Below are 72,089 nucleotides of genomic sequence, written 5' to 3' on the forward strand. Positions count from 1 at the left end.
GAATCCTCATGAAGAAATAAAATATGAATACATGAATTTCGGAATATTTGATTCTATATTTACAAAAACTAATGTCTAAAACAGAAAACAGGAGAATATTTGTCATAATCAGAAACACAAACATGATGTTTGTGTATTTCTTTTGTGTTTGTTTTCAATTGTGTAGCCAGAGTTCAGGGTGTGAAGGCTGCAGAGCACAAACACACACATCTGCAGGCAGTTTGATTGTCTGTCAGCAGCATTTCCTGTAATCCAAACCACTGAGAGCAGATTCATATCTGCTGCTGTTCACTCATCAACCTCCCTCCTCTCTGCTCTCTGTCTTTATTCTGCTGCATGGGAACTTTTGATTTGTTGATGTTCTTGAAAGAATCACAAACTTACAGTTAAATGTCTTCAAACAAGAAAATTGTCTTTAAATTTATTGAGAATATTGTTGCAAATAAAATGTAAGAATATGGATCAATGTGTATAAACAGAAAATGTAAATGAAAAAGCAGAAAACTGCAAAGTTCCATCTCTACAACACAGCTGACACAGTTTGATGAAGGATCTACAGCAAGTCATGAAGAACATTTGAGAACTGTGATCAAAGTGATGAATGAGATGAAAGGAGGAGATTTGATGGAGAGAAAAGACCGGCAGAAAACAGTCATTCAGCATGTCTGGAGTTGGTGGATGCTCCCTTGTTTCTGAGGATCATCAGCAGAGAGAGTCCACAGCAGTACACCAGACTCTTCACTATCAGCACTGAGTACAGCAGGCAGAGCAGCTTCACCCTGCACTCAGACTGGAAGGACAGCTCCACCAGGTTCAGAGGAGGAACAGAGGCTGTTCCCTCTGCTGGAATTCTGGAAGATGCTGGATGGGATGTTGGAGCTGCTGTGGAACCTGCAGCTGGAAGTGCAGGAACCTCTGAAACAGAGAAAGAGTCAGAAAGAGTCAGCATGAAGCTGAATCTCTGTTGAACACAGTCACCAAGCCTTCATTACCTTGTTGTGTTTGGCCCTCCACTGTGCCCCCCTCATGTTTGACGGAGCAGATGTATTTATAGGAGCTGTCCTCTTGCTGATGGAGCAGCAGGATGGAGGCGCTGCGTCCCGACTCTCTGAGATCCAGCTGCTCTTCAGAGGTCAGGTCCTCCAGTGGTCCGTTGTTCTTCTGTCTTTTCCAGGAGAACTGGACCACAGGAGGAAACATGGCTGAGGCCAGACACAGCAGGGAGCTGCTCCCCTCCACATGGACTCTGGATGCTGCTGGGTACACGCTCACCACGGGCTTCACTACGGACTCATCTGAAGTTTGACAGCAGCAACAAGCAGCACAGACACACACTCACACAGTCAACAGCAGCTTCCAGAAGGGCATTCAGTCTGATCCTGGAAACTCCATGAACTCTGATCACTAAACTCCTCATCAATGCAGCACAAAGTTCACTTCACTCACTGGATTCAGCTTCACATCAAACCGTCATCAGGAGACACGACAGCTGCAAATCATTTCTACACTCACACTAACTCATTTGGAACAAAAAGATCTTTAGAAATTTGGAAATTAAACATTAAATATGTGCTTAAAAATGTTAAATATGCTGAATTTAATTAAACAAAGGAATTTTTTATTATTTTATGATGACATTTTGAGATATTTCAGAATTTAAGAAATTATTTTTACAATCCAGAATATTAGTCATTTTATTACAAAAAACAAATGATCATTTTTTTTCTTTAAAACTTTTTTCTATTTTTTTCAAAACAGATTAAACTTGTGAAAATATTCAATAAACAAAAATCTGACCAAAAAATTTCATATTATTCGATTAAACCCTTTAATCTCATTATGACTGTCTTATTTTTTAGAAATTCTGAATATTTAAACAAACATGTTATGATTAATATTTGAACTTAAAAATCCATTATGTTTTTATGATAATTACTTCAATAAGATATAAAGATAAATTATGCAAAATGCTTTGATTTTTTCAAATCTTTTACATCTTTACATTATGTATATGTCTCAAAATATCACTTTAATTTAATTTCAACAAGTTTAAAGTCAAGATAAATTTTGCAACTTATGAATCATTATCTACCTTAAAATGATCATTTTCTTCAGTTTTATTTCCAAACTTGTGTTAAATTCAGTTGAAGCTCAGATCTGATCTTGTTCTCAGAAACCAGCAGATGTTCCAGAATCAGTGGGACCATCAAACTCTAAATATTTGGAACATCACTCAGATTTGCAGAAATCAAGAATCAGTTTAGTTGTTCAGTGAGATTTCAACATGTTTGCAGAAATGATTCAGCTTTTCTTCTGGAACAATGGCTGCTTGATGAATTCTCTGCTAATGATGAACAAACTAACATGTGAAGCTGAAGCAGCAGAAACTGACTTGAAACACATTTTCTACAATCAAACAGCTGAAGGAGCAGAAATGGTTCTTCTTACCCGTTACAAACAGTCCAGTTCCAGATCCAAAGATGGGGTAGTAATAGTTATAGCTCCCACACAGTGAGAAAGTGTGTTTCAAAAACCTGTGTGCTGTTAAAGTGTCATCTGAGTGAATCAGGATCATATTTCAGCTCCATGATGAGTTTCTCTAATGTTCAGATCAACATGACTGTCTCTGTCTGCAGTGGAGGAACTTGGTGAACTGCTGTGTGAAATGAGAGAAGAAAATGACAAATATTCCTGCAGTTATTAGATGAAAGATTCATGCAGGAAGTGACAGCATGAAAGAGGAAATGTAGAGTTGTGCACGTGTTCAGTTATCCTGAAGTCCATCAGTCTGTTTTCTTCTGCTCCTCCTGAAACCACAGATATCAAATAACAAAATGAGTAATGATTAAAGATATTTCCAGGGAAGGCAGGCTACAAATGCAGCCGAGTATCCAGTTGGGAAAGAGAGGAATAGTGTTATTCCATTACTTCTGGAGAAATAAGAAGAGCGCAAAAACATGTTTAAGAAGTGCATTGCATCTCCAAACTCCACTACAGCTGCAAGTTTTGTTGCAACCCGGGAGACAATAAAGTGTGGAAAACTGTTCACAGATGGTGACTACTTGAAGGCACTCCAAAGGGCCGCAAGAAGAAATGATCCAATTAATACCACTGAAAGGCCAAACACGTGGGAGGGGGGGGGACACATGTGAGGCTTTGCTGAAGTATTTAAATGACTATAATAAACACCAACCACCTGATTTCAGTGGCTACAGATGGGGCACCCAGCATTAGAGCATCAAAAAGGGGGTTTGTGACTTTGCTATAGAATTGGATCGAGATCTGCTTACATTCCACTGCATCTTGCATCAAGAGGCACTGTGTGCACAAACATTCCCATCGGAGTGTGTGGTGGTGATGAACCTTGTCATCAAGATGGTGAACAAGATCATTGCAAAAGCATTGAACTACCATCAGTTCTGTGCATTGCTTGATGAAGTTGAAAGCGAATATTCTGATCTCCTGCTAGACAACAAAGTCAGATGGCTGTCCAGGGGGAGGTTTTTGGGCGCTTTGTTGTCTGTTTAGAACACGTGAAAACATTCCTGAAAAGCAAAGACCTGAACTACCCGCAACTGGAGAATACTGAGAGGCTCGAAAAACTGCACTTTTTGGTGGATATGACTGTGACAAGCTGAATGAAAGTCTGCAGGGGGGGGGGGGGGGGGGGGGGGGGGGGGACACTGCACTGCAAATGCTTGAAGCTGTTCTGTCATTCAAGCTGACTGTCTTTGCCAGAGATGTACAGCGAGGCACACTGTCCCACTTCCCCCCCCCCCCTGAGAGAATTAAAAAAAGTCCAGCATTATGACACCCTCAACGGTGATTATTTACAAGGTGTGATTGTTGCAAACTGCATTTGGAAGCAGATTTTGCGAGTTCTGAAAGGAAAAAAATGACACTCTCTTTTCCTGTCTCACCTCTGAAGATCGATCCGTCCACATTGAGCACAATTCCAGGAGAAAATCAAGCTGACCTTGAAATGGAAATGGCTGATATAGCCGACAAAGATTTATGGGTGTTCAAATTCAAATGTCTGACAGCCGAGCTTGAAGACGTCACTCGCTGGAAAGCCCAGCTTGGCCAAAGCCACAAGTGGAGGTAAATTGAAAGCCTCCCAAAACCAGAGAAACTTGTCTATGACACATGGAATGCTCCTCCTGACAGTTATAGGAACATGAAGACAAAAGCATTTGGGGTATTGTCCATCTTTGGATCAACCTGTGAACTACATCAAGTCAAAATATCGCACCTGCCTCACAGATGAGATCATGCAGTCAGAGATGTGAGGGGGGGTTGATGGCTGGTGAGGCCTTGACTCCTTTGGAGTCAGATTTACAATGAAAGAACTGAATATTTCAGCATTCATCCAATAGCAGCTAACAGTATATAAAATACACACAATAACATATTTGAGAATATTTCTTTTATGGACATGGATAGAACACTCTTCCTTTGGATAAATACTATAAACAAATTCAAGTATACAGATGTGTTCAGCACACATTTGACCCTCAGTAACTATTTCTGGTATTTTCTCAACTTCAATTTCTGGTGCCTTAATGTTATCAAATGATGTCTGTGAAAATTATCATAAAAATAAAATAAATGATTTTGCTTACAATTTTTCCACTCACTCCCAAGTTATTTAAAAAAAACTGAGGAACAACCACTTTTTTCATCCAAACCTCACTGGACTCCCTCATATCTGAACACTTTTAATCCATTTTCCTAAACCCACTAGATCCCTCATGGGGTCACGGGGTCACAGGGCTGCTGGAGTCTGTTTTGGCCATTCTTGGGTGAAGGCAGGCTACGCCCTGAATAGGTCCTATTTTAAAATCAGGTAATGTTTTTTTTCTTCCTCTGTAGTGGTTTTTCCTCCTGATTGTAAAAACATACATGATCCTAAAGACATGAAACACATGAACACTTTTCTTCACCTTTGTCATTTTTTATAGTCATTGTTTTATCATGGATTTTTACTTGACATTAGAACAGCTTTGTGTCTCAATTCTGATCAATTTGACATCAAGACTTTTAGCTTGAGACGAATATAATGTTTGTTATTTTCCTGCTGAACTTCGTGGTTACATGGACAAAATAACTTGATCGGATCAATGGTCGGATTAAAATCCAGCTGTGCACATTGACACAAAAAACCTTTTCCGACTATAACAAACGTTCACATGGGACACACTTAAGGTCGGAATAAATCATTTGGGCATGCGCAGTAGTGTTGGAAATACCGGAAGAGGAAATGAGTCCTACAGTAAACAAACCTTGCTGCCATATCCGTTTATGTAGCAGCTCAGTAATATACAAGACGATCTTCTAAACATGCTTTTATTAATATTATGAATATAATGAAGTGCCTGTTTGCTCATCATTTTATTTTTAATCCATGTGGTCAGTGCTTTTTTTGTGGAAGAACTCAGCTGGAAGAAGCCAGGGTCAAGAGAAGCTAACACGCGCTAACAACATTAGCCTTGGATGAAAATAAAATCCATGCAGGAAACACAGCAATCTGCATCTTGGCTGCACGTAAATATATGGGACTAACATCAGCCTTTATTTAGTCGGGACATGACTGGAAACATAAGTTGACATGATTGTTTCAATGGTTTCTGAGGACTGAGCGGCATTTCTGCTTTGAAAAGCACACACACCGCTCCAGAGCAGCTGTCTGAGCTGGAAGTCCGTCTCTGCTCGGACACACCGTTCTCCTTAGTCCTGCAACCGCTAACCCAGAGCGGCGAGACGGATCGCAGACCAAAGTCTCCCACACATAACAAAACAACAAAACGCACATGTAACAAAGCATCCTCCCCTCAAACACACATTATTAAGTCCAACTTCTCTGCTCAGAGACACAGTTTGCTCGGTCCATCGGCACCCAAGCCTAGACCGTGCACGAAGCACTCCTCCCCGCAACCCCTTCGTGAGGGGTGTAAGAGAGGGGAGAGGCGAAGAGCCAGCGGGGCAAAAGCGAGGCGAGAGCGAGGCAAGAGCGGAGCGGCGCTTCGCACCGGGCGTCTGCAGAGCAGCCGGTCGGACTTGTTTGAGCTCCAAAGCTTTCTCTGAAGCACGGCACCGTCTATGAGTCACGTAAACCAGAGTAGTGAGACACGATCGGAATGAACCGAAAGGTATGTAACACCAAAGATTTTCAAACATGATTGAAATTAATAAAGTTTGACCTCAATTACAAAAGGGGTTTATTCAGACATACCTTTGGTATTGTCTGAAGATTAATAACCCCTGTTGTTAAAGTAAAATATGTCAAACACAAGAGGCCCTCAGTTCTCATCTGTCTGCCCAGCTGTTGGACAGGACAAGTTAAAAAAAATAAAAAGAAAAAAAAGAAAATAAGTATCGAGAACCAAACAGACAAAACTCAAAGCTCAGATTAATAAAGACAAGAAAATTTTTGCTAAAAGCTGGAATGTAAACATTTGTAGAATAATGTCTGCAGACTGATGATGACAATATTTAACAGGAGAATCAATCAGATGAAGTTCAGACAGGACTGAGTTACCCTCTAAAAACAAATGGACAAAAATGATTTAGATATATTTAACAAAACTGAATGTAATCATCTGACATGATTCCAGTTTATTAGTTATTTTTATTCACCTCTTAACACCGTATGTCACTCATTTTTAATGTTCCATTAAATCCAGGACTCAACTGAACTTGCAGTAACTTAATATTAAAAACAAAATAATAATAAATAAAGTTTGTGACTCTAAATGTTTCCAGTTGCTGTTTTCCAACATGTTAGAAAACTGTGGTTAGAGAAATAACAGGCCTGGAATGTTGAATGTGTTTGTTCTCACACTGATGTTCAAACTGGAGTTTTTTCTATTTTCAGTCTGAAAATAAGGAGAAGCAGAGAAACAGTTCAGTTCAGTGGATCTGAAGGCTGCAGAGCAGCAGATGTTCTCTAAAGGCTGACTAAGCATTGACAGCTATGTGGACTTTTCTGGAGGTTTAGCAGGTGGACAAAAGGACAGAAGATGGTGACCAGTCCATCAAGGAATCATCTGGAAAAAACAGATTGTCAGAACTTTGCCAGATCCACAGTCTTCTTTGTTTTGTGTGTTTCTCTGAGCAGCTGCTAATCACTGCATTGAAAGCAGACTGAAAGCTCAGCTTTTTCAGACTCACTGATTTCTGAGTTTCTGTGTCTGCAGAAGCTGTCACTCTGGTTTCTGCATTCAGGAAACTCAAAAAGAGATCATTTATTCTCCACACATTTGGACAAAGGAACAAAGGAATTAGAACAGGTTCATGAATTCAGGATTTCATTTCATTTCCTGCAGAGTCAAGCCATGAGTTTCTTTTAGAACTACAGTCATGATTTCATGTCTGGATTCATTGTGTGTGGGGTCATGGGGTCAATGTGTCAATGGAGGGGAAGGGGGGCAATGGGGTGGGTTGATTTTTACTGTAAATGACATTGAGTTGTGTGTCATGAAAAGAACTTTTTAATAAAAAATAAAGTTTGATTTGATTTGATTGTGTTTTCATTTGGTGCCTTAATCCTCAGTTCAGTGAGTTTGTGAGTCTGTGTGAGATGGAGGTGAAACACGTGAACTGTTGCTGTGGTTTCCTGCTCTCTTTCTGTCACAAACACTAACATCTGTTCATCTGCAGGTTTTTGTTCAGCCTGCAGGGATCATTTCTCACTGTGGAGGATTGTATTTATAGCAGCTGCAGTAGTAGGAGGCTGAATGATCCACTTTGACTTTATTGATCTTCAATTCACATCCACTCTGGGTTTTTTCAGCTGTGAAATCATCTTTCTGAGGATGACCGTAACCTTTATTTATATAGCCATTACTTTCATCAAAATAAAGAATTATTTTAAAAGTTTCTGTTTCTTTCTTCTGATACCAGTATCTGTCACTATCATAACACTCCTGAATTCCTCCACAGCTGAAAGAGACACTTTGACCAACTCTCCTGGTCAATGTTAAATCCTCCTGAATCAGCTCTGCTGCCATGGCAACCAGTGCTGCAGAGACACAGACAGACAGGTGAAGGTCAGGATGACAGTGTTTGTTCCAGGTAGACCTGGTTGGCTCCTGATTGGCTGCAAACACTCACCTGAACACAGACAGCACAGAGCAGCAGCTGGGAGGAAAAGCATTTTGTTCAGCCGTGTTTCCTCTGCTCAACCTGAGGAGAAGTGGTGTTCTGATGCAGCTGAGGACAAAGAAGGACCTGAGAGCTGTGAGATGAGAGCAGGACCACGTTCTTTGGGACTCCTCCTCCAAGCTCCCATCAGCCCCTGCAGCTCACAGAGAAGACTGCTGCTGCAGACGGACAGCTCAGCTGAAGCTGCTGTGTGGTTTCATCTTCCTGATTTGAATCTGACAGCAGATGAAGAGAATCTGGGTCACATGATGCACAAACACTCCAACACATTCATGTTCCACAAACACACTCAGCTTGATGCTGAACTCACAAACACACACTGTTATCTGCTGTTTAACAGCTGTGGAGAAAATACACAAGTATCAATTCATGTTCTGTTTCTTGATGAATCTCTGTGATCCATGATGAACTCATGTTGATGCTGGAAGCTGCTTGAAATGTTTTCTACACTGTTTATGTCTAGAGAAAAATATCAATGATTCTCATCTGTTAACACAGGGAAGTTCCTAAACAGCCATGTGGGGGCGCTCTCCAGCTGCTGAAAAAGCAGAAAACTGCAAAGTTCCATCTCTACAACACAGCTGACACAGTTTGATGAAGGATCTACAGCAAGTCATGAAGAACATTTGAGAACTGTGATCAAAGTGATGAATGAGATGAAAGGAGGAGATTTGATGGAGAGAAAAGACCGGCAGAAAACAGTCATTCAGCATGTCTGGAGTTGGTGGATGCTCCCTTGTTTCTGAGGATCATCAGCAGAGAGAGTCCACAGCAGTACACCAGACTCTTCACTATCAGCACTGAGTACAGCAGGCAGAGCAGCTTCACCCTGCACTCAGACTGGAAGGACAGCTCCACCAGGTTCAGAGGAGGAACAGAGGCTGTTCCCTCTGCTGGAATTCTGGAAGATGCTGGATGGGATGTTGGAGCTGCTGTGGAACCTGCAGCTGGAAGTGCAGGAACCTCTGAAACAGAGAAAGAGTCAGAAAGAGTCAGCATGAAGCTGAATCTCTGTTGAACACAGTCACCAAGCCTTCATTACCTTGTTGTGTTTGGCCCTCCACTGTGCCCCCCTCATGTTTGACGGAGCAGATGTATTTATAGGAGCTGTCCTCTTGCTGATGGAGCAGCAGGATGGAGGCGCTGCGTCCCGACTCTCTGAGATCCAGCTGCTCTTCAGAGGTCAGGTCCTCCAGTGGTCCGTTGTTCTTCTGTCTTTTCCAGGAGAACTGGACCACAGGAGGAAACATGGCTGAGGCCAGACACAGCAGGGAGCTGCTCCCCTCCACATGGACTCTGGATGCTGCTGGGTACACGCTCACCACGGGCTTCACTACGGACTCATCTGAAGTTTGACAGCAGCAACAAGCAGCACAGACACACACTCACACAGTCAACAGCAGCTTCCAGAAGTGCATTCAGTCTGATCCTGGAAACTCCATGAACTCTGATCACTAAACTCCTCATCAATGCAGCACAAAGTTCACTTCACTCACTGGATTCAGCTTCACATCAAACCGTCATCAGGAGACACGACGGCTGCAAATCATTTCTCAGACTAACTCATTTGAGAAAAAAAAAGATCCTTAGAAATCTGAAAAGTAAACATTAAATTTGCGATTAAAAATATTAAATATGCTGAATTCATTCAAAATTTTTTTTTTTAAGTTTATTAAATGATTTATTTGTGTCTCTCTATGATAGCATTTTTGTATTTTTTAACATTTAAAAAATCTTTCTTTATATACCATGGTCCGGGTGAATACTTGATTCTGATTGGCTGCTGGGTGTACATTAAAAAGTGATATACAACTGGATAACAGCACGGTGAAAAAAAAAGTTCCGGTCAGCTAGCTTAAATGTTTTGTATCACTGCGCCGGCTTCTTTAAAACTTCATCATTTGGACAAAAACAACTGGTAAGAGGTGAACCTTATCTCTGAACTGATGCTTCGTTCAACCCATCAGAAAGATCAGAATATATATGTAAGGGTTAATAGCCGACGAAGTGTGCATTATTACTATTTAACGCACGCCGTGGAAGCCTTTCACAAAGTGCGTTAAAAAGTAATAATGCACACTTCAAAGTTCATCAACCCGCTTATACCATTGTCACTTACACAAGCAATGCTTATTAACCAGCACCACAACTGCAGTCAAGATTCGGCGATATATATATGCCGATCTTTCCGATGGATTGTATAAAGCATCAGTTCAGAGAGAAAGTTCTCCTTTTACTGCCTGTTTTTGTCCAATTGATGAAGCAAAAGGTTGTTTTAAAGAAGCCGGCGCAGTGATACAAAACATTTAAGCTAGCTGAGCGGAACTTCTTTTTTCACCGTGCAGATATCCTGTTGTATATAACTTTTTAACGTACACCCAGCAGCCAATCAGAATCGAGTATTCACCGGACCATGTTAAATTGCTTTATATCGCTGAATCTTGGCTGCAGCTGTGGTGCGGCGCGACGTGAATTATTTATAAATAGTTCGATTTTTGTGAGAAAAGTGATCCAAATTGGAAAAAAAAGAAAGAATTAAGGACAAAAAACTGGTTACTATTTATTTCATTTGTGACCATGGTGTAAGTGGGTCAATGGCCTTTGAAGTGTGCGTTATTACTTTTTAATGCGTCAGACGGTTTATGCTTCCATGGCGTGCGTTAAAAAGTGATGATGCATATTTCGCTGACCATTAACCCTTACTTATCATACAGAATATTAGTCATTTTATTACAAAAAACAAATGATCTTTTTTTGGTTTGTTGGTCTAAAAAAATTTTTTTTTACTTTGAATTTTCAAAACAGCTTAGATTTTTGTAATTATTCAAGAAAGAAAAAAGAGACCAAAAACAAATCAAGTTTGTCAAATAAACCGTTTCATCTCACATTAATGACTTTCTTGATTGTCAGACTTTTTAGATTCTAAATATTTTACAAAGAAACGCAAATAAAATGTTATGATCATTAATTGATCTGAAAAATCAATTTTTTAATGATAATTACTTCATTAACACTTGAACTTAAATTATGCAAAGTGCTTTGTATTTTTTCAAATTTTTACCTTTTTACTTCACATTTGTGTCTAAAATATAAAATATTGATGTAATTAAAAGTTTAAAGTCATGATCAATTTAATCAACTTTCAGTGAATCATTATTTTCTATAAAATGATCTATTTCCTCCGTTTGGTTTCCAAACTTCAGTTCAATTCAGTTGAAGCTCAGATCTGATCTTGTTCTCAGAAACCAGCAGATGTTCCAGAATCAGTGAGACCATCAAACTCTAAATATTTGGAACATCACTCAGATTTGCAGAAATCAAGAATCAGTTTAGTTGTTCAGTGAGATTTCAACATGTTTGCAGAAATGATTCAGCTTTTCTTCTGGAACAATGGCTGCTTGATGAATTCTCTGCTAATGATGAACAAACTAACATGTGAAGCTGAAGCAGCAGAAACGGACTTGAAACACATTTTCTACAATCAAACAGCTGAAGGAGCAGAAATGGTTCTTCTTACCCGTTACAAACAGTCCAGTTCCAGACCCAAAGATGTAGTACCAATAGCCTGACCCACACAGTGAGAAAGTGTGTTACAAAAACCCGTGGCTGTTAAAGTGTCATCTGAGTGAATCAGGATCATATTTCAGCTCCATGATGAGTTTCTCTAATGTTCAGATCAACATGACTGTCTCTGTCTGCAGTGGAGGAACTTGGTGAACTGCTGTGTGAAATGAGAGAAGAAAATGACAAATATTCCTGCAGTTATTAGATGAAAGATTCATGCAGAAAGTGACAGCATGAAAGAGGAAATGTAGAGTTGTGCACGTGTTCAGTTATCCTGAAGTCCATCAGTCTGTTTTCTTCTGCTCCTCCTGAAACCACAGGAACATGAGAGAGCAGCACAGTTCTGCTGGGAGTCCAAACACAGACACATTCAGCATTCAGAGCTCACTTCCACTCTCAGAGTTTCTGTCTCACTTCTGGTCTCTGCTGCTTTCATGCAGTCAAACAGAAGCAGAAAGATCTCTGCTCCTCTGAGAAAACCACACTTTGGGTTTCAATCCCATTCTGTCTGAACAGAACATTTCTCTGAACCAGAGCAGTTTGTGTTTCTGAAACTAGAGAAGCTGATTCAATGAAAACTGCAGATGTAGACCATGAAGAAGCTCAAATCCACATTCACATTCTGGAAGGATCAGTTCCTAAAAGTCCAGGACAGAGACTCTGGAACATTTAGAAAATGCTTCTTTCTGAAGCTCAGGGATGTCGTTGGTGGAGAGATAGTTAAGTTCCAGATGGGAGAGTTGTTGATCCAAATTAAATGAATCACTTCAATTGGTAACACGTAATTGAATAAGGTTTACTTAACTTTTTTTTTAAGTCTATCCAAATCAATTGAATTTATTTTGTTTAACAACTCAAATTAACCAACAGCTCCATGAAGTCCTTCTTAAGCACTGTGAAGAAACTGGATTCTCTAGAAAGGACTGTATTGTATTAGTTCGTAACCACGTCAGTTTCTTGCTCACAGAAATAAGGAATAATGACTCAGAGACAAAACTTATCTTTTGTGTAGGTTTTACCCGCACAAACACGAAGGGGACAGACAGATGAACATGGTGCATTCAAAGTCCGAACCAACGAGCTCAGGGATGGGCTTTGGTATAAAAACCCTGCATTTGCATATTCAGAAGATCGTCCGATGGGCCTCGTGTGAAAATCACGCCCACAGGTTACTGCTGGAGAGAAGCTCCAAGGCTAAAGTGAAGATAAGTCTGAGGCCTGCTCAGCAGAAAACACATGCACAGAAAAGAGGGAGGATGAGAAGAAACTGTTAGAACAATAGTTTGGCTGTGCTTTCTTCAAATGTAATATAATTTTGAGATGACAATTCATGCTCAGTGAATTAAGTTTAAACCATTAGTGTAATAAAAGTTAATTGTTAAGTTAACAACTAATTGTTAAGTTTAACAACAATTATTGTTTTATAAAGTTCCAGCGTCAAAACTGAGGAAAATCCACTTTTTTGATCCAAATTTTACTGGACTCCCTCATATCTGATCACTTTAAATCCATTTCCTAAACTTACTTGATCCCTCACAGGGTCACGGGGCTGCTGGAGTCTATTTTGACCATTTTTAGGTGAAGGCAGGTTTCGTCCTGCATTGGTCCCATTTTAAATCAGGTCATGTTCTTTTTCTTCCTCTGTAGTGGTTTTTCCTCCTGATTGTAAAAACATACGTGATCCTAACGACATGAAACACATGAACACTCAAGATTCTGACAAAGGTTCCATTTCTTTGTCATTTTTTATAGTCATTGTTTTATCAGGGATTTTTACTTGACATTAGAACAGCTTTGTGTCTCAATTCTGATTAATTTGACATCAAGACTTTTTGCTTGAGACAAATATAATGTTTGTTATTTTCCTGCTGAACTTCACTAAACTGAAAGAATTTCATGAAACTGTGGATTTAATTCTGTTAGAACATAAAATATTTTATGAATGCCCTATAAATTTATGTAGCTGTATTTATCCATCACGTCTTAATGTCCGGTCTGTAAAAATATTGTGTGACTTTAAACTGGTCCTTGAAAACACATAAGTGACACACAGAACAGCTCTTTAGCATTTCATCATAGCTTTGTAGCCTCATAGCTTCATAGCATCAGTGTCTAACAACAACACTGTCTCCAAATCAGAACTTTAAATAAACTTTGAAAAGTTGAAGATAAAAGTTTGAGAATGTTTGCGGCCTGCTGAGCAGAGTGGAGAGGTTACATGCTGACTTCAGCGCTATGGGATGCGCGCTACAGCTTCAAGTGGATGTGTGTGCTGATTTTCGTGCGATCACCACTGACGTGAATCATCAGGTGTGTAGTTTGGAGCGTGTCACGGAAATGGCTCAGGACAGCGATCAGCGTGTCTTTGGTGCTGGCCTGGGGGTTAAAGGAGGTGGATCGACGTCAGAGACCCCGCAGGCCACTGGAGCTACCGGTGCTGCGACGAGTGGGTGTGTCGGTGAGCAGTATGGGAATCCCCACTCTTCGACGCAACACCTGCCCCTTCAAAGTTCTCTGGACGTCCCTCCGCCCAAGGAAAGTAATGTTGGAGAAATCCCTGTCCTCGGAATACACTCGGATACATCCGGATCCCCGAAATGGAGCGACGTTGTAAAAAAAGGCAAAAGGCAAATGGTGAACAAGAAGGTCCCACGAAAAGCCGCACCTGGCCGGAGTTAAAAACTGGGTAAAAATATAATCATGGGCACGGGAGCAGCAGGGAATATCCGAATGGTCACCACAAAAATGGTGAGTGTATTTGCTTCAAAATTCTCTCCCGATCTTGATCCAGAGACATTATCGGATTATCTCAAGAGGCAACTTGGCCGGGAGGTTATGTGCCAGAGGGTGAATACTGTTAATAGTAGACATGCATCCTTCAAAGTCTCAGCTGAGTGCAATAATGTGCCTGACATGCATTACCCAGAAATCTGGCCAGCTGGTGCTTATGTGCGGCGATTCTTTGAGCCACGTAAAGTTGGTGGTTTAAACATTGCGCTTCCAAGCAAGCTGAGGGGCGGGGCTTCACCTCCTGGTAGCGCAGCAGTGCCTTAAAGCTGAACTGATGGATTTAAGAGTACTCTCCTACAACTGTCGTGGCCTGCGTTTGGGTCAGAGTGCAGAGGACCGAGCCCGCCGAGTTGTTGTAGACCAACTGCTGGAAAAATGTGATGTGCTTTGCTTTTTAACAAAGCAGGACTTGGAGGGATTAAACTCAATACATGACAATTTCCACGGGGCTGGGGAGTCCACGACGGATATTTGTGATGGAATAATAAGAGGTCGAATATCAGGGGGAGTAGCCATCCTCTGGGATAAAAGACTTGATTCCTGTATAAATATCAGAAGGATGGAAGTGGACTGGTGTATAGCTATACACTCAACACAGAACGGCAAGGAATGTGTCATCCTCAATGTGTACACCCCCTATGAGTGTCATCAAAATGAAACAGAGTTTCTTAATAGGCTTGCTTTTATTAACTCTTTTATGCAAGATTATACATTTTTAAATGTGTTTGTTATTGGTGATATGAACTCTGACGTCTCTGACAACAAATCCATTTTTGCAAATCATTTGAAACATTTCTGTGTGGATAATGGTCTGACACTCTCATCTGAAATCTTGCTGCCTGAAGATAGTTTTACACACATTAATGAAGCATGGCATAGGACTTCCTGGTTAGACCATTGAATCACAACAGCTGATGCTCATGCCTCCCTGACTAACATTACGATTTTTTATGAACAGTCATTTGCTGACCATATTCCTTTTGGGATGCAAATAAATTTGCTGAGTTTACCTTTGAGGCAAAGGTACAATCCTGATAGTTCCTCATATTTGGATTGGAGCACTCTCTCAAAAGATGAAGTGTCATTGTACTCTGTATATTCAGATACATTATTAAGTTCCATTTCTCTGCCTAGAGAAGCAATTACATGTAGAAATGGAAAATAGAAATGCAAAAACCCTGCTCATGTCTCTGCTATCTCCTCTCTGTACAAGAATATAACGAAAGCTTTGCTTGATTCTAGTAGCTTCTTAAGAGCACGAGAAGCCTCAAAGGAATGGGTTCTCGCTGGGAAACCAAGGCATGGGCCAGTTTTTGAGTAAAAAAGGGTTACCAATGCAAGATACAACAATGCAAAACGTTTTATTTGTAAAAACAACCAGGCAATGAGAGCTGACTCCATGGCTAGGAATCTTTTTTGTCACAACAGTCGAAACTTCTGGAAAGAAGTGAAAGGTAATACTGCTGGCATAAAAACAATTCCATGTGTGGTAGACGGGGCCTCTGGCACTGAAAATATTTTAGAGCTGTGGCGACAACACTACATAAGAATATTCAACTGTGTCCAGACTGATCTGTATGTAGTCAATGATGCTGATACCACTGGTATAATCACAACACATAATGTTAACTAAGCCATCTCCAGACTGTCTAATAACAAAGCTACTGGACTTGATGGGGTATCTTCTGAGCATGTGAAGTTTGCCAGTGGAAGGGGAACTCCACTACTTGCAATGTGTTTTACAGCTTTTCTTGTTCAGGGATTTTTACCAGACTCTGATAGCTGTAATGTTAGTACCAGTGTTAAAAAACAAAGCTGGAAAGATTGGTTGCACTGAAAACTACAGACCAATTGCTCTGGCTAGTATTCTATCTAAACTCGTTGAGATAATCCTGCTGGACATGATTACAGAGTTTGTGAAAACGACTCACAATTAATTTGGGTTTAAAGAAAAGCTTGGTACTGACGTGTGTATATATGCTCTTAAAGAAATGATTTACAAATATAGGAGTCTAAATTCCTCTGTTTTTCTGTGTTTTTTAGATGCCTCTAAAGCAATTGACAGGGTAAATCATAAGAATTTTTTTATGAAACTGATGAAGAGAGGTGTACCCAAATGTGTTGTGCGTATTCTGCCGTATTGGTATGCTCAACAAACAAAGCAGGTTAAATGGGGAAAACCAGGTGTCAGAACCTTTTAAATACACCAACGGGGTGAAACAAGGGGGCATTCTCTCTCCTATTCTGTTTAATTTATATTTGGATGAATTGTCTCTTAAACTTAACGCCTGTCACACTGGTTGTGTGGCTGGAGATCTAATTATCAACCATTTGATCTATGCTGATGATCTAGTTGTGTTGAGTCCAATTACTGCTGGTCTTCAACAATCGCTTAACATCTGTTCTGCTTATGGGCTTGATAATGACATCATTTTTAATGCACAAAAAAGTCTGATTATGATCTCTCGGACAAAAGAAGACAAAAACCAAAAATTCTCTGATTTTTACCTGTCAAATGCTGTGCTTGTGTGTACTAATAAGATCAAGTGTCTTGGGCATATCATTTCGGAAGACTTGTCAGATGACGCAGAGATCTACAGGCAGTGTCGTGTGGTATATGGGCAAGCCAACACTCTTTCTCGAATGTTTGGTATGTGCACAGAAGGAGTCAAGGTGACATTATTTAAAGCTTTTTGCACTCCTCTGTACACAGCTCATCTTTGGGCGAACTATAAAAGTGCCAGTAGGAGAAAGCTGCAGGCGGCGTACAATGATGCTGTCAGACTGCTTTTAAAAAAGCCAAGGAGGACAAGTGCTAGGGAGCTTCTCGTTTCACTCAGAATTAACACTCTCTGGGCTTGCATGTGCTCGCTTATGTTCAAATTTATCTGCAGATTAAACGCTTTAGAGAATACTCTCATCTTGGCTATAAGCAACATTAGATTTAGTGCAATACGTTTCCGGTCAAATCTATGGAAACACTGGAGGGACTGTCTTTGTACTTGTCTTTGTAATTAAGGTTTTATAGTGTGGTATCTATATGTAATCTTTTTATCTTGGTATTTATTCTTATCCTTTTTATTAAATTTATTTTTATTAAGTATTTTTTTATTAACTTTTTTATTAACCGTAACTATACTCTATACCTCAGCTTGTGTATTCTTGACACTGTATTTTTTTAAATGTGGTAGGTCTGTGTACTCCTTTTTACTGATTGGACCATGAGTCTGGAATAAATTCTATCTATCCATCTATCTATATCAGACTTAAGGTCACAAAACAGCATCCAGATGTTTGGAGCAAAGAGCTGGAAGCTGAGTTTCTGCACAAACTTTGGGTCTTTTTAACAAACACAACCTGTTTAGAGTTGAATCAATGAATGTTTACAAACACAATGTTTACAAACAACAACAACAGCTTGACTCTCACTAACAGACTGATGAAGACTTTGACATCTTCATCACTGTTTCTTCAACTTACAAAAGAATAAACACAGAAATCTGTCTGCAGTTCAACAGGTTCAGGATTCTAAAAAAATGATTACAATTTATTTGATTTAACATTTGATTTATTAAAAGCAACTTGAACTGTCTAATAATGTTTATGACATAACTTCTACTGTAAATATAAATTGTTTTTTTTAATGAGTTATCAAAACCAGAGAGCAGCTCTCCAGCTGACTCTACTGCTGTTAGAAATCTGGAGGTTCTCTTTGACGGCTCAATATTAGTGTCTCCCCAAAGATGGAACATTACAAATTGACCTTGACTTTAGTTTAGATGCAGAAAGTTGTTCTACATTCATGTAGTTTTGGAAGATTTGTTCTTTTTCTGACGTTCATGTGTGTTTTCTGAGTCTGATGGTCATTTTTCTGATCATTCCAACTCAGCATGAATGCAGCATTTCTATAAGTTTGTTTTTGTTCCTGAGGGACATCAACCCTTTGGTGCAATTGGGACTAAAATGAGAACAAAAGTCACAGTTTTGAGATAAAACCGCAGAAGCTTAATTTTCAATCAACATCAAAACTTCTTTTCCTCCACATTCTATCTTCTTTCTTTCTCCCATCAGGTGGATTACCAAGACACTCCCCACATCTGCTCCTGGACCGGCCCTTCTGTCAAACTTTAGAAGCAGCTGTTGCTCATGAGTCAGAAAGTTTGTCCACCACTGCTCTAGGGCGTCCCTACTATCAAGTCAACAGAACAGATAGTCTGACTCTGAGAGGGAAAGCAGGTAGAAGGACGAGGAAAGAGAGGATGAGACTCACCGCTTCTGATTCCAGACCCACAGCACACTGCTGCTTCCAAACAAGGAAATGAATCGTTTTTCATTCAGAAAATGAGTATATTTTATTGACTGTACTTGATCATGTAAAACAATGAAAATGTAATTAATAAATTAAAGCCACAAACGGCGTTGTATGGTTGTCTTTGCCGAAAATTCATTTCACATTATCCCAGGTGTGTGCCACTTTTGGTGAGTTTTCTGGTATGTGGCGGGGGTCAAATTTGATGTCAAAGACGCCGTTACAAAGAAAAATAAAAAAACATTTGAAAAACAATATTGAAGATTTTGCGGTTAGGATTTCTTATCTATTTCAATGCAGCTTGTCTATTACTATAGGCTGGACATGTCTTTTTGGCTTTATGCCCTTCCTTTGAGGGCTTTTTGTGTTTTTGTCGTCATTTTTGCGATGACAATTTTGACGTTTTTACGGTGATGTTGTGCACATGTGTGTGTATTTTTGTTTTGTTACACAATTACCCCGTCGTTTTGTGATTTCAGTGACTTTTGACCTGATTTTTTGGCATTTTCAACCTTTTTGAGTGTTTACAGTTTCAATATGGTCCTTGCAGTCTGTGAATGCTGCGGACCATAATAAATAATAATCTTTGTCCAAATGATTTTAAATCCATCACTTCATTCGTCTTGTTTGATGGACAGAAAAGTCTATTAAAGGTTGTCAGGTTGTGGACAAAAGACAAAAGATGAAAGAAAGCATCAGGAGTTCAGTTTAGACAGAAAAGAAGAAGAAAAAACACTCCACAGAAAAAGATAAGCAGACATTATCTGACATTAACACTCAGTAAACACCAAATGATACTAAATGTACGATTTGACCATTTGCCAAATGCCTAATAAATATTTGCACCTAAATAGACTAGTATTGTTATTTAGCTTAATGGTGGATTTATTTCTGTCTTTTTCTGCAGGTCCGATGTGAAAGAAAATCTTTAAAAAGAAAACAGCTTCAAGTTAAGTGAGAACTAACTTAGACACTGTATCTTAGTTGGGAATTCAGTATATATTTTACTTTTAATAGTTAATACAGTGACATAAATTCTATATTTTGTTTTTGTTTGTATGCAGGCTTTGAATTCTTGGGGGCGGGGCTAGGGGGGTTCCAGTGTTTCATCCAGGGCGCCAAACTGACCAGAACCGCCTCTGAAAATAAGTATTGAGAACCAAACAGACAAAATTTAAAGTTCAGATTAGAAAAGACAAGAAGGTTTTTGCTAAAAGCTGGAATGTAAACATTTGTAGAATAATGTCTGCAGACTGATGATAACAATATTTAACAGGAGAATCAATCAGATGAAGTTCAGACAGGACTGAGTTACCCTCTAAAAACAAATCAACAAAAATGATTTAGATTTAATGAACAAAACTGAATGTAATCATCTGACATGATTCTCTAAAGGCTGACTAAGCATTGACAGCTATGTGGACTTTTCTGGAGGTTTAGCAGGTGGACAAAAGGACAGAAGATGGTGACCAGTCCATCAAGGAATCATCTGGAAAAAACAGATTGTCAGAACTTTGCCAGATCCACAGTCTTCTTTGTTTTGTGTGTTTCTCTGAGCAGCTGCTAATCACTGCATTGAAAGCAGACTGAAAGCTCAGCTTTTTCAGACTCACTGATTTCTGAGTTTCTGTGTCTGCAGAAGCTGTCACTCTGGTTTCTGCATTCAGGAAACTCAGAAAAAGATCATTTATTCTCCACACATTTGGACAAAGGAACAAAGGAATTAGAACAGGTTCATGATTTCAGGATTTCATTTCATTTCCTGCAGAGTCAAGCCATGAGTTTCTTTTAGAACTACAGTCATGATTTCATGTCTGGATTCATTGTGTGTGGGGTCATGGGGTCAATGTGTCAATGGAGGGGGAGGGAGGGGGGGCAATGGGGTGGGTTGATTTTTAGCTGTAAAACACTTTAAGCTGTGTGGCCTAAATATCACTTTTTGTTTTACAAATACAGTTTGATTTGATTTGAATGTGTTTTCATTTGGTGCCTTCATCCTCAGTTCAGTGAGTTTGTGAGTCTGTGTGAGATGGAGGTGAAACATGTGAACCTGGCTGTGGTTTCCTGCTCTCTTTCTGTCACAAACACTAACATCTGTTCATCTGCAGGTTTTTGTTCAGCCTGCAGGGATCATTTCTCACTGTGGAGGATTGTATTTCCAGCAGCTGCAGTAGTAGGAGGCTGAATGATCCACTTTGACTTTATTGATCTTCAATTCACATCCACTCTGGGTTTTTTCAGCTGTGAAATCATCTTTCTGAGGATGATCATAATGGTTGATTCGACAACTGCCTTCAACAAAATAAAGAATTATTTTAAACGTTTCTGTTTCTTTCTTCTGGTACCAGAATCTCCAGCTATCATCACACTCCTGAGTTCCTCCACAGCTGAAAGAGACACTTTCACCAACTCTCCTGGTCAATGTTAAATCCTCCTGAATCAGTTCTGCTGCCATGGCAACCAGTGCTGCAGAGACACAGACAGACAGACAGGTGAAGGTCAGGATGACAGTGTTTGTTCCAGGTAGACCTGGTTGGCTCCTGATTGGCTGCAAACACTCACCTGAACACAGACAGCACAGAGCAGCAGCTGGGAGGAAAAGCATTTTGTTCAGCCGTGTTTCCTCTGCTCAACCTGAGGAGAAGTGGTGTTCTGATGCAGCTGAGGACAAAGAAGGACCTGAGAGCTGTGAGATGAGAGCAGGACCACGTTCTTTGGGACTCCTCCTCCAAGCTCCCATCAGCCCTTGCAGCTCACAGAGAAGACTGCTGCTGCAGACGGACAGCTCAGCTGAAGCTGCTGTGTGGTTTCATCTTCCTGATTTGAATCTGACAGCAGATGAAGAGAATCTGGGTCACATGATGCACAAACACATTCATGTTCCACAAACACACTCAGCTTGATGCTGAACTCACAAACACACACTGTTATCTGCTGTTTAACAGCTGTGGAGAAAATACACAAGTATCAATTCATGTTCTGTTTCTTGATGAATCTCTGTGATCCATGATGAACTCATGTTGATGCTGGAAGCTGCTTGAAATGTTTTCTACACTGTTTATGTCTAGAGAAAAATATCAATGATTCTCATCTGTTAACACAGAGAAGTTGCTAAACAGCAGACCAAATGATGACCTTTGACCTTTTTCTTCTCTAATGTAGTTGGATTTACAGTAGAAGATACATCCATGGCTGTTTTGCACATGTGTCTGTGTGTGTGGTTCTACAACAGAATAAAGAAAACAAATAATACAATTAGAATAAACCAAATTCAATAACCAAACGCAAAATAATAATATTCATGATTCAATAATTTAGCAACAGGATGTCTTAATAATAACCACTTAGCCTGTTGGATCTGCATTTGGAAACATTCCACAAACCTCTAATAGCATTATTATACCCAGAATATTCTACACAGAAAACTTATGATATTAACTGTAGGAACTAATTAAATCCAATATTCTAGAACTTCTAACCAAAACTAGCTTAACTTGTTAAGTCAGCAGAAAATGTCCAAACCAAAAAACAAACAGATTTTACTCTAAACAAACACAAAAATGGTCTCACTGCTCTCATGGACGCAAACTTAAGCTTAGAAAACCAAACTGCTCTTTAAAATATTGTGTTTGCTGCTCTGTTTACTTCTGTTTACAATTTAGAATTGGATTTATTCAAACAACGACGGCGCCCTCTAGTGGTGAACTTCAGAACAACGCCTCAGTCCACTCTATAGAACAGCATTAATAATGTTGAGTTTCAAACAACTTTAGTTGTTGTCTATTTTTAGATTTTCTTTCTTCTGGTTCATGATTTTTTGTTTTTATCCTCTCCATCTTCCCCTCTTTACCCTCTCTCCTCTACCCATGATTAGAGACAATGGAAGTGATGATTCATTTAAAGCTCTGAATTCAGAATCCTCATGAAGAAATATAATATGAATACATGTATTTTGGGATTAGTGATTCTATATTTACTGAAACTAATGTCTAAAACAGAAAACAGGAGAATATTTGTAATAATCAGAAACACACAAATGATGTTTGTGTATTTCTTTTGTGTTTGTTTTCAATTGTGTAGCCAGAGTTCAGGGTGTGAAGGCTGCAGAGCACAAACACACACATCTGCAGGCAGTTTGATTGTCTGTCAGCAGCATTTCCTGTAATCCAAACCACTGAGAGCAGATTCATATCTGCTGCTGTTCACTCATCAACCTCCCTCCTCTCTGCTCTCTGTCTTTATTCTGCTGCATGGAAACTTTTGATTTGTTGATGTTCTTGAAAGAATCACAAACTTACAGTTAAATGTCTTCAAACAAGAAAATTGTCTTTGAGTTTATTGAGAATATTGTTGCAAATAAAATGTAAGAATATGGATCAATGTGTATAAACAGAAAATGTAAATGAAAAAGCAGAAAACTGCAAAGTTCCATCTCTACAACACAGCTGACACAGTTTGATGAAGGATCTACAGCAAGTCATGAAGAACATTTGAGAACTGTGATCAAAGTGATGAATGAGATGAAAGGAGGAGATTTGATGGAGAGAAAAGACGAGCAGAAAACAGTCATTCAGCATGTCTGGAGTTGGTGGATGCTCCCTTGTTTCTGAGGATCATCAGCAGAGAGAGTCCACAGCAGTACACCAGACTCTTCACTATCAGCACTGAGTACAGCAGGCAGAGCAGCTTCACCCTGCACTCAGACTGGAAGGACAGCTCCACCAGGTCCAGAGGAGGAACAGAGGCTGTTCCCTCTGCTAGAATGCTGGAAGATGCTGGATGGGATGTTGGAGCTGCTGTGGAACCTGCAGCTGGAAGTGCAGGAACCTCTGAAACAGAGAAAGAGTCAGAAAGAGTCAGCATGAAGCTGAATCTCTGTTGAACACAGTCACCAAGCCTTCATTACCTTGTTGTGTTTGGGCCTCCACTGTGCCCCCCTCATGTTTGACGGAGCAGATGTATTTATAGGAGCTGTCCTCTTGCTGATGGAGCAGCAGGATGGAGGCGCTGCGTCCCGACTCTCTGAGATCCAGCTGCTCTTCAGAGGTCAGGTCCTCCAGTGGTCCGTTGTTCTTCTGTCTTTTCCAGGAGAACTGGACCACAGGAGGAAACATGGCTGAGGCCAGACACAGCAGGGAGCTGCTCCCCTCCACATGGACTCTGGATGCTGCTGGGTACACGCTCACCACGGGCTTCACTACGGACTCATCTGAAGTTTGACAGCAGCAACAAGCAGCACAGACACACACTCACACAGTCAACAGCAGCTTCCAGAAGTGCATTCAGTCTGATCCTGGAAACTCCATGAACTCTGATCACTAAACTCCTCATCAATGCAGCACAAAGTTCACTTCACTCACTGGATTCAGCTTCACATCAAACCGTCATCAGGAGACACGACGGCTGCAAATCATTTCTACACTCAGACCAACTCATTTGGAAGAAAAAGATCTTTAGAAATTTGGAAATGAAACATTAAATCTCTGCTTAAAAATTTTAAATGTGCTGAATTAAAACACGCATTTTTTATTTAATTTACCAAAAGATTTATCTTATCATTTTATTATAACATTTATAAATTTTTTAACACTTACACAATCTTACTTTTTACAGAAAATTGTTCACATTATCCCAAAAATCAGAACACATTTATTTTTCCTTTAAACTATTTTTTGATTTTTGAAAATATTCAAGAACGAAAAATGACCTTAAAAGACTCCAAAAAACATGTCAAGTTAAGCAAATAAATCCTTTAATCTTTCATTAATGACTTTTTAAATTCTAGATATTTTAGAGAAAAGAAACAAGTTCTAAACAATAATTGATCTGAGAAAAGTATTTTGTTTTTTTATGATAATTACTTCAATTATGTAAAGTGCTTTAAATGTTTTCAATTTTTTTTACATTTATGTAATGCATTTATATATAAAGCATTATTTTAATTTTATTTAAATTAGTTAAAATTCAAGAACCATTTTTACAACATTTTTGTGAATTTTTATCGATCAATCAATCAAACTTTATGTATGATATAGCGCTTCTCATGCAGTTGCGCAGCTGGAAGCGCTTTAACATTAAATTTAAACATCTATTCTAATCATAAACACTCAAAAATAAATAATGCAAAGTGCTTTGAATCATTCAAATTTATGTATAATTTATAATTTCAATTTAGTTTAAACAAGTTTAAAGTCATGATCAATTTAATCAACTTTCAGTGAATCATTATTTTCTATAAAATGATCTATTTCCTCCGTTTGGTTTCCAAACTTCAGTTCAATTCAGTTGAAGCTCAGATCTGATCTTGTTCTCAGAAACCAGCAGATGTTCCAGAATCAGTGAGACCATCAAACTCTAAATATTTGGAACATCACTCAGATTTGCAGAAATCAAGAATCAGTTTAGTTGTTCAGTGAGATTTCAACATGTTTGCAGAAATGATTCAGCTTTTCTTCTGGAACAATGGCTGCTTGATGAATTCTCTGCTAATGATGAACAAACTAACATGTGAAGCTGAAGCAGCAGAAACTGACTTGAAACACATTTTCTACAATCAAACAGCTGAAGGAGCAGAAATGGTTCTTCTTACCCGTTACAAACAGTCCAGTTCCAGATCCAAAAATGAGGTAGTTATAGCTCCCACACAGTGAGAAAGTGTGTTTCAAAAACCTGTGTGCTGTTAAAGTGTCATCTGAGTGAATCAGGATCATATTTCAGCTCCATGATGAGTTTCTCTAATGTTCAGATCAACATGACTGTCTCTGTCTGCAGTGGAGGAACTTGGTGAACTGCTGTGTGAAATGAGAGAAGAAAATGACAAATATTCCTGCAGTTATTAGATGAAAGATTCATGCAGGAAGTGACAGCATGAAAGAGGAAATGTAGAGTTGTGCACGTGTTCAGTTATCCTGAAGTCCATCAGTCTGTTTTCTTCTGCTCCTCCTGAAACCACAGATATCAAATAACAAAATGAGTAATGATTAAAGATATTTCCAGGGAAGGCAGGCTACAAATGCAGCCGAGTATCCAGTTGGGAAAGAGAGGAATAGTGTTATTCCATTACTTCTGGAGAAATAAGAGGAGCGCAAAAACATGTTTAAGAAGTGCATTGCATCTCCAAACTCCACTACAGCTGCAAGTTTTGTTGCAACCCGGGAGACAATAAAGTGTGGAAAACTGTTCACAGATGGTGACTACTTGAAGGCACTCCAAAGGGCCGCAAGAAGAAATGATCCAATTAATACCACTGAAAGGCCAAACACGTGGGAGGGGGGGGGGACACATGTGAGGCTTTGCTGAAGTATTTAAATGACTATAATAAACACCAACCACCTGATTTCAGTGGCTACAGATGGGGCACCCAGCATTAGAGCATCAAAAAGGGGGTTTGTGACTTTGCTATAGAATTGGATCGAGATCTGCTTACATTCCACTGCATCTTGCATCAAGAGGCACTGTGTGCACAAACATTCCCATCGGAGTGTGTGGTGGTGATGAACCTTGTCATCAAGATGGTGAACAAGATCATTGCAAAAGCATTGAACTACCGTCAGTTCTGTGCATTGCTTGATGAAGTTGAAAGCGAATATTCTGATCTCCTGCTAGACAACAAAGTCAGATGGCTGTCCAGGGGGAGGTTTTTGGGCGCTTTGTTGTCTGTTTAGAACACGTGAAAACATTCCTGAAAAGCAAAGACCTGAACTACCCGCAACCGGAGAATACTAAGAGGCTCGAAAAACTGCACTTTTTGGTGGATATGACTGTGACAAGCTGAATGAAAGTCTGCAGGGGGGGGGCACTGCACTGCAAATGCTTGAAGCTGTTCTGTCATTCAAGCTGACTGTCTTTGCCAGAGATGTACAGCGAGGCACGCTGTCCCACTTCCCCCCCCCCTGAGAGAATTAAAAAAAGTCCAGCATTATGACACCCTCAACGGTGATTATTTACAAGGTGTGATTGTTGCAAACTGCATTTGGAAGCAGATTTTGCGAGTTCTGAAAGGAAAAAAATGACACTCTCTTTTCCTGTCTCACCTCTGGAGATCGATCCGTCCACATTGAGCACAATTCCAGGAGTAAATCAAGCTGACCTTGAAATGGAAATGGCTGATATAGCCGACAAAGATTTATGGGTGTTCAAATTCAAACGTCTGACAGCCGAGCTTGAAGACGTCACTCGCTGGAAAGCCCAGCTTGGCCAAAGCCACAAGTGGAGGTAAATTGAAAGCCTCCCAAAACCAGAGAAACTTGTCTATGACACATGGAATGCTCTTCCTGACAGTTATAGGAACATGAAGACATAAACATTTGGGGTATTATCCATCTTTGGATCAACCTGTGAACTACATCAAGTCAAAATATCGCACCCGCCTCACGGATGAGAGCTTGCAGTCAGAGATGTGAGGGGGGGTTGATGGCTGGTGAGGCCTTGACTCCTTTGGAGTCAGATTTACAATGAAAGAACTGAATATTTCAGTATTCATCCAACAGCAGCTAACAGTATATAAAATACACACAAGAACATATTTGAGAATATTTCTTTTATGGACATGGATAGAACACTCTTCCTTTGGATAAATACTATAAACAAATTCAAGTATACAGATGTGTTCAGCACACATTTGACCCTCAGTAACTATTTCTGGTATTTTCTCAACTTCAATTTCTGGTGCCTTAATGTTATCAAATGATGTCTGTGAAAATTATCATAAAAATAAAATAAATGATTTTGCTTACAATTTTTCCACTCACTCCCAAGTTATTTAAAAAAAACTGAGGAACAACCACTTTTTTCATCCAAACCTCACTGGACTCCCTCATATCTGAACACTTTTAATCCATTTTCCTAAACCCACTAGATCCCTCATGGGGTCACGGGGTCACAGGGCTGCTGGAGTCTATTTTGGCCATTCTTGGGTGAAGGCAGACTACGCCCTGAATAGGTCCTATTTTAAAATCAGGTAATGTTTTTTTTCTTCCTCTGTAGTGGTTTTTCCTCCTGATGGTAAAAACATACATGATCCTAAAGACATGAAACACATGAACACTTTTCTTCACCTTTGTCATTTTTTATAGTCATTGTTTTATCATGGATTTTTACTTGACATTAGAACAGCTTTGTGTCTCAATTCTGATCAATTTGACATCAAGACGTTTAGCTTGAGACAAGTATAATGTTTGTTATTTTCCTGCTGAACTTCGTGGTTACATGGGCAAAATAACTTGATCGGATCAATGGTCGGATTAAAATCCAACTGTGCACATTGACACAAAAAACCTTTTCCGACTATAACAAACGTTCACATGGGACACATTTAAGGTCTGAATAAATCATTTGGGCATGCGCAGTAGTGTTGGAAATACCGGAAGAGGAAATGAGTCCTACAGTAAACAAACCTTGCTGCCATATCCGTTTATGTAGCATTTCAGTAATATACAAGACGATCTTCCAAACATGCTTTTATTAATATTATGAATATAATGAAGTGCCTGTTTGCTCATCATTTTATTTTTAATCCATGTGGTCAGTGCTTTTTTTGTGGAAGAACTCAGCTGGAAGAAGCCAGGGTCAAGAGAAGCTAACACGCGCTAACAACATTAGCCTTGGATGAAAATAAAATCCATGCAGGAAACACAGCAATCTGCATCTTGGCTGCACGTAAATATATGGGACTAACATCAGCCTTTATTTAGTCGGGACATGACTGGAAACATAAGTTGACATGATTGTTTCAATGGTTTCTGAGGACTGAGCGGCATTTCTGCTTTGAAAAGCACACACACCGCTCCAGAGCAGCTGTCTGAGCTGGAAGTCCGTCTCTGCTCGGACACACCGTTCTCCTTAGTCCTGCAACCGCTAACCCAGAGCGGCGAGACGGATCGCAGACCAAAGTCTCCCACACATAACAAAACGCACATGTAACAAAGCATCCTCCCCTCAAACACACATTATTAAGTCCAGCTTCTCTGCTCAGAGACACAGTTTGCTCGGTCCACCGGCACCCAAGCCTAGACCGTGCACGAAGCACTCCTCCCCGCAACCCCTTCGTGAGGGGTGTAAGAGAGGGGAGAGGCGAAGAGCCAGCGGGGCAAAAGCGAGGCGAGAGCGAGGCAAGAGCGGAGCGGCGCTTCGCACCGGGCGTCTGCAGAGCAGCCGGTCAGACCTGTTTGAGCTCCAAAGCTTTCTCTGAAGCACGGCACCGCAGTGGCGGTTCTACACTAACTTACTCCCTGGGCGAGTAACCCCACCAGCGCCCCCCCCCCCCCCCCCCCCGCACACATACAAAATTTGACAATATCCTGTCGTGTTCCCTATCTTCTATTTAGCCATTTTTCTCAAAAAATGCATGGATTTTCTAGACTCGTATTACAGGGGGGTCAAACTCAGTCACACAGGGGCCTAAGTTAAAAACACGCTTAAGGTTTTGCCTGAAGAAGATAAACATTTACTGAACTACACACTAAAGCTAAACTTTTAAACCTTTTAAACTGAACTTTTTGAACATAAATATGAATAAAAACAGGAACATTGATCCAGAATAACTCAAGTTAAACCTTAAATAACTTGTAATATTTTGTTCTCCATAGAAATATATTCTGTCAAAATTATACAAATATGAACATGCTGCAGGACAAAACAAAGAAAGCCTGGAAATATTAATAAGAAATTACATATCAAATAATTCCATTTTTATGCTCTTTTATCATTTTTTAGAGCATTTTTTTTAGAGCTGGACTCCTGCTTCATTTTTAGCAATAATTTCTTAATGTGTGACGTCCTGTGTGTGTCTTTGTGAAACATAGAGGGATTAGATCTAAAAAAAACCTTATTGTGATTAATATGTTTAGGTCTTATAAAACATTAAAGACTAAATCATAAAACTCATCAGTGGGATTACTCCAAAAATATTTGGCATTTCCCTAAATTTGTGCAACACCAACAGTAGAAATCCTCCAAAAAAACTCAATCCATAAAAAATGGTCTGCGCTCACCCCCCTCCCCCTTCCCCTTCCCTCTCACACGCGGCTCCGTCTCTATGACGGGAGGCGCAGCTGCGGCCCAGAGTTGATTGTCAGATAGAAAAAGACTCCCCTCACACCTGTTAGTGTGATTCAGCCAGCCACCGGCGAGTTGCGCTCCCCTCTCGAGTTTTTTTTACTTATGTTCCAAAGACTACCGCAAAGAGGTGTGGCCGCAAGCGTCTTGTAGCAGAGGGCGGTCACGTGCGCATCGGGTCTGCTGTGTCGGAGCAAAGAATTGTGGGAAATAATCCCCATTGCCTGCTTTTGTCGAAATTGGGTTGAGCAATGCTGCATGAATGCTATTTTGTCCTTCTATTTAACAGTCTTTAAACTAATTGCTGGAGGTTGGTCAATTTGTAAATGCTTTAACACCATAGACCAAGACCCACTGTGTTCTACTACTGGTCACAATTGTTACCAGACAAAAGATCAATTGTTTCATGGACTTTTCAATATTTTATTATTTTTTCTTATAATATCCTTACAAATACAATACACATTTAGTAACACTTACAGGTTCATTAGTTAACATTCATTAACTGCATTAGTTAACATGAACTAAAAATGAATTGCACTTATAAAGCTGCACTTTATCTTGTATGTTAAATGATAATTTCAACATTTACAAATACTTTATTAAAATCTTGTTAACATTAGTTAATGCAGTTAATGAACTTACTTTTGTATTGTATAAATGCAATGAAAATAAAGGTAAACTTTTCCTGATTTATTTTCTCTGATCACCATTCTAGCTTACACTGAATTGCCACATTTTGGAGCCTTTGTCTTTTTACTGCACTCATAGGATGTAATCAAGATTAATCTTAAGTGTTGTCTCAATAAAAGGGCAGCAAACACTACCGGTCAAAAGTTAGGAAAAAGGTAGTTTTATCAATTTTTAAACAAATGTTGTATTATTTTAATACTTTAAAAAAATTATGAAAAAGTTTTTTGGTAACTAGTAGAGTTTTTGGTCAAACAACTTTCGGAGCACAGAAGTGCAATTGATGACAATTCTTATTTTTTGGAAGAAGTAACCCTTTTAAAAAATTTTTACAATAAGAGCTTACATTGCAGGTGTTGTAGAAGTTAATGGCATCAACACCAAGCAGGATAGGTAAGCCCCGGAGCACAAGAGTGCGCATTGCTGTCACGTCTGCTTCTTTCTAGAAGTAGATGAAAAAAAAAGAGATCAAGTTCAAGATCATGAAACTTTAAGCTACAGTAAAAATAAATTAGCTTACTTCACCCAAAGATTTAAATTCTGTCATTAATTATATTAATTCTGTCACAGAATAATAAACAAAATTAAGGCTGCAGTAAACTCACCCCTGTATTCATTTAATGCATAAGCTCATCCAATGTCTCTCCAACGGTCCCTTTCTTGGACTTGAAGATTGTGACAAAGCGTGGCGTGTAGCGATCCACAGCACCATAAACGTTACTCTGCAGATCTGTGGTGACTATCCTGTTAAACTCTGCAAACACATACACATGCAACAAAAAAAAGAAAAAAACTGAGTGTTGGGACAGTGTGGACATTTGTTAATGTTTGGTCCAATTCTAAAGACAAACCTAAACAGAATTCAGTTTCTCATGGTCGAAAGAGGAATATGAATAAGTACTTACTTGTCTCTGGTATTGGCCGTTGCCGAGTGAAGCCTCCATGTTTTAAACGATAATGTTTTAACAAAAGTCCTCTTTTGTTTTCAGAAAAAACACAGTGCTTACAGTTCCACTGCATCTGCTAGAGATTATTTGAAGTGGACATATATTTTAAGTTGGTTTAGTCAACAAAATATTAACAAAATATAAAGTCCTCACCAGTGTATCAAGACTTGTTTGTGGAAGACCAATCAGGAGGCAGCTGCCAGAAGGACTTCCTCTAAAAAAATAACAAAATTTAATTAACAGGTTCTGCTTTGCAAAATTAAAGACACATTCCTTGATATGTGCATATTCTAAAAGCATTACAGAAAATATACCTTTAAATACGCTGTTCTATAAATATGCATGTGTGACTTCAGTACAGACCATTTTAAAACAGTGTTTCCTCTGATAACTTTCAGTAATGCTGTGCCAGTACAAAAAAAATGTTGGAAAAGAAAATTTTCATGTGATATTAAGATTTCTTAGTTTAACGTCACTTTTAACATTACTATGTATGTGTTTCGTATTTATGGCTCAGTATATCAGCAGTGATATAAAACAGTTGAGTTTGAGTAAAGAAACATTTTACAGTGCTTGTATTATATTCTTAATTTACTGAATTTAAAAATAATAGTATAATGTTAATGTGAAATCACAAAACATATCAAAAATAACCACAAACGTCATCTCTGCATATACTGTTACATATAACAGTAAATGTCGCCATTTCAACAGCTTTAACGTTAATCATTTATAAACCAAAGCCAACAGATGGGAATGCATCAGGGAAAATGGTAAAATAGAAAACCATAATTGTATTTGGAACGATTAAAACAAAATTTTAGTCAATCCAGGAACCGTTGTGGTACCTGATAGTTATATGTAAAAAAAAAAAAAAAAAAAACAGGCCAAATCATCTTCTTCAACATCTGAATAAATCAAAATTATTTGCTAACTGTTACATATTAAGGAGCTCAGCAACAATTAGCAACAGACAGTTAAAAAAACCATTCACTCAAATGTTGCATGCTTGATTACTTACCTTATTATTATTATTTTTCTTTCAAAAAAGTAACGAAGCTCCGGATAAAAACGTAGGTGGCCTCTCAACGTCTTTCCACATCTGGAGAATTGGCGCCAAGATACGTACAAATTACGCATGCTCTTGCAGTGCCGCTTCTTTTTCTTCGTTTTTTTCTGCACATTAGGTACGCTTTATTGCACTGCTGCCTCTCACTGGTGTAATAACGTCATTGCATCCTTTGTTGCTACTTGCTTGTTTCAAGTAAGCGTCACTCAAACAATTAAGTAAATTGTTATTTTCAACCTGCAATTGACTGTAACTCAACAAAACCTAGTAAGAAGTATGTATTTTATATTACTGAGTAAAGTTAACTAAGTATATGTGAGTCAGGAAAGCTATTACAATTTACAGTGTAGGCAGACAGATGAGAGCTGAGGGCCTCTTGTGTTGGACATATTTTACTTTAACAAGAGGGGTTATTAATCTTCAGACAAACCAAAGGTATGTAACACCAAAGATTTTCAAACATGATTGAAATTAATAAAGTTTGGCCTCAATTCCAAAAGGGGTTTATTCAGACATACCTTTGGTATTGTCTGAAGATTAATAACCCCTGTTGTTAAAGTAAAATATGTCCAACACAAGAGGCCCTCAGCTCTCATCTGTCTGCCCAGCTGTTGGACAGGACAAGTTAAAAAAAATAAAAAGAAAAAAAAAGAAAATAAGTATCGAGAACCAAACAGACAAAACTCAAAGCTCAGATTAATAAAGACAAGAAAATTTTTGCTAAAAGCTGGAATGTAAACATTTGTAGAATAATGTCTGCAGACTGAGGATGACAATATTTAACAGGAGAATCAATCAGATGAAGTTCAGACAGGACTGAGTTACCCTCTAAAAACAAATGGACAAAAATGATTTAGATATAATTAACAAAACTGAATATTATCATCTGACATGATTTCAGTTTATTAGTTATTTTTATTCACCTCTTAACACCGTATATCACTCATTTTTAATGTTCCATTAAATCCAGGACTCAACTGAACTTGCAGTAACTTAATATTAAAAAAAAAATAATAATAAATAAAGTTTGTGACTCTAAATGTTTCCAGTTGCTGTTTTCCAACATGTTAGAAAACTGTGGTTAGAGAAATAACAGGCCTGGAATGTTGAATGTGTTTGTTCTCACACTGATGTTCAAACTGGAGTTTTTTCTATTTCCAGTTTGAAAATAAGGAGAAGCAGAGAAACAGTTCAGTGGATCTGAAGGCTGCAGAGCAGCAGATGTTCTCTAAAGGCTGACTAAGCATTGACAACTATGTAGACTTTTCTGGAGGTTTAGCAGGTGGACAAAAGACAGAAGATGGTGACCAGTCCATCAAGGAATCATCTGGAAAAAACAGATTGTCAGAACTTTGCCAGATCCACAGTCTTCTTTGTTTTGTGTGTTTCTCTGAGCAGCTGCTAATCACTGCATTGAAAGCAGACTGAAAGCTCAGCTTTTTCAGACTCACTGATTTCTGAGTTTCTGTGTCTGCAGAAGCTGTCACTCTGGTTTCTGCATTCATGAAACTCAGAAAGAGATCATTTATTCTCCACACATTTGGACAAAGGAACAAAGGAATTAGAACAGGTTCATGATTTCAGGATTTCATTTCATTTCCTGCAGAGTCAAGCCATGAGTTTCTTTTAGAACTACAGTCATGATTTCATGTCTGGATTCATTGTGTGTGGGGTCATGGGGTCAATGTGTCAATGGAGGGGAAGGTGGGATGTGTTGTGTTTATTTTATTTTGTTTGTCTCCTTGATTTTCTTAACTGTATATCACTTTGAACTGTGTGTCATAAAAATCACTTTTTGTTTTACAAATAAAGTTTGATTTGATTTGATTGTGTTTTCATTTGGTGCCTTAATCCTCAGTTCAGTGAGTTTGTGAGTCTGTGTGAGATGGAGGTGAAACACGTGAACTGTTGCTGTGGTTTCCTGCTCTCTTTCTGTCACAAACACTAACATCTGTTCATCTGCAGGTTTTTGTTCAGCCTGCAGGGATCATTTCTCGCTGTGGAGATACTTCCAGCAGCTGCAGTAGTAGGAGGCTGAATGATCCACTTTGACTTTATTGATCTTCAATTCAGATCCACTCTGAGTTTTTTCAGGTGTGAAATCATCTTGTTGAGGATGACCGAAACCTTTATTTATATTACCATTACTTTCATCAAAAACAAGAATCAGTCTGAATGTTTCTATTTCTTTCTTCTGGTACCAGAATCTGTAGCTGTAGCTGCTACTACACTCCTGAATTCCTCCACAGCTGAAAGAGACACTTTGACCAACTCTCCTGGTCAATGTTAAATCCTCCTGAATCAGCTCTGCTGCCATGGCAACCAGTGCTGCAGAGACACAGACAGACAGGTGAAGGTCAGGATGACAGTGTTTGTTCCAGGTAGACCTGGTTGGCTCCTGATTGGCTGCAAACACTCACCTGAACACAGACAGCACAGAGCAGCAGCTGGGAGGAAAAGCATTTTGTTCAGCCGTGTTTCCTCTGCTCAACCTGAGGAGAAGTGGTGTTCGGATGCAGCTGAGGACAAAGAAGGACCTGAGAGCTGTGAGATGAGAGCAGGACCACGTTCTTTGGGACTCCTCCTCCAAGCTCCCATCAGCCCCTGCAGCTCACAGAGAAGACTGCTGCTGCAGACGGACAGCTCAGCTGAAGCTGCTGTGTGGTTTCATCTTCCTGATTTGAATCTGACAGCAGAGGAAGAGAATCTGGGTCACATGATGCACAAACACTCCAACACATTCATGTTCCACAAACACACTCAGCTTGATGCTGAACTCACAAACACACACTTTTATCTGCTGTTTAACAGCTGTGGAGAAAATACACAAGTATCAATTCATGTTCTGTTTCTTGATGAATCTCTGTGATCCATGATGAACTCATGTTGATGCTGGAAGCTGCTTGAATGGTTTTCTACACTGTTTATGTCTAGAGAAAAATATCAATGATTCTCATCTGTTAACACAGGGAAGTTCCTAAACAGCCATGTGGGGGCGCTCTCCAGCTGCTTTAAATGAAAAGTAATGGTTTCAGAGATATTTCAGTTACTTTTTAATGGAAGATTCTAGACCATGAAGTCTGTTTTCCTCCATTAGAAACATTTCAGGAGATCTTTGTGTGAAAACTTTTGACCTGATCGTCACAAAGACAAGATTCCAGTTTTTTCTTTGGTTCTCATTGATCTCATGAAGATTTTTCTCTGATGTTTTTAATGTCCTCATTAGGAAAAAATAATAAGACGTTTGAGTGAAACTTTTTGGTTCAGGAATTTCACATGTTGTAAGAAACAAAAAAACTTTTTTGTTTGTTTGAATAAAAATATTGTTTGGAAAATTCTATTTCTGTACTTTTACCTGATATCAGATTTTTAAAGATTTGAATGTTGTCCATTCAAACAGTCACCTACCAATTTGTATCTACCCTTTTATAAATACACAATCATTTTCATCACACAAAAACACACACATGGAGGAGTAAACAGGTGTGTTCAGGTGAGAATCTGCTTCAAGCTTCCTCTCAGTAAACAGTCATTTCCAGCATTTGGATTGAAGACTTCTGTCTCTAATATGGGTTCTGGATGCTGATGATCACAGAGAGCAAACTGGTCAAGTGTGTGTTTAATCCCCAAACAACCACAGACCAAATGATGACCTTTGACCTTTTTCTTCTTTAATATAATTGGATTTACAGCAGAAGATGCATCCATGCCTGTTTTGCACATGTGTCTGTGTGTGTGGTTCTACAACAGAATAACGAAAACAAATAATACAATTATAATAAACCAAATTCAATAACCAAACCCAAAAGAATAATATTCATGAGTCAATAATTTAGCAACAGGATGTCTTAATAATAATCACTTAGCCTGTTGGATCTGCATTTGGAAACATTCCACAAACCTCTTATAGCATTATTATACCCAGAATATTATACCCAGATAACTTATGATATTAACTGGAGGAACTAATTAAATCCAATATTCTAGAACTTCTAACCAAAACTAGCTTAACTTGTTAAGTGAGCAGAAAATGTCCACACCAAAAAACAAACAGATTTTACTCTAAACAAACACAAAAATGGTCTCACTGCTCTCATGGACGCACACTTAAGCTTAGAAACCCAAACTGCTCTTTAAAATATTGTGTTTGCTGCTCTGTTTACTTCTGTTTACAATTTAGAGTTGGATATACTCAAACAACGACGGCGCCCTCTAGTTGTGAACTTCAGAACAACGTCTCAGTCCTCTGAAGAACAGCATTAATAATGTTAAGATTTAAACAACTGTAGTTGTTGTCTATTTTTAGATGTTCTTTTTTCTGGTTCATGATTTTTGTTTTTATCCTCTCCATCTTCCCCTCTTTACCCTCTCTCCTCTACCCATGATTAGAGACAATGGAAGTGATGATTCATTTAAAGCTCTGAATTCAGAATCCTCATGAAGAAATAAAATATGAATACACATATTTTGGGATTTGTGCTTCTATATTCACTGAAACCAATTTCTAAAACAGAAAACAGGAGAATATTTATCAAAATCAGAAACACAAAAATGATGTTTGTGTATTTCTTTTGTGTTTGTTTTCAATTGTGTAGCCAGAGTTCAGGGTGTGAAGGCTGCAGAGCACAAACACACACATCTGCAGGCAGTTTGATTGTCTGTCAGCAGCATTTCCTGTAATCCAAACCACTGAGAGCAGATTCATATCTGCTGCTGTTCACTCATCAACCTCCCTCCTCTCTGCTCTCTGTCTTTATTCTGCTGCATGGAAACTTTTGATTTGTTGATGTTCTTGAAAGAATCACAAACTTACAGTTAAATGTCTTCAAACAAGAAAATTGTCTTTGAGTTTATTGAGAATATTGTTGCAAATAAAATGTAAGAATATGGATCAATGTGTATAAACAGAAAATGTAAATGAAAAAGCAGAAAACTGCAAAGTTCCATCTCTACAACACAGCTGACACAGTTTGATGAAGGATCTACAGCAAGTCATGAAGAACATTTGAGAACTGTGATCAAAGTGATGAATGAGATGAAAGGAGGAGATTTGATGGAGAGAAAAGATGAGCAGAAAACAGTCATTCAGCATGTCTGGAGTTGGTGGATGCTCCCTTGTTTCTGAGGACCATCAGCAGAGAGAGTCCACAGCAGTACACCAGACTCTTCACTATCAGCACTGAGTACAGCAGGCAGAGCAGCTTCACCCTGCACTCAGACTGGAAGGACAGCTCCACCAGGTCCAGAGGAGGAACAGAGGCTGTTCCCTCTGCTAGAATGCTGGAAGATGCTGGATGGGATGTTGGAGCTGCTGGATGGGATGTTGGAGCTGCTGTGGAACCTGCAGCTGGAAGTGCAGGAACCTCTGAAACAGAGAGAGAGTCAGAAAGAGTCAGCATGAAGCTGAATCTCTGTTGAACACAGTCACCAAGCCTTCATTACCTTGTTGTGTTTGTGCCTCCACTGTGCCCCCCTCATGTTTGACGGAGCAGATGTATTTATAGGAGCTGTCCTCTTGCTGATGAACCAGCAGGATGGAGGCGCTGCGTCCCGACTCTCTGAGATCCAGCTGCTCTTCAGAGGTCAGGTCCTCCAGTGGTCCGTTGTTCTTCTGTCTTTTCCAGGAGAACTGGACCACAGGAGGAAACATGGCTGAGGCCAGACACAGCAGGGAGCTGCTCCCCTCCACATGGACTCTGGATGCTGCTGGGTACACGCTCACCACGGGCTTCACTACGGACTCATCTGAAGTTTGACAGCAGCAACAAGCAGCACAGACACACACTCACACAGTCAACAGCAGCTTCCAGAAGTGCATTCAGTCTGATCCTGGAAACTCCATGAACTCTGATCACTAAACTCCTCATCAATGCAGCACAAAGTTCACTTCACTCACTGAAATTATTAAGCATTTAGGATTTTTTCAAATTATTGCCTTTTTACATTACATTTGTGTCTCAAATTATCATTTGGATTTAATTTCAAAAAGTTCAAAGTCGTGATCAATTTTAACAGCTGTTTTTGTGAATCTTTATCTACTTTAAAATGATCATTTTCTTCCGTTTTGTTTCCAAACTTCAGTTCAATTCAGTTGAAGCTCAGATCTGATCTTGTTCTCAGAAACCAGCAGATGTTCCAGAATCAGTGAGACCATCAAACTCTAAATATTTGGAACATCACTCAGATTTGCAGAAATCAAGAATCAGTTTAGTTGTTCAGTGAGATTTCAACATGTTTGCAGAAATGATTCAGCTTTTCTTCTGGAACAATGGCTGCTTGATGAATTCTCTGCTAATGATGAACAAACTAACATGTGAAGCTGAAGCAGCAGAAACTGACTTGAAACACATTTTCTACAATCAAACAGCTGAAGGAGCAGAAATGGTTCTTCTTACCCGTTACAAACAGTCCAGTTCCAGATCCAAAGATGCGGTACCCACACAGTGAGAAAGTGTGCTCCAAAAACCTGTGTGCTGTTAAAGTGTCATCTGAGTGAATCAGGATCATATTTCAGCTCCATGATGAGTTTCTCTAATGTTCAGATCAACATGACTGTCTCTGTCTGCAGTGGAGGAACTTGGTGAACTGCTGTGTGAAATGAGAGAAGAAAATGACAAATATTCCTGCAGTTATTAGATGAAAGATTCATGCAGAAAGTGACAGCATGAAAGAGGAAATGTAGAGTTGTGCACGTGTTCAGTTATCCTGAAGTCCATCAGTCTGTTTTCTTCTGCTCCTCCTGAAACCACAGGAACATGAGAGAGCAGCACAGTTCTGCTGGGAGTCCAAACACAGACACATTCAGCATTCAGAGCTCACTTCCACTCTCAGAGTTTCTGTCTCACTTCTGGTCTCTGCTGCTTTCATGCAGTCAAACAGAAGCAGAAAGATCTCTGCTCCTCTGAGAAAACCACACTTTGGGTTTCAATCCCATTCTGTCTGAACAGAACATTTCTCTGAACCAGAGCAGTTTGTGTTTCTGAAACTAGAGAAGCTGATTCAATGAAAACTGCAGATGTAGACCATGAAGAAGCTCAAATCCACATTCACATTCTGGAAGGATCAGTTCCTAAAAGTCCAGGACAGAGACTCTGGAACATTTAGAAAATGCTTCTTTCTGAAGCTCAGTGATGTCGTTGGTGGAGTGATAGTTAAGTTCCAGAAGGGAGAGTTAAAGATGAACAACTCTGGTAAAAACATGGATGGAACAACACAGAAAGACTCTTTAGTGAGAAGCAACATATTTAAACAGAGTCAGAGATCATTAGTGTGACTCTTCCTCTCTGAGGATGAGGAGTCTCTGGAATGAACAGAAACCTTCAGCAGAGCAGCAGCTGTAGAGATGAACCAGCAGCTCCATGAAGTCCTTCTTCAGCACAGAACAGAGTTATCATTGGAGAAAAAAAAGCTTCAAAGCATTTTGGACCTTAAAGCAAAGTACAGAAAAGTTCTATAAATATAAACCATTTACCAGAAAAGATGAGTCAAGTCAACTTTCTTTATAAAGCGCTTTTAAAACAGCAGAAGATGACCAAAGTACTTAACAACGCAGGATATAAACAAAACAACAAACTAAAACAAACAGCATCAAATCAATAAATTAAATAAAAATAAATAAAAACATCAACTCACACTGAGGGAGAAAAAGTGAGTTTTTAACTTGGATTTAATTCATTCAGTGAACGGTCCTGCCTAACCTGCAGAGGGATTCCATTCCACAGGATGAGGTCAGCAACGGCAAATGCTCTGTCCCCTCTGAGTTTCTGCCGTGTCCTTGGCACATCCAGGAGCAGCTGGTCAGCTGATCTAAGCCAGCGGGAAGGGGAATGCAGACGTAGCAGCTCAGAGAGGTAGGGCGGAGCCAGACCATTTAAAGACTGAAAAACTAATAAAAGAATGTTAAAACCAACTCTGAAATGGACAGACAGCCAGTGGAGAGAAGCTAGAACTGCTGTAATATGCTCTCTCTTCCATGTTCCAGTTAAGAAGTGTGCAGCAGCGTTCTGCACCAGCTGGAGACGGGACAAGGATGAGTGAGGGACACCAAAGTAAAGAGAGTTACAGTAATCCAGCTGAGTTGTAACAAAAGCATGAATTACTGTCTCAAAGTGCTTTCTTGATCAAAATGATTTGACTTTAGCCAGCTGCCTGAACTGAAAGAAGCTGGATCTCACCACTGAACTGATCTGCTTGTCCAAATGAAAACCATTGTCCATCTTCACTCCTGAGTTTGTGACAGTAGATTTAACAGATTGAGTGAGAGAACCCAGAGACTATAGGGTCTGACTCACTGTTGCCACTGGGACCAAAGACAATCATATCTGTCTTTTCCTCATTGAGGTGGAGAAAGTTCAGAACCATCCAGAAACATGAACGTTTGATCTGTTTGATCATTTTACCTCTAAATAATTCAGATTTCTGACTCTGAGGTTTGGATTTCTTGGAGCTGAAACAGCTTGAAACTGTTCAAACAGTTGGACTGACATGGATCTACTGAAGAAAAGAGAAGCTTTTTGGATGTTTAGATGCAGAGAAACAGGAGTCAGAGAATCTCTTCCTTTAGTCAACAACTAACTGCATCTGCTGGTTTGGTTGCTGAGGGTCTAGTTGAGCATCAGCCTTCAGGTGGAGATCCATTCAAACAGTAGAGACTCACTGAATAGTTTCTCAAGTGGACAAGATTCATTTTTCATTGTTTTTGGGTTTAAAGTAACTGTTCATGTTCAGTTTGAAAGACTTTATTAAAGATCACTGTTCTGATTTCAGTGTTTTCTGATTATCAGAGTTTTCACCTTCAAGAAATTAAACTTCATCTTTTTGTTTAGTTTGATCTAGTTTTTCTGGATCATCAAGAAAGAAAAAAACATGTTTATGCTGAGTATGCAGAATCCAAGTAGCTGCACATCATTAGAGAAAACTGTTGAGCTTTTCTTTGAGTGTTTTGAATTGACATGACTTCCTGTTTGGGAGGAGCAACATGTCTGTGGGTGTTGTTCATCTACTGGAAAATGTCCACCTCTTTCCTGGACACAGGAATGTTGGACAAAGACAACAAAGACTCTGATGATTCCTCTGCAATGTGGCTTCATCTATGAATTCCAGCCTTTTCATGAAGGCAGCAGCAACAAATACATTTATTTATGACTCTGTCAGGAAATCCTGGGACTCAGGATCAAATAAGCAAAGATGATGCATGAATTTTAATTTTGATCAGCTTTGATTTTTTGGTCATTTTGGTATCAAAACATTGAGATCAATCAGGAAAAGTGTGTTTATGCTTTGGTAATAAAATGCTTTAGAATGAACAAAATCTCTGTATTATCATAGAAATGGAAGAGGAGGTGTTCAACTCTGAAAGTTTTGTTCTCTCTAAAAACTGTAAACTTCTGCAAACTTTCAGTCTGAGAAACTTTTCAACCTTCAAGCTGTTCAGCAGAGATTGGACTCTTTCCTTTGTTTTTCTTTCAACAATTCCTTACATGGTTTTCACACAATCAGTGTGTGTCTAGTGGGTCATCTAGACCCACTAGACAGTGCGCTGAACCTTTTTTCTTCAATGATTTGTGATCTTCACTGGTGTCCATGGATTACATGAAATCTTTCCACCTTTATCCACCTTTGTCATGGTAGGGAGAACACGTCAATGTTAGGGTGGGGTCATCTAAGATACCACTAGGGTTGAGAGGAACTTTCTTTATTATTGTCTCCTTTACTCCAAAACGGCGACTGAGCGTGTGTGGATGCGCTCCACACCCTCACACAGCCCCTCTCCCTTCCTGCATTGCGCGAGCACCGGTTTCAGCACACACACACACACACACACACACACACACACACACACACACACACAATCACACATCCCAAAACACTAAATTTCTTATCATGCCTGCTAAATATTTTCTGTGTGTCTTTGAACAATCTGTTTACTGAACTTTGTATCGTGTGCAAACACTTGGTGCAAATACTCCCCATCATCAGCGGTTGTGGATGTGCCATTACTTTTTATTAATACGTAAAAAAGGATGTCCCTGTTACACGCGCCTTTCATTTCATGGCACTATTTAAACACTGGTTGTTGTGTTACTGCAACATTTTTGTTATGGTGAGTGGTAGGACCCCAAAGCAGAATCTGACTCTGAGGGCAGTTTCACAGTTTATTCCTCACAGGACAAGGAACAGAATTAGACAGGCAGCTGAAACAGGGAGCGAGACTAGAAAACCACAGAAACGTAGAGCAATGGAAAAGTGATAATTCGGCAGGGAGAAGCAACAGGGTCAGGCATTTAAAGACATTGATGAGATGAGGATCAGGTGTGCGATGTGGGGAGGCACCAGGGAAAAAGTCAGCCACGCCCCCCTTCTCACACTGATCATAACAATTTGGATGTGTTTTTGTCCTGTTTCCTCAGAGTTACCTAAAGTCCTTAGTTGCTGTTTGTAAAAGTTAATTTTCAGATAATGAAGAGAAATTCAACATATATTCTTATTTTAAGAAGAAAAGTACTGCAGAAGGAGCGAAATAGATGGTAGGAGAGCAACAGAGGAGTAGTGAGGAGGAGGAAGATGAGACAGAGCAGCATGATCCTCAGCCACCATGAATGACAGAAGACAATGAGGAAGACAAAGATGAGACGGCATCAGACGAGGGACAGTCAGCATCATTGGTCAGAGAAACAAGGCAGAACTCAGCATAAGCAGGGGCTCCACCTGTTCCTGGACCAACAGATGAAGTTAGAAAAACTTCCGGTTTGGGTGGACGCTGGCATGTTTGTTGCCGCTGCTCACCGATAACTCTTCGTCACCTAACTTTACTTTTCTGGATGTCTGGACTGCAATTTTTGAGGCAAAACATCACGTTTGTTAAAGTAACACTTGGATTGTGTTGTCGTGCCCTGAGAACCAAAATAACAAACTTAATTCAAGTCCGACTGCCTCCTCCTAACCGCGGCCTCCTCCCCCCGGAGCCTCCTGTCTGACACTTCAGTGTCTGGCCTCCTACAACCACCAGATATGTGGCCATCCAACCTCCTCATCTGGTCAGCTCTCACCTGGATTCTCCTCTGGCTCTCCCATTATCCAGTGGCTGGGATTATCCGGTATTATTTGAACTCCTTCGGCTTCGCCTCCACATCCCCGCTCCCCCGCCCCCGCTGAACACCTGCAGGGATCCTCCGCTCCCACCGCGCCGGAGATACATTCACCGTGGTTCACGTCGCCACTTCAACAAGGACTCATCTGAACCCATCCGCTCCTTCTGGTCATCCACTCGTCGTCATCATCACAACACTGGACGCACTGTGGACCACAGCGTTCTGGCCAACCTGGTTAGACCGGCAGCCACGGATGGTGCCGCCGCTCATCTCAACACCGCTACAGTCAACTTCGGTCTCATTAACATCCGCTCACTTTCTAGCAAGAGTCAACTGATGCAGGACTTAATTTCTGACCGTAAGTTTGACTTTCTCTGTTTAACGGAAACCTGGCAGCATCCAAATGACTTCTCACAACTCAACGATTCCATCCCTCCCGGCTTTGTTTACATCTCGCTATATTACATCACGAGAAGTGGAAAGTCCTGCCGGTTGAGATTCTCTCCTTCAGCTCCATGGAATGCATTGCCTGCATGCTTCCTGGCCCCACCCCAACTGTTCTGGCTGTGGTTTATCGCCCTCCCAAGAAAAACTCTGACTTTTTAAATGAACTTGGAACTCTTCTCTCCCATCTCACATCCCTTTCACCCAATGTCATAATGATGGGTGATTTTAATGTTCACTTTGATAATAGCCTTCTTCCTCTCACCAGAGTCTTCAGCTCATGTTTGGACAGCCTTAACTTTACCCAGCACGTCAGTTCTCCTACCCATTCTAAAGGACATATTTTAGATTTAGTTTGCTGCTCTGGATTAACCCCCTCCTACTTCTCTCCTGATGAAATTCTTGTAACCGATCATTTTCTTGTGTCATTTAACATCTCCATCACTCTATCTGTCACTAAACCCTCCCGTCTCATGTCTTTTCGTAATGTTAAAAATATCAATGTGAACGCACTTTCCTCACTCATACGTGATATTCCAATCCCTAACACACCAAACCCTGATGAACTCGTCTCCTCTTACAACAACCTTCTTTCTGATTCTCTCAACCATCTCGCTCCTGTCAAAACTCGCCCTGTCTCCTTCTCCAAATCTGCTCCCTGGTTCACCCCAGAGCTCCGTCACATGAAAGCCAAAGGTCGCCAGCTAGAGCGACTCTATAAAAGAACTGGCTTAACTGTTCACAAAGAAATCTAGAAATCACATCTCACTCAGTATAAGGACCTGGTTTCTACCACAAAACAAACTATTTTTCTGAACTCATCTCCACAAACAAAGGCAAATCCAAAACTCTCTTTTCCCTGATGAACACTATCTTCAACCCCCCTGACTCTCTCCCTCCCCATTTCTTTTCCACTGAAACCTGTAACTCCCTCATGTCATTTTTTTAACCAGAAAATTCATGCCATCCATCAACAGCTTAGCTCTTCTCTCCTCCCTCCCATCCCTGACTCTTTTCCCCTCAATCATATGTTTTCCTCCTTTCAACTGCCTGACCACGAGGAAATTTCCTCTCTCATCCTTAAATCCAAACCGACCACCTGTTCCCTCAATCCCCTCCCAACATCTTTAGTTATAGCCTGCCTCCCATCTCTCCTTCCGCTCATTACTGCCATTATTCACTCCTCACTCTCATCTGGTACTGTCCCATCACTTTTTAAAATGGCAGCTGTTAAACCCATCCTGAAAAAACCTGGTTCAGATCCCAACTTATTCAATAATCTCCGTCCAATTTCCAACCTTCCCTTCATTTCCAAAATTCTAGAGAAAATAGTCGCCTCTCAACTCTATGATCATCTAAAACACAATAATCTTCTGGAACCTTTTCAGTCTGGTTTCCGCCCCTCACACAGCACTGAGACTGCTCTCCTGAAGATCACTAATGATCTTCTCATTGCAGCTGATTCTGGCCTCCTCACCATCCTCATCCTCCTTGACCTGAGTGCAGCCTTTGATACCATTTCTTATTCCATCCTCCTCCAAAGGCTCTCCTCCCTCGGTATCACCTCCACCCCCCTCCGTTGGTTTCAATCCTACCTCTCAGACCGAACCCAATTCATTCATCTTAAATCATTTAAATCTCAGCCTTCCTCTGTCTCTTCTGGTGTCCCCCAAGGTTCTGTCCTTGGTCCTTTTCATTTCATATCTTCTTCCCCTTGGCAATATCTTCCGTAAATTTAATTTTAATTTTCACTGTTTTGCGGATGACACCCAGCTCTATGTATCACGCAAACCTGACTCCTCTCTTCCACCCTCCTCCCTCCACTCCTGTCTATCTGAAATCAAAAACTGTTTCACCTCCAACCTTCTCAAACTCAACAGTGATAAAACTGAGCTACTTCTCGTCAGTTCCAAATCCACCCTCTCCAAAGCCACAAGTCTAACTCTTTCCATTGATTCATCTTCTGTCTCCCCCTCCCCTCAGGTGAAGAGTCTGGGTGTCATCCTGGATAGCTCACTATCTTTTCAGTCCCACATCAATAACATTACTCGGTCAGCCCATTTCAATCTACGCAACATTAATCGTCTACGCCCCTCCCTCACTGTCCCCTCTGCTTCTATCCTGGTCCACAGTCTGGTCACTTCCCGTTTAGATTATTGTAACTCCCTCCTCTTTGGCCTCCCCAAAAAAACCCTCAATAAGCTCCAACTGGTCCAGAACTCAGCTGCCCGCATCATCTCCAGAACCCCCTCCTTCAGTCACATCACCCCGGTTCTTCACCAGCTGCACTGGCTCCCCATAACCTCCAGAATCCAATTCAACCTCCTTCTGTTCACCTTTAAGGCCCTCCATAACCTGGCTCCTCCTTATCTCTCCGACCTCATCCATATTAAAACCCCCTCTCGTTCTCTTCGGTCCTCCTCCTCTGTTCAGCTCTCTGTCCCTCCGGCCCGACTCGTCACCATGGGAAGCCGAGCCTTCAAACTCTGGAATTCCCTCCCTCCTGACCTCCGTAACATAGACTCTCTTCCTACTTTCAGATCTAAACTCAAACCCATCTGTTCATTTCTGCCTTCCCATCCTGATTCACTTTTAATTTTATTTATTGTTTTTATTGTGCTTTCAATGTGTATTTTAACCTTTGTTTTGTAAAGTGTCCTTGGGTTTCTTGAAAAGCGCTTTAAATAAAATGGATTATTATTATTATTAAGTTAGAATTTTGTTGCCCTAATAATGAAACTGTTTCATGTTTATTAGCCTGAATAGAAATGTCTGGTGGTTTCAAGACGTTTAACAAGGACGACTTGAACGAAGACAGACTCGCTTTTCTGAGCTTCATTGTTTTGTTCACTTGTTCCACGGTCTGACACCAGATTCTGTGAAAATACCCGCTAAAGACGAGCTTTAGTGAGTATTCTTTTTGTAACTGAGCGACTTTATGAGCAGAATCTGAACAAGGAAGTGAAGACTTTAAACACTTCTGATTGGTCAGACTGATGACGTGTGATTAAGCCTCCAAGAATGATTGGTGGAGACAGTTAAAGCGGCAGGACTTTTGCTAATACAGCTGAAGCTACGGCTAAATCTTGGTACCGTCATTGTTATCAAAATGTCTTTTATAGAATCAAAAAACAGAAAGAAAAAAACATTTCACGATCTTTCATATTCCTAACTTCTCAGTGTTTTATCAGGACCTGTTTGAATGAACGCAGAGCTGATATCCTGGAGATGGGAAATGTTTTTACATCAGTGAAAATGGGTGATTTCCCACGGCACACCTGACCATCTCCCACTAGATTTAGGGAAAACCCAACAAACTGAATAAAGAAGGAGGCGACAGAATATGTGCCAGAGAGGAGAGAGATTGTTGCTGGGTATTATCTCTGTCTGTTCTCCTCGTAAAAAGGTATCTTTGGTCTGTTGTCTTTCTTTCCTTATTGTTATTCTGATGTTGCAGGTTGTTTTAACCCTTGTGCTGTCCTAGGCACTTTAACATTGCGAGTTGGGTCATCTAGACCCAACTCCCAATGTTAAAGTGCCTTGGATAGCACAAAGGTTTAAGGAACTCTTAGGATACGCTGCTAACAAGGAGTTACAGTAATCCAGCCTCGACGTAACAAATGCATGGATGAGTTTTTCAGCATCACTCTTAGAAAGTATATTTCTGATCTTAGCAATATTCCACAGGTGAAAAAAGGCTGTTCTACACGCCTGAGATGTGTGAGCCTTAAATCAGTGTTTTTCAACCTTTTCTGAGCCACGGCACACTTTAACCCTGACAAAAATCCCGCGGCACACCAGCATCCAAAGAAAAAAAAAAAAAAGCAGAAATTCCTGGTCTGTATTCATCGACAGCCCCCCCCGCAATGTCGCGTGGATTTTTGTGATAATTGTGGCAGAAAAAGCAGGAAGTTGCGGCTGTTTTTTTCTAAGAGATGAACCACCAGCTAAAGACAAGCTTTAGCTGCTATTTTTGTTAGAACTGAGCGACTTTATCAGCAGAATTAAGAACAAGGAAGTGAAGACTTTAAGCACTTCTGATTGGTCAGACTGATGACATGTGATTAATCCTTCAAGAATGATTGGTGGAGACAGTTAAATGGGCAGGACTTTTCCTTATACAGTTATAGATGCAGCTAAATCGCGGTACCGTGATTCTTATCAAAATGTCTTTAATAAAATTAAATTAACACAAAGAAAAAGTAATTTTAAGATCTTTTATATTCCTGACTACTCAGTGTTTTATCAGGGCCTGTTTGGATGAACAGAGAGCTGATTTCCTGGAGATGGGAAATCTTTTTAGATCAGTGAATGAGGGCAATTGTCCACGGCCCACTTGACCATCTCCCACGGCACACTAGTTGAAAAACACTGATCTAGACCCACTAGACAGTGCTCTGAACCTTTTTTCTTCAATGATTTATGATCTTCACTGGTGTCCATGGATTACATGAAATCTTTCCACCTTTATCCACCTTTGTCATGGTAGGAAGAACACGTGAATGTAAGGGTGGGGTCATATAAGATACCACAAGGGTTAACCCAGTGCTTCTCAAATAGTGGGGGCCGCGCAGTAGAAGTGAAATATTTTCTTATTCCTAGGGGGGGGGGCTTGCAAAAAATAATTGAGAAGCACTGTTTTAACCCAACAGGGGTGGTTTTTCCTCCTGATTGTAAAAACATACGTGATCCTAAAGACATGAAACACATGAACACTCAAAATTCTGGCAAAGGTTCCATTTCTTTGTCATTTTTTATAGTCATTGTTTTATCATGGATTTTTACTTGACATTAGAACAGATTTGTGTCTCAATTCTGATCAATTTGACATCAAGACTTTTAGCTTGAGACGAATATAATGTTTGTTTTTTTCCTGCTGAACTTCACTAAACTGAAAGAATTTCATGATCAGACTTGAGGTCACAAAACAGCATCCAGATGTTTAGAGCAAAGAGCTGGAAGCTGAGTTTCTGCACAAACTTTGGGTCTTTTTAACAAACACAACCTGGGGCCTGTTGCACAAAAGTAGGATAAGGTATTAAGCCAGGATATCTTGGTGCTCTTGGCTCAATTGATCCCCAATCCGGTTGCACTAAAGCTGGATAGGGGGCAGGAGGATATGTTATGGTATAAATTACCATGGAGATTTATTTATTCTGTGGAGCTAGCCTGCTCCAGACCAGGCTAAATTCCAGGATCTATTTAATCTCATCCCTAATGTCAGTCAGCAGTCGCCACAAATGGAAACCAATAGTTATGTCACTGCTCACTATACATTGTTATCACATATAACTAGACCCACTGTCATTATTTAAATGTTTGTGATCATTAATTTCAATCATTTTGGATAAATAATGAGTTTTAGATTATGTTGCTATCATTAGATAATTTACAGTTTCCCATAGACTATAAGGCTATATGTAAAATGATAGAATATTAGGGCCACAGAGGGGAAAAAAAGACAAGTCATAATATTGTAACCAGTTGTTTTAAAGGAGGATAGTTGTTAAAATGACAGATGTGGGGCATTTCGTGAAATTGTACTTCAGTATGGTTTCATAAACGAAGACATGCTGATGTGCCAGAATATCAAGTATCACATTGTCATAACTATCAAAACTGTAAAAAGAATATTTTGCTTTTCTGCAGAAAGAACCAGTCTCATAAATGTATGACTTTATCCTTTTTCCTCAGTGGGGCCCTAGTACTCTGTCATACAAAATAATACACATTCCATTAAAATATGAAAACACAATGTGTAACATTATGTTGCTTTATTGAATAAGGACAAAACAAAGCAGGTAAACTACACTCAAAAAACGTTCACTTTGAATGAACATAAAAAAATGATGGAAATGATTTCCACATGATTAGACAGCGTTACTTGAACAAAAATGAATCATATTGGTCCTACTTAATGTACTTAGGTTCAAACTAATAAATTTAAGTTGATTCAATCTAAATACTGCAGTTGGACCCAACTTTAAATGAATATTGTTGCTCACTCTCAAAAGATAAAAGTTGATCCAACTTAATTGAATCACTTCATCACTTCAATTGGTCACACCTCATTAAATTAAGTTTATTCAACTTAAATTTGAATGACTACCTAACACAATTTATGTTGATATAACTTAATTTTTTGCTTTAATTTTATTTATACATCCGACATTGATAATGTTTTCCAAAGTTACAACCAATAATTTTCACATCAAAGACATGAATTACACAGCAAAGTCCCACATCACTAGACAGGGGTTCAAATACTACAAATTCTGTCTTAAGTATTGTAACATTACCATTTTGCCGCACAAGGGGTTTGGTCATCATCCTCTCCCACACTATTAACTCATGGTGCAGATAAGAAATAAAACATAACAGTTTAAATCACTAGTTAAAACAGAGTAAAACAGCTGGACAATAAAACCCATGGACAAAAACTCACACTTAGACCCCAATCTGCCCAGATAGACAAAGAAAATGGAATCCCACAATTCCTTGTGATTACTAATGCATCCAATTTAATGGTATCATGTTGGATCAACATGATTGAAATTAGTAACTTTTAAATGGATTATTTTTATGTACGATCGACATGATTCATTCACGTAAGATTAACAAACATAACATTTTCTGGTTGAAATGACAAGTTACATTTTCATAAAATTAATTGGCTGGTAATTTAATTAAAAAAAATCTCGAGTGTGCTTTATCACTGTGGTGGTGTTGCCTTTCTTCTTAATTATATCTTTTACCTCCTCGTATGCCTCCATGAGGATTTGTGCTTCCGACGGGGAAAGGTACGCGGCTCTAGTTGCCGTGGTAAATCAGTTTATCTGTGATCTGTGGCGGGGTCTGTTTGAGTGAGCCGTGAGCGCGCACCTATCCAGGATTGGTTACACCTGGCTTGATGAATCCGTGTCTGCTCATCCTGGCTTGGTCTTTGTGCAACCAATTAAGCCTGGACGCACATGTTTTGGATTCATTGAGCTCAGCTCAGTCATTTATCCCGGATGTCTTAATTCTACTTTTGTGCAACAGGCCCCTGGAATATCTATTGTCTTTGGGATAGATTCCCAAAATATAAAAGGCTGGTTCCAATGATATGTCTTTTGAGATTATTTGTTTAATGGTTTCTCTGATTACAGACGAAAACTGCTTTATTATTCTACAGTCCCATATACAGTGAAAAAGTGTACCTTTTTCCTCATTGCATTTTGAACAGGAGTCTGGTATGTTGGCATTGAATTTATTTAATTTAACAGGCGTAATATAAACTCGCATCAGCCACTTGTATTGTAATAGCCTCAATCTTGAGGTAATTGTTTGCTTTTGTGCCTTTGTGCAGGCTATTTGCCATTCTTCTTCTGATATATCTGTTCCTAGGTCTTTTCTCCATGCATCAAGTTTCATTTTTGCATTTTCTTTTGAGTTTGTAAGTATTAAATTATAAAATTCTGAAATAGCTCCTCTCTTATTGTCCTTGGTAACCAATTCTTCTAGTTGAGATTTTTGTGGTTTTAAAAGGGTTCTTTGTTCTGTTCTCATAAAGTTTCTTAATTGTAGGTATTTGTAAAAGTGTTTTCTATTAATGTAATATTTTGATTGTAGCATTTCAAATGACATCATGTCTGAGGAGCTATCTGGATACAGATCTTGTATTTTTTCCAAACCCTTCATTGCCGATTGTTTGAACACCGCATCTGTTTTGCCCGCTGCAAATTGCTGGTTTGCCCAAATAGGACTAAGCTGTGATAGCGTATTTTGTTCTTTTATAGCTTTTTTTACACTATACCAAACATTGATCATGTTTTTAACCATTGGATTATTAGTTTTCTTGTTCAAGTTAGCTTCCAAGTCTGAAAATATAAAAAGAGGCAAAGGTGGGGTTAAAGTTTGGTTTTCAATTTCTGTCCACTGTGGGGCATATTTTTTTGTAAAATAGTATCTTATTGACCTAAGCTGTGCAGCCCAGTAATACCACATTATATTAGGGCATTGTATTCCTCCTTCACTGTAAGGCAGATGGAGGAGTGATAACCGTATCCTAGGTTTTTTGTTTTTCCATATAAAACACAGAATCATTTGTTTTATAATTTTGAACCAACTGTCAGGAGGTGGCAGAGGGATATTTTGGAAAACATACAGTAGATTTGGTAAAATGTTCATTTTGTAGACATTAATTCGTCTGATTAGTGACGTAGGAAGTTGCATCCATCTATTAATACTGTCGTTTATTTCTTTTGTTATGGAATCATAATTATTTTGAACTATTTGTGCTATATTTGGAAAAATGTTTATACCTAAATATGTAAACGATTGGACTGAGTTGAAATGCGTTATTACTGTTGGTGGCCCTTCTCTTTGATTCTCGTTCAGCAGTAAAATGGACGATTTAGTTTTATTTATGGTGTAGCCAGATATGTGACCATACTCTTCAATTAATTGCAGTAGAGCAGGTATAGATGAGTCTAAGTTTGAGAGATATAGAATTATATCATCTGCGTACAGTGACAATTTATGTTCCACGTGATTAATCTTAATACCAGAGATGATTGGATGAGCACGCACTGCTATGGCGAGTGGCTCTATTGCGAGGGTAAACAGCAAAGGTGACAAAGGGCATCCCTGCCGACACCCACGTTTAATTTCAATAGGAGCAGAGATATTTTTATTTGTTAAAATTTCAGCAGTTGGATTTGTATAAAGTAGTTGAATCCATTTGCGGAATGTTTCACCGAAGCCGAGTTTTGCCAACACATTAAAAAGAAAAGGCCATTCTACCTTATCGAAGGCCTTCTCTGCATCCAAAGAGAGCAGGGCCTGGTCTGCAGTGTCTTCCAACCAATGGATGATATTTAACACTCTGCGAACATTGTACAAGCCCTGGCGTCCTAAAATGAAACCATTCTGATCCCTATGAACAACATGAGGGAGAGTATTCTGCAGACGCATAGCCAAAATTTCACAGATTATTTTTAAATCAGAGTTTAGTAAACTTATAGGTCTCATGTTTTCACATTTATTACTTGGCTTTCCTGGCTTAGGTAGTAGGATGATTAGAGCACAGGTCATAGATTTGGGAAGGGCTCCATTATTAAATTATTCTTGAAGCATGTCTAACATTGGCTTTAGAATTTTATGTTGAAATGTTTTATAAAAGTCTATTGGAAACCCGTCCGGTCCAGCCTTCTTTCCAGAGCACGTATTTTCTATGGCCTTTTTAATTTCCTCTACAGTTATATTATCTTCTAGCTGCTGTTTGAAATCCCCTGGAATTACCGGAATAGGTAGTCTATCAAGAAATGCATTTTGAGCTTCATGGTTTACTTTATCAGAAGAGTTATAAAGATTGCAGAAAAAGTTTTTAAATTCTGTATTTATTTCCTTTGGGTCCACTATGGTCATGCCACTTTTGTTAATTATTGACGTTATGTTTTTTTGGGCCTCCAATTGTTTAATTTGCCAGGCTAAGATCTTTCCAGGTTCGTCTCCCTGTTCATAGAAAGTTTGGTTTAACCTCAAGATATCTGAGGCTGCACGATCTGTTGATTCTTTATTGTACTCAGCTCTCAAAATTTCTAATTCTTTTTCAGCTTGCTGATCTTTTTCTTTATAAACTTTCTCCTCAGTTGCTTTTATTTTTCCTTCCAATTGTATTCTTTTTTTTCGCAATTCTCTTGATTTTGATGAAGTAAAGGAAATTATATGCCCTCTTAGAAAAGCTTTAAATGCCTCCCATCTTACACTGGCTGAAGTTTGAGTAGTGTTTATAGTAAAATATTCATCGATTTTATACCTATAAATTCAACAAAATTTTCATCTTTAAGCCATTTTAGGTGCAGACACAACCTGGGTGGATCCATTTTAAGGTTATTATGAGAGTATAAAATGTTACATGGGGCATGGTCTGATATTGTTATACTATCGAAAAAACATTGTTTTATATTGGATAATAATTTTGCTGAGATTAGAAAGTAATCTATGCGAGAGTATGTGTTGTGAGTTTTAGAATAACAGGAATACTCAATATCTTTGGGTCTTGTGTGGCGCCAGATGTCTACAATTTTTAATTCCTTCATAAAATTCTGGATAATATTCCTACTTCTTTGGTGAGTTTGGTCACATCCAGATGATCTATCCAAAGAGGGATCCAAGACACAATTCCAATCTCCTCCTATGATATTATTTCCTGGGAGTGAAGAAATGGTTAAAAAAAGGTTTGTAAAAAATTTGTCATCATCTGTGTTAGGCCCATACACATTCACCAGATTGATAGTTTCTTTTAGGATGGAACCCTGAAGAATCAGATATCTGCCAAGTGTGTCCTTAATAACATTTAGGACTTGAAAAGGAACAGATGTATGAATTAGTGTGATAACGCCACGTGCTCTTGAGATATGAGATGCTGCATATAAAGACCCCTGCCATCTTCTGCTTATTTTGACATTATCCTCTTCCAGAGTGTGAGTCTCCTGGAGGAAAACAATTTTGGACCCAATATCTTTTATCCTAATTATAACCTGTTTAATTTTTTTTGTTTTGTTCAAGCCTCTGCAGTTCCAAGATGTGCATTTAATTTCAAAGTTGTGTGTCACTTAAGCGCTGTTAGATAAACTTTGCTGCATTTATTAACAGGTCTGAGAGGTAAAAAAAAAACACATGGACAATATCTCCTAGGAGATGAACAACATAAAGAACAAAACCCCTTTTTTCCCAGCTAACTGGGCACCCCCCCCGATACATTCTGCTTCCAGCCGCAGTCCATTACGAACTTATTTGTTTGTAGAAACAAACCCCTAACCCCACCCTCCTCTGCTAGTTTTTTGAGCAAATTCTATCCTTTAGAAACACAATCAACTGCTCCTTTAACAGTTTTGTGTGAAGTATATTGTTAGTATTATTGTATATACATACATATATACAATATTATAGTTTTCTAAATGTATTTAGGATAGTGTTGACAAATGTTTTAACATAAAATAACTTTTCCTGCATAGTAATATCTTTCCCTGTACTTGCAAACATGGTAAAATAAACTTCAAACCCAAGTCCACGCTCTTAATACTTAAGGTCAAACTGTATTTATCATTACTGCAACCAGCTGTCTCCTTTACACTTTAGTTAAGAGTGGTAGTAGTAAAAATGAACTTATCCTATGTATTAAACCGTTACCATATATTTACTTTGTGAGGCAAAATTTCCATTTAGTAGTTCTTTATTTTACCCCTTTGTCTTCTTGGATCTTGGATATGAAGCTCTGGGCCTCCTCTGCGTTGGTGAATTTGTGCACAGCGTCTTTGTACGTGACCACCAGTGTAGCTGGGGATAGGATCCCATGCCTCAATCCAAGATGGCGCAGATGCTGGCGTGCGGTGTCGAACTGCTTACGTTGTTTATGTACTTCTGTTGCGACATCGTTGTAGATTCTCACACGCTGGTTCTTATACAGGATTTCCTTTTTGGATCTTGCTGCTTTGGACACCAATTCCTTATGACTGAAGTTAAGAAACCTCATAATCAGCGTTCTTGGGGGTGCATCTGAACTCCTTTTCGGCCCAACCCGATGTGCTCTTTCAATGGTTAGAGGCTGTCGCAGTTGAGCAATATCCAGGGCTTCAGGCAGCCAGCTTTCCAAAAATCCACATATGTTGGAGCCTTCCGCACCTTCAGGCAGATTAACAAAACGGAGATTATTCATCCGCGATCTTGTTTCCAAATCAATTATTTTCTCCTCCAAATACTTGTTGCTTTTCACCAGCTTCACAACTTCAGCATTCATGCCTGTTTGTATATCCTCCACAGAAGAGAGACGCACCTCTGCCTCATCCATCCGCCCCGTGCATTCAGTCACTTGCCTTTGTGTGTCTTCAATGGCTTTCATAACACCGTCAAACCTTCCGGAAAATTCGGACCTTAATCCCCGGATTTCCATAAGTATTTCCTCTTTGAAGGCAAAAAGTTGGTCGTTGCTTATCTGGTGTTGAGCAGAGCTGCCCGGTTTATTTCCTCCGGCAGCGGTCGCCATTCTCCTGGTGACTGTAGCAGATTCCTCCTCGCACGCTGCGTTAGCTGTTGTGCTAGCATTAGCGGTTAGCTTTTCCGTCATTGGCGACCCGAAGTCCGTCAATTTAGATTGTGCGGATGGCTTTGGCTTGTCTTTACCTCCTTTGCCTGTGGCGGGCATTTTCACAGATCTATCTTGCTGTTTGGAGCAATTCAAATCGTCTGTTTGACGGATAGTTCAGTGTTTGTTAGAGAGCAGAGTCGAGCGTGACTTTCTAGTTACCGGCCATTTCCGGAAGTCGCTTACTCGAGTTTTGATCGGATAACGAGAAGCAGTAAGGTATCCATGACGGATTATATAATTGATTTTGAACAGCGGTATGGCCGAATGCGTAAATACAAGATGGAACTTCCGGATGCAGTGTTAGCATTCAAACTACTGGACACTGCTTGTTTGGACGTGAAAGATCGACAATTAGCACTAACAGTGTGTGCAGAATTGACATTTGCCGCCATGAAGTCTGCACTGAAGAGGATTTTTGGAGGGAAAATGTCTGGCTCAACGGTGGGAATTAACCAGGATGCTGCCTGTATAACTGAACAGAGAAGACAGTTAAACAAACCATGGTCCCACAATGATAAGCAGAGGACAGCATGGCCGGGCACTAATCCTCTGGATAGATATGGTCGCAGATCCAAATGTGCCATTTGTCAAAGCACATTCCACTGGGCCAAGGACTGTCCACACAAAGGTGAGCAAATTAAACTGACTGAAGATAAAGCAAATGATGTAGAAGAGTGCAATGTTACTTTGTACACAAAAGAGTCACCCACTGAAGCAGAAATCTTTATGACAGAGTGTTTTGGCTCTGCAATAATTGACACTGCATGCACACGGTCGGTGTGTGGACAAGAATGGTTGGACAACTTCACCAATCAGCTAAATCAAAATGGAGTAAAACATCTAAAGAAGTCGGAAATGCACAGTTGCAGACCCTTCAGATTTGACGATGGAAAAGTGGTCAACTCCACCAAAAGACTAAAGATTCCTGCTAAAATTGGGCAGACAAAATGTCATATTGAAACTGAAGTTGTTCCAGCCAAGATTCCCCTTCTTCTGAGCAAAGAATCTATGAAAAGAGCAGGAACTGTGCTGGATATGGAAAATGACCGTGCAGTGATGTTTAACCACCCAGTAAAACTTGAGTTTACAAGCTCAGGTCATTACTGTGTGAACATTATGGATTTTGAAGACCAAAACGTTATTGACAATGACCACATTTTGATAGCCAATGAGAATGTTATTCAACAAGGGAACACAAATGAAGAACTCGGGAGTCAGTATGAGGAGGAAATACTGGCAATCTCAGAAAACATGACTACAGCAGAAAAACAAAAGATCTTGATGAAGCTTCATCAACAGTTTGGTCATGCTTCTGTAGAAAGACTTCAGAAACTTCTGATGAGCTCAGGCAACAAGGATAAAGAATGTGAAATCATCCTGAAAAGAATTGTTGAAGAATGTGAACCATGTCAGAGATATAGCAGAACCAAACCCAGAGCTGTTGTTGGTTTACCATTGGCATCTCAGTACAATGAAACTGTTGCAGTTGATCTTCATGAACTCCAGCCAGGTATTTGGTATCTTCATATTGTTGACCAGTTCACACGATTTAGTGCTGGAAGTATTCTGACCACAAAGACTATCTGAGATAGTGAAGCACTTCATTCATGCCTGGATAAGTGTGCATGGCCCTCCTCAGAAACTGTTCAGTGACAACGGAGGAGAATTCAACAATGATGAGATGAGAGATATGGCAGAAAACTTTAACATTGAAATTAAAACAACAGCAGCATACAGCCCCTGGAGCAATGGACTTATGGAAAGACACAACCAAACACTTACTGAGATTTTAATGAAAGTAAAAACCTCCAATACTTGTGACTGGGATATTGCACTACACTGGGCCCTTATGGCCAAGAACACAATGCAGAATGTACATGGCTTCAGTCCTTATCAGCTGGTGTTTGGACAGAATCCCAACCTGCCCTCTGTCCTTACTGACAAGCCTCCAGCTTTAGAAGGCACCACAAAGAGTGAGTGGGTTGCTAAACACATTTCTGCTCTGCATGCAATAAGGAAGGCCTTTACAGAAGCAGAATGTTCTGAAAGAATACGGAGAGCATTGCGTAAACAAATACGCCACTCAGATGAAAAATATATATTAGGGGAAAAGGTCTACTATAAAAGAGTGGACTGCCATGAATGGAAAGGGCCAGGAGTTGTCATTGGCCAGGATGGTGCTGTGGTGTTTGTCAGACATGGAGGAACATGCATCCGAGTACATCATCTCAGACTTAAAAAAGCAAAAATGTTGAGTCAAGATCACCACATTAACCCTTGTACTATCTTAGATGACCCCACCCTTACATTGACGTGTTATTCCTACCATGACAAAGGTGGATAAAGGTGAAAAGATTTCATGTAATCCATGGACACCAGTGAAGATCACAAATCATTGAAGAAAAAAGATTCAGAGCACTGTCTAGTGGGTCTAGATGACCCAACTCCCAATGGTAAAGTGCCTAGGATAGCACAAGGGTTAAAGATAATGCAGAAGTGGATACAAAACTTTTGAGAAAACAAATTGTGTCAGAGGTTTCTGATGACAGCTTGGAGGACACTTCACCAGCAGGAGGCACATCTGTGATACAAAATGAAGCAGAAAAAAACACCAATGACAACACCAGGCAACACAAAGTTGTGGAAGGAGAATATGATGTTCAGCTCAAAAAAGGACAAGTTTTGAAATACAAAGATGATGACAGTGGTGTTATATACGCAGCACAAGTCAAGGGGCGTGGAGGAAAAGCTACAGGAAAATATAAAAACTGGTATAATCATGTAATCATGGAGCCCAGTAATGTTGCAGGTAGCACATGTTCAGTTGACATTACACAGCTGGAGAGCCTTCAGATAGAACCAACTGTTGCTGTTGATGATGGAGCAGATGTTAATGATGACATATTTATGACAGGAGACTTAACATTTGACCAAACCAAAGTAAAAGAAATAAAAAATTGGAGAGACAATGATGTGTTTGTAGAAGTTCAGGATGAAGGACAGAAATACATCTCCACCAGGTGGGTGTATACGCTTAAAGAGACACACACTGGACTGATGCCAAAAGCACGCTTAGTGGCAAGAAGATTTGAAGAATTACAAGTGTCTGAGTTGCAAAAAGATTCACCAACATGTGCATCAGAGTCTCTTCGGCTCCTTGTGGCAGTAATCTGTCAAAGACAGTGGTCACTTAACTCCATGGATATAAAAGCAGCATTTCTCCAAGGAGCAGAACTCTCATGTGACCTCTACATTAGACCTCCACCAGAGGCAGATTCAAAAGGCACATTATGGAAACTTAAAAAATGTGTATATGGTTTGGCTGATGCATCACTTTATTGGTACAACAGGGTGAAGGAGATTATGCAGGCACTTGGAGGAAAAGTGTCAAAGGTAGATCCTGCTGTCTTTTACTGGCTTGATGAAAAAAAAACTGTAATTGGGGTACTTGCCTGTCATGTGGATGACTTCATATGGGGGGGTACGCAAAGCTTCTCCACAACCGTTATACCTGAACTAAGATCAGCTTTTCAAGTTGGACTTGAGCAGCATGGTAGCTTTTGCTACGTGGGAATAGATTTTGTGTCTCTAAAAGACAAAATTCAACTACACCAGGAAAACTACATCCAGCATCTGCAGCCCATACATTTGGATGCTGTGCGGGCTGTACAGCAAGACTCACCTCTGTCAGCTAAAGAAAAAGATCTACTCAGGTCCAAGATTGGACAAATTCTCTGGGTCGCAAGGCAGAGTAGGCCATATGTCTTGTTTGATGCAAGCACTTTGGCATCAGGCTTTAAAGATGCAACTGTGCACACAATCCATGAAGCAAATAGAACTGTGTGCAAACTGAAATCCAGGAAGGTGGCTCTGAACTTTGAAAATCTTGGTAAGGACACAGCCCTCAAGAGGATGTTGTTCAGCGATGCCTCATTTGGCAATCTTTCAGATGGAGGCACTCAAGGAGGACACCTGATAGTTCTTATGGGTGAACATGGAAAGTTTTCGCCGCTCTCATGGCAGTCAAAGAGAGTGAAGAGAATTGTGAGGAGTACACTTGCTGGCGAAACATTAGCAATGTCTGATGGAATTGACAATGCATATTTTCGAGCAACACTGTTCTCTGAGCTAACAACTGGAAGTGCTGAACATGCTCCATCCATAATCTGTGTCACAGACAGTTGTTCACTGGCTGACGCACTGAAATCTACAAAGTCTGTCTCAGAAAAAAGACTTCGCCTGGAAATAAGTGCCATCAAGGAGCTCATCCAAGCACAGCGAGTTGAGCGCGTGTTGTGGTACAACACGAAAGAACAACTTGCAGACTGCCTTACCAAAAAGGGTGCATCTGCATGCAAGTTACTTGAAGCCTTGACTGAAGGACAATGGGAACTTGGTTAATGTTAAATGAAGTAACAGCAAGTTCAATGAAAACAGTTCATTATGTTGTATTGTTTTGCTCATTTGACCTGGTAAACAAAGACTTAAAAAAATAATAATAAAGAGAGTGATTTTGTTAAGTTATAAATACAGGAACTGTTAAATTAATATGTCTTTACTTGTTTTATGGTAGTTACACATACGTGCTCTTATTGTGAAAGGGGAAAAAGGGAGGGGAAGAGAAGACGTTGTTAATGGGGTTGGAATAAAGAAGACGTGAAGCCAAGAAGTGAATTTGAATCATATTTAACATCCAGCATATGCGTCACATTGGGGCGGCGGCCAAAGAGGGGGCCAAACTGAAGATGTGAGAATTATTTTATAGTCCGTATTTTTTCATTTCCCTGCTGTTTGTGCAGATATATTTACATGATATGATCAGAAACAGAAGCACATCGTAACTGATTGGGCGCTCCTGCTGCAGCCGCTCCTCCCTCCCTCAGGTCTTGAACAGAGAGCGCAATCCAGCACGAGTCTGCTGTTAGAAATCTGGAGGTTCTCTTTGACGGCTCAATATCAGTGTCTCCCCATAGATGGAACATTACAAATTGACCTTGACCTTAGTTTAGATGCAGAAAGTTGTTCTGCATTCATGTGGTTTTGGAAGATTTATTGTTTTTCTGACGTTCATGTGTGTTTTCTGAGTCTGATAGTCATTTTTCTGATCATTTCAACACCACATGAACGCAGCATTTCTCTAAGTTTGTCTTATACATCTTAATTTCCAATCAACATTAAAACTTCTTTTCATCCACATTCTATCTTCTTTCTTTCTCCTATCAGGTGGATTACTAAAACACTCCCCACATCTGCTCCTGGACCGGCCCTTCTGTCAAACTTTAGAAGCATCTGTTGCTCATGAGTCAGAAAGTTTGTCCACCACTGCTCTAGGGCGTCCCTACTATCAAGTCAACAGAACAGATAGTCTGACTCTGAGAGGGAAAGCAGGTAGAAGGACGAGGAAAGAGAGGATGAGACTCACCGCTTCTGATTCCAGACCCACAGCACACTGCTGCTTCCAAACAAGGAAATGAATCATTTTTCATTCAGAAAATGAGTATATTTTATTGACTGCACTGGATCATGTAAAACAATGAAAATGTAATTAATAAATTAAAGCCGCAAGCGGCGTTGTATGGTTGTATTTGCCGAAAATTCATTTTCAATTTATCCTAGATTTGTGCCAATTTTGGTGAGTTCTGGTATGTGGCGGGGGTCAAATTTGATGTCAAAGACGCCGTTAGAAAGAAGAATAAAAAAACATTTGAAAAAAAATATTGAAGTTTTTGCGGTTTTTGCAGATGAAGTTCAGACAGGACTTAGTTACCCTCTTAAAACAAACACACTGATAACAATGTGTGATTTAGATTTAATGAACAAAACTGAATGTAATCATCTGACATGATTCTCTAAAGGCTGACTAAGCATTGACAGCTATGTGGACTTTTCTGGAGGTTTAGCAGGTGGACAAAAGGACAGAAGATGGTGAGCAGTCCATCAAGGAATCATCTGGAACAAACAAACTGTCAGAACTTTGCCAGATCCACAGTCTTCTTTGTTTTGTGTGTTTCTCTGAGCAGCTGCTAATCACTGCATTGAAAGCAGACTGAAAGCTCAGCTTTTTCAGACTCACTGATTTCTGAGTTTCTGTGTCTGCAGAAGCTGTCACTCTGGTTTCTGCATTCAGGAAACTCAGAAAGAGATCATTTATTCTCCACACATTTGGACAAAGGAACAAAGGAATTAGAACAGGTTCATGATTTCAGGATTTCATTTCATTTCCTGCAGAGTCAAGCCATGAGTTTCTTTTAGAACTACAGTCATGTGCAGACGCTTTTTTCCCTGCTCCTGCTGCTTCCTGCTTTATTTGCTTTTTAATCATTTAATTAATCATTTTTAATCAGTTTACTTCTTCCACACATCCTGGAATATCAGACTGGTCATCCTTTTTTGTGACTTCTACCTATACAAATCAATATTTTTGACAAGCCAGCGACATGTCCGGAAGAGGAAGAAAAACAAACTCCCACTGTGAACGCTGTCGGATCTACCAACAAGAAATAAAAGAGCTACAAACACGGATATTTACTTTGGAAACTGAAAATGGACTTCACAAGACCCTTCCAGTAACATCGGGTGGTAAGAAGCCTGCTCTTACCACAAACGAGAAGAATAACAGTGACATAGACCTGAGTGATGTTGTGTCCTTTCCAAAACTTTGTGCGGAGGAACTCTGTGTTAAGCCAAAGCGTAAAGATGACAGAACATCCGAAATAAAGCTCACAAACAGATTTTTACCCCTAACACAATGTGATATTGAAGAACACAGTGAAATTGGACCACAGAGAAGGAGTCATAATGTTGGCAACAAAGCACAGGCAGAAAGAAAATCTGTGCCAAACGTCAAGGTCAGAGATACGCTGCTGCTTGGAGATGGCGCTATCAGTGGAGTCAGCCACAGAAGAATGCAAACTTTATGTTGCCCAAGTTCTACTGTTCCAGTGATTACAGGACTCTTATCTAAAGTCTTGTACCAAGGAGTTAAACGAATAATCATCCATGTAGGTGCTGTCGATATCAGAAAAGAACAGTCCGAACGTTTGAAAAAAGACTTCATCAAGTTATTTGAAGAGATTGACAAAGTAGAGGTTGAAGCATTCATCAGTGGACCTCTTCCTAACATCGATGGGGTGTCACTCAAGTTCAGCCGTCTGTTTCAGCTGAACAATTGGCTCTCCAGAGAGTGTGCTTCCAGAGGATTGCATTACATTGAGAACTTCAATACATTCTGGAAGCGAAAGGACCTTTTCATGGGAAGAGGCCCACACCTGAACAGAGGTGGAGCAAGAGAGTTAGTGAAGAACCTCCTCCACGCTCTGGGGCATAGAGGCCAAGGCCCTGAAAAGGCAGCAAGGAAGGACCGAGCCAGTGTCCCAGGAACCACAGCACAACGGCAACAACAACTACCTCCACCAACACCGGTCAATGACTTGGATCCGGCAGCACCAGCACCACAACCACCTCCACCTAAGGACTCAGCTCCACCAGCATTACAGCAACCACCTCCATCTAAGGACTCACCTGCACCAGCACCACAACAACTACCGCCAGCTAAGGACCCAGCTGCAGAACCACAACAACAACCACCAGATTTGGCCCCAGAAATTCCACCATCTGACCAGCTGTGGGCGCCCCCTGCTACATCTACTCCCAGTGAAGACTCACTTTCCTTTTCGTCCCCCCCACTTTCCCCCATGGCCCTACACTGTAAACCCGGATTTCATATCTAATCAAACATTTTAAGTATAATCTACTTACATGGCTCAAATCGATTAAGTTTTGATTGCATTACTAGCAGATGTAAGTATGTTATACTAATTTTTAGACCTAGTTGAGCCAGTGAAAATTTTTAAGTGAAATAGCTTAAAATTCTCAAGTTTTAGTCATGCAATGCATGATGGGAACATGATCGCTGTCACTTTGCCGCCGTATGCATCTGTGCTTTTTGCCGAGAAGACGTCACTTTTTCGCCGCGTACCGGACAGTCCAGTCTGCAAAAACTCGCCACAGACGGTAAGTAACTTTGATTTAGCTAACGTTGCTCCTAAGTCATTCAACTTATTGATTCCGTGTTTGTGTGTTGATACAAGGGGATGCTGGTGAGTAGTGGGAGGACGGTAGCTTATCCAGGTCGGCAGCCATTTTCACCTGCTAGCTAACGTTACAACAAGTTTTTTTTTTTTTTTTTTTCACTTGGTGCGCTGTTTGTGAGAAGTCCAAGTGAATCAGTTTGACGTCGACGGACATTAACATTGTCACCCGTTAAGGTACTCAACTAGCTAAGTAAGTCACTTTTATCACCGGAGGGGCTTTTTATGCGTAACTTTAGAGAAAAAGACGTACTTTTTAAGTTCAACGGACATCACCGTGACCGTAACCACCTGTTTGATGGCTTAACATTAGCTAGCCAAATTGCCCTTTTTTTTTGCTTGACGCGCTGTTTGTGAACTTGGAAAACTGTCGTTTTAATCAGTTCAACGGGACAATTTTAACCTCTGTAGCGTCTTAGCGGGCGCCGCCCGGCTTTGAACTGCCTCTCTGCAGATTAGAGGCGCCGCGGGCGAAAACCACGCACATGATTCATGGCGGCGGGGATGGGAGCGCAACGTTATACCTTTTTTCGTACTGGAGGAGCTTTTGTGAGCAGTGTAAAGCTGTTGTTGTAACCAGTTCAACTAGACATTTTTCCACCTGTAATTTTAGCATCTTGGTGGTGACACGGCCCGATCCACGCTGAGCGAGAGACACGCACTCGGTGGGAAGAAGAGTGTAAGCGACCACATTGCATTGTTTTTTCCTAGTATTAACGTTAAATGTAAATGACTTTGACCATTCATTTTATTATTGTCTTATGCATGACATGTTTTGCATTAGTGATTATTTTACCTCCAAGCACTTAATAGAAAGTGAATTGCAACCGGATTATGACTGAGTATATAGCAATAATGTTACACCCCTAACAATTACATTATATCTTTAATGTTAGCTACTTTGAAAATACAGGTATATTGGTCAATAGACCACTGTAGCTTATATAAGTTCCCTTGTCTCTTATTTTCTTTGTTTTATTGTGTTGCAGGTCATAGGAAGAGATTCCTTTGAAACCAGTATCCTGATATTGGAAGTTGTCCAAAACAAGCCTGCCATCAGCCAGATGTTACATCGATGGCCAGCTCTTTTCACAGAGTGTAATACAAAAAGATGTATGTGTCACTGTAATGTTAAATACAATTTGTCCATAGATTCTTGTTTTTAGCTTCATATGCAATTCATAGTTTGTTTCAGGTTTATTACGAGTTCTCCAGAGTGGTGGGGAAAAGTCTGCAAGATAATTTCTTTGAACTTGACCGTTTCTCTCCGAGGTTGATCGACATCTTTCGGAAGAAGAAAGGCCTTACCGGCCAGCTTTTGGCTGAGCTTTTACGTCAGACAAAGGTGGGTTTGACTACATTAGTCTACTACATCTTTCCTTCTCTGTTCATCTCAATTTGTCTCTTATTTCTCCTCTGCTCTTTATCTTTTTATTTCTGTCTTTTTCATTCTTACCTTCTCATTTCCCTTCCTTAATCGTCTCCTTTTCTCTCTTCATTACCTAATTTTCTTTTTTGTCCTCTCCATTTTCCTCTCCTTTTGTCTTCTTGTACATAATCATTGTGATGAATTTCTGGAATTTATTTGATAAATACCTGTGCAGTGTTTCCCACATAATTAGATTATATTAGTGGTGGTGTTTGGGGATTAAGGCACAACAAAAGGATTAAATATATCATATATTTGTATTGACAAATACACATTTCCACTGCCAACACTTAGTGTCGGATAACTTAAAGACATTGCTATTGCTACATTGCCATGCCATTGCTCCACTTTCTATGACCGCTCTACAGACTTCTTGTTGCAAATTTCACTCACACACACATACACACGCCGACATGGAGGTGGACACACTCACAAACATGGAGATTGAGGTGGACACATTCACACCAAAACAGAACAACCTGGAGGTAGTTACACACAAACTCACACACACACTCAAACTTACTGACACGCTCGCTCACACACACACACACATTCAAAAAGACTCACACACACACTTCACATTCACACACACTCAAAGTCAGACACACATAGGCTCACACACACACAGGCCACCACAAATTAATGAATGTATGGGAAACCCTGATGTGAGTATCCTTAGCAAGATATTTCAACTCTTGTGTCCACTATTTTGCAGACCACTGAGCCAACAGACATCAGGTGCCCATGTCTTTGGGGACTGCCTGTCATCTTGGCGGATGATTCTTCTCCCTTCATCAGGACATGCTTTGTAAGTTAATTTGTTTTTGAAAATGTTGCAGGTGCATGCTCCTTTTGTCTCCTTTTTAGCTGTTAATGAAAACTGCCATTCATTTTCAAAATTTTTTGATCAGCATCAGTGTCTCCATTAAGTCTCTATTTTATGGCAGAGCAAAGATAGTTTACTCACTTTCAGTCCCAGTCCTATTGAAAAGGTTGAAAATTGCTCCCAATAACTATAGTTGAATGAATCTTTTTACAATTTCCCAATTAGTTTTTTAACTTTACTGGCACCAGTTGGAACTTGTGAAAATGTTTTTGGGTTTAAAACTCAAATGGGGAGTTCTGATTGCACTTGTTAGGTTCTGGTTGCTCCATTGAAAAAAACATTCAGCACTGCTGTGACTCAAAGTCAGTAAACTACATATTTTGGGCAAAGTGTTGCAACCTGTACAGATCTGAATATGCCATTTGATAAAAATTCAATATTGTCCTTTTAATATAAATTACTTCCAGTGTGGTTTATGTTGTACAATGCTGTTCATTATGAACAGTCACATGTTATTTTTTTTTGCACAAAAGTCATTTTCTAACTGGCATGTTTATGTTCTCTCCTTGTCAATGTTTCTTTCAATGATAGGATGTAACTGAGAAGGACTCGTACAGTGAAACTTCAGTGGGAATTCTCTGCTTTGGTTAAGAAAATACCCAGCTCAACCCATCCAGAGTAGGGATCATCTTGGAAGGGTCTGTGGTAATGGATGAACTGTCAAACCTACCTCAGGCCTTCTGTGTCCTTTTTGGACTGATCTATGCCCTACACCTGGACTACCCCAAGTGCATGAAAAACCCTTTCAATTTTATTCAGCAAGTAATGCTCAAACTGGTTAAAAGTGAGCTGGTACCCAAAATTAAAACTTTGAAAAATCAGCTGGAAGCATATATCGGGTCAAAATGGCCCTTCGACTGTTTTAGATTTGTTTGCCACAGTTTGTAATGTTGGACTTTTATGAAAACATGTTTATTGTTGTGTGAAGTTTGGGATACATGTGTTCTGTGGTATTTGCACTGTTTTTTTTTTTTTTTGCACAAGATTCCATGACGCAGGCTTTAAAAAAATAATTTCAAATGAGTTGGGTATTTTAGTTACATTGCAGTACCAACTAAAAGCTAAAACATTTCCCAGATAGGAGTGTAAGTTACAATACAGTTTTAATGTGATTTGTTGTAATAATGATGTACACATGCTTGAGGACAATAAGTGTTTTTGTTGGCATGATGGTGCTTTGTTTTTTGCGATGTTCAGGGCATGAATGACACATTTTGCCACTGTTTCTGGCTTATGATTCAAAGTTGTTAAAGCAGGGACAACAACCCTGTAACTTCTTGCTGTTTTTAAATAAAACAGTTAAAAAAAGACTTGTGTTGCATATTTTTCTTAATTTAAACGTTCTAGTTTAACACATGCAATGAATACAAAAGTTTAGTTACTTCAACTTAAAATAGCAAGTGGAGTTCATGTGACAATGTAATTGATATTACAAGAGATTGTAAGTGAAATCAACTTGGCATTTAGTATTTTAAACTTAAAATAATAATTCCACCCTTTCATGCATTTAAGTTAAATGTACTCAAGTTTTCATAACCCATTACTTAAAAATTTTAAGGCAACCGGTTTCCTCAAATTTTTTAAGTAAATTCAACTTATCCGGGCTTACAGTGTACCTAGCCATTTTGATAGCCTCATTAAGTCAGGAATTAAGATGGCTCCCCTAACACCTGTGAGCCTCACACCACACAGGAGCTCTCCTACCCCTCCAGCGCCCCCTCCTCATCCTTCACCCAAAGTCCCTCCAACACGGCCTTCATCCAAACCCCCTCCAACACGCCCCCTCCGTCGTTCACCCAAATCCCGTCCAGCTCCCACTCCTCCCGGTCCATCACCCAAACTACCCTCAACTCAACCTCTCCTGCGCGCCTCTAGACGTACTATTCCCCGGAGCTAGGATGAAACGGGCCCCCAGTGTCCTAGGAAAGGTTATGTCAAACTGGGGCCCTGTGATGAACAGCTTCCTTCTGGTGCTATACCTGTAGTTGCACCACGTAGAATGCAAAAAAGGGCAGTTAGACTGTCCAATCAAAGAAATCTAGTTCACATCCCTTGCAAGAAGGTTTTGACCAGTCCCAAGGAAACTAATCTCAAACTTGCTGCACTCAATGTCAGATCTTTATGCAACAAATCATTTTTAATCAATAATCTTATCTCTTCTTTTAATCTTGATTTTATGTTTTTAACTGAAACATGGCTTGACAAAAACACAGGAAACATAGTTCTAGTCGAATCAACTCCCCCCAACTACAAACATGAATCGGAAATACGAGAAAATAAAAAGGGTGGAGGCGTTTCTGCACTGTTTAGAGATAATATTGCAACCCGCAGACTATCATTTGGTGTGTTTTCATCATTTGAGTATGTGTCCTTTAAGATTGAGTTAAAACAAACTCCTCCCTTACTCTGCATAGTTATGTACAAACCTCCTCAGCACAGCCAAAGTTTTATTGATGATTTCACTGAAATGCTCTCAGTTGTGTGCACAGACTTTGATGGTCTAGTCATTACAGGTGATTTTAATGTTCATGTTGATAATGTCAATGACAGAAATGCAAAAGAGCTCAATGCTGTCCTTGAAACCTTTAGTCTAATTCAGCATGTGAGTTGCCCCACCCACAGCAGAGGGCACACTCTGGACCTGCTCATCACAAGGGGGGTTACTATTTACAATGTCAGTGTGGTTGATGTCGCCCTCTCTGATCATTTCTGTGTATTCTTTGACCTGTCTGTTGCTCCCAAACCACCGCCTGGCCCTGCAGTTGTCCAAAGGAGACAAATAAATGAGAGCACTAGGGCACAGTTTGTAGAAATGATAAACCCTGAAAACGTCTCTGGTGCCAATGTTGATGAAATGCTGAATTCTGTTACTTCTAGCATCTTGAATGTTCTGGATGCCATTGCCCCTATGAAAGTTCAATTGAGAAAACATAGACAGAAAGCTCCCTGGAGGAATGATGATCTAGTCAGGGCACAGAAACAACAGTGCCGCAGAGCCGAGCGAAAGTGGCGCAAGTCAAAACTCCAGGTTCATTATGGAATATATAAGGCGGAGTTGTACGCTTATAACCAGATCTTATGCAGAACAAGGGAAAGGTACTTCTCTGAAATAATTGGAAGTTGCAGCAGCAACTCTCGTATCCTGTTCACAACAGTTAACAGATTAACTAACCCTCCAACCCAGCTACCAATAGAATTGGTTTGTACACCTAAATGTAATGAGTTTGCTGTATTTTTCAATGACAAGGTTCAGGGCATTAAAAAAGCCATCAACTCCACAACACATATAACTATCGAACGGCCACCTACTCACTCTAAGCTGACTCACTTTATACCTGTCACTGACCAAACTGTCCAAGAGACCATCACCCGTCTGAGCTCGTCTACATGCTGCCTTGATGTGTTACCCACTAGATTTCTAAAGTCTGTCTTGAACAGTGTGTTGCCATCAATTACTCAGATAGTTAACATGTCTCTTCAATCTGGAATATTTCCAGAGGCATTAAAAACTGCAGTCATTAAACCTCTCCTGAAGAAAAACGGTCTTGATCCCACTGTACTGAATAATTACAGACCTATCTCTAATCTGCCATTTTTAGGAAAAGTCCTTGAAAAAGTTGTCTACCAACAGCTCACTGACTTTCTCTTATTAAACAATTCGTTTGATGTTTTCCAGTCAGGTTTTAGACCCCATCATAGCACAGAAACTGCTCTTATCAAGGTAACCAACGACATCCGCCTGAACACTGATGATGGCAAAGTCTCTGTCTTAATCCTGCTAGACCTGAGCGCTGCCTTTGATACTGTTGATCATGGGGTCCTTTTGCACAGACTCCAAGACTGGGTTGGCATCTCTGGATCTGCCCTAAGTTGGCTCAAGTCTTATCTAGAAGACAGGAAATATTTTGTTGAAATTGGGAGTTGTGTCTCAGACTACATGGGCTTGAATTGTGGTGTGCCCCAGGGATCGATCCTGGGACCCCTTCTGTTCAACCTCTACATGCTGCCACTAGGGCAGTTATTACACAGTAATAACATATCTTATCACAACTATGCAGATGATACTCAGATCTATGTGTCACTGACAACAGGTGAATATGGGCCGGTGGATTCTCTCAACCACTGCCTCCAACAAATCAGCGCGTGGATGCAGAACAACTTTCTCCAGCTAAACTCAGACAAGACCGAAGTTATTGTTTTTGGCCCACAGAAACAAAGAGAAATTGTCAGCAGCTACCTTCATTCTCTGTCTCTTAAACCCTCAAATCAAGTCAGAAATCTAGGGGTAATCATGGACTCTGACCTGAACTTTAACAGCCATATCAAGTCAGTAACATCAGCGGCATTTTACCACCTGAAAAACATTGCCAAAATCAAAAACATAATCTCAAAGCGAGACCTGGAGATACTTATTCATGCATTTGTCTCCAGTAGGTTAGACTACTGTAACGGCCTGCTCACCGGCCTGTCCAAACGAGCTGTAAAACAGCTTCAGTACATCCAGAATGCTGCTGCTCGAGTCCTGACCAAAACCAGGAAGTATGATCACATTAGCCCTGTGCTCAGGTCTTTGCACTGGCTCCCTGTACCTGAAAGAATAGACTTCAAAGCAGCTCTGCTTGTGTACAAGTCTCTCCATGGCCACGCACCAAAGTACATCTCTGACATGTTAGTGCCATATGAACCATCTCGTACTCTGAGGACCTCAGGGGCCAGCCTCCTGTTGATTCCCAGAGTCAGAACTAAACAAGGGGAATCAGCGTTTCAATATTCTGCAGCTAAAATCTGGAACAGCCTCCCTGAAGGCGTAAGACAGGCCTCTTCTGTGTTCATGTTCAAATCTAGACTTAAAACATTTCTGTTTAGCCGTGTATATGACTGAAAGGTCCTATCTGCACCTTTCTTTCCTTTCCTTCCTTTCTTTTTAAATCTTTTTTTTTTTTTTCCTTTTCTTTTAAAGTAAATTTTATGTTGATTATTTCTATGATTTATTGTGATTTTAATGCATTTTTCTGTTTTGTGAAGCACCTTGAATTACTTTGTGTACGAATTGTGCTATACAAATAAACTTGCCTTGCCTTGCCTTGCCATGATTTCATGTCTGGATTCATTGTGTGTGGGGTCATGGGGTCAATGTAAAACCCTTTGAACTTTGTGTCATAAAAATCTCTTTTTGTTTTACAAATAAAGTTTGATTTGATTTGATTGTGTTTTCATTTGGTGCCTTAATTCTCAGTTCAGTGAGTTTATGAGTCTGTGTGAGATGGAGGTGAAACATGTGAACCTGGCTGTGGTTTCCTGCTCTCTTTCTGTCACAAACACTAACATCTGTTCATCTGCAGGTTTTTGTTCAGCCTGCAGGGATCATTTTTCACTGTGGATACCAGCAGCTGCAGTAGTAGGAGGCTGAATGATCCACTTTGACTTTATTTA

The 72,089-nt window shown here is 39.9% G+C and overlaps 2 protein-coding genes and 1 long non-coding RNA gene across 6 annotated transcripts; 1 reads left to right on the top strand and 2 right to left on the bottom strand.

Moving 5' to 3' along the window:
• Positions 1–23,131: 23,131 nt before the first annotated feature.
• LOC144986776 (immunoglobulin lambda-1 light chain-like) lies at positions 23,132–34,904 on the bottom strand. The gene is made up of 3 exons (XM_078934832.1): positions 34,597–34,904; positions 25,416–25,495; positions 23,132–24,035 (listed from the first exon to the last, which is right to left on the bottom strand). The coding sequence occupies exons 1-3, from the start codon at positions 34,902–34,904 to the stop codon at positions 23,683–23,685; spliced, it is 741 nt and encodes a 246-aa protein (XP_078790958.1). The 3' UTR covers positions 23,132–23,682.
• Positions 34,905–37,407: 2,503 nt separating this feature from the next.
• On the bottom strand, positions 37,408–38,372 carry LOC144986690 (uncharacterized; the record flags this gene model as incomplete). The annotated part of the gene is made up of 2 exons (XM_078934469.1): positions 37,408–37,898; positions 38,030–38,372. Coding segments are annotated over 2 exons (573 nt in total), but the record flags the coding sequence as incomplete, so codon positions are not given.
• Positions 38,373–62,570: 24,198 nt separating this feature from the next.
• On the top strand, positions 62,571–69,476 carry LOC144986691 (uncharacterized). Of its 4 annotated transcripts, none has more exons than XR_013650545.1 (6): positions 62,571–64,534; positions 64,955–65,020; positions 65,331–65,454; positions 65,527–65,686; positions 66,486–66,578; positions 67,188–69,476. It is a non-coding gene; the product is annotated as an uncharacterized LOC144986691 (long non-coding RNA). The 4 variants fall into 4 exon arrangements; XR_013650544.1 differs by having other exon boundaries at positions 62,573–64,264; positions 65,537–65,686; XR_013650542.1 differs by having other exon boundaries at positions 62,574–64,264.
• Positions 69,477–72,089: the final 2,613 nt, after the last annotated feature.

Source organism: Oryzias latipes, chromosome 17, assembly GCF_053564925.1.
Source record: "Oryzias latipes strain Hd-rR chromosome 17, Olatipes_Hd-rR_3.1".
In the NCBI taxonomy this organism is placed as follows: domain Eukaryota; kingdom Metazoa; phylum Chordata; class Actinopteri; order Beloniformes; family Adrianichthyidae; genus Oryzias; species Oryzias latipes.

Bases quoted from the DNA above. Each gene is read 5' to 3' on its own strand.
- LOC144986776 (XM_078934832.1), bottom strand. From the start codon at position 34,904: ATGGCAGCAGAGCTGATTCAGGAGGATTTAACATTGACCAGGAGAGTT. The intron at 25,496-34,596 runs GTATCTCCACAG...AACAGCACACAG, and splicing joins TACTACTGCAGCTGCTGGAA to GTTTTTGAAACACACTTTCT. The intron at 24,036-25,415 runs GTAAGAAGAACC...GTCAAACTTCAG, and splicing joins AACTGGACTGTTTGTAACGG to ATGAGTCCGTAGTGAAGCCC.